This window comes from Leptonotus elevatus, chromosome 11 (assembly GCF_054856555.1).
Source record: "Leptonotus elevatus isolate MCC_2025b chromosome 11, RoL_Lele_1.0, whole genome shotgun sequence".
NCBI lineage: Eukaryota > Metazoa > Chordata > Actinopteri > Syngnathiformes > Syngnathidae > Leptonotus > Leptonotus elevatus.
In genome coordinates, this window is record NC_141249.1 from 20348372 (window position 1) to 20409319 (window position 60948).

The following is a 60948-nucleotide window of genomic DNA, read 5'->3' on the forward strand; positions in this document are numbered from 1 at the left end:
AGGCCAAATGAAAATGGGGAGCACATTTTCGTAGCATATCTGCTGACAATCAGCAATGACGAGGAACCAGGAAGTTATTACTGCGTAATCGTAACTCGTTCGCTAATTTAAACAGATTGCCTTCCCTCGTTTACTAATATCCTTTTAAAACGTTGCAACCGCAGAAGTCGGATAGCATAGCATAGCATAGCATAGCATAGCATAGCATACAATGGAAATTGGAATTCCAAGACAAACTGGAAAACCTTGTCAAATTATATCAAATGCTATGCGATGCTAATCTATGCTATAGTGAAAAAAAGACAATTATCTTAAACAAACATACACTTGACTTGCAAGTCGACGCGTGAGTGGAAAAGTGTGTTGTGGTCACATGAAGCTAACGTGTTCCGTTCTTATGGGAAAATGAAAATGGCCAGACCGCCTTTATGACCGCATATCGCCATGAATATTTCAACACTATTGAATAAAAAGCAGCACATAATATGAAGACACGGCTGCACAACACTTGAATACTGTTTGCTTGCTTGTACATTCAAATGTGTCTTAGTCGAAAGTCACCAAAGTATTTCTCCTTTTGTTTCATTGGCAACCCAGGTTCATTATATTGTGTTGAGGTTGATTGATTTGGGGGTAGGGAAGAATGGAAAAGTAGGTTGAGATAAAAAAAAATATATATATATATATATGTTATTATTATTATTTATTGATATATATTTATCCACCCTAATAATGTCCTTTACATGTAATATCACAATTCTTTATGAGTTGTTTGAATTATCTTCAATCAGTATGGGAAAAAAATAAATAATCAAAATGTTCCAGGAAGTTAAAAGCAAGTAACAGGAAGTGGGGAAAATGTAAAAGGTGACACAAAGATGAGCCATAAATGTGAGGAAAGAAAGATTAAATGAACTCCATAAGCAATTCATGTAACATTTAACAATGTTGTATAAAAAATTATTATTTACAAATTATTTACATTGTGGACAATCAGTGTGGGGGAGAATAAAAAAAAAAAAACGTTCCAGGAAATTAAAAGCAAGTAGCAGGAAGTGGGGGAAACATGAAAGGTGACACAAAGGTGAGCTGGGTGGCAGAAATGTGAGGAAAGAAAAATGAAATGAACTCAATAAACAATACATGTGACATATATAATTAACAATGTTGCATAAAAATTGATTATTTACAGGTTATGTAAATCGTGGACGGATGATTTTTGGACCTTCTTGGACTTCTTTCTGCTGCCTGAAGATCTGTAAACAGCAAAGCTAAGTGCTAACTGCTATTAACTGCACTTCGACTGCTATTTTTTTTTATGCACATGCACCCATGCAAAGTGATTTTCCGTTAACTGCCTAGCAACAAGTGCCCACAAAATCTGAATGAATGTGATCAACTGTTAAAAGTCCAACTTTCATTAGTTAAATCTTTATTAGGATTTTCTGTTTCCTGACAATCCATTGAATGAGCCACTGAGAACTATGATGAGCTACCTTCGTTTTTGTTATTTTTGTAGTTTTATGCCTTCGTTTTATGGCTAATTGCACACTGTTTTGTTTCATATGTTGGATCTTAGTTCGTATCATTGAAGAAAATAAACAAACTGGGATTAGAAAAAAAAAAAGAGTTTTGGAACAGCAGTCCAAACACGTCCATCAAATCTATCAATATTTCAGGAAAAATGATAAATAACATTCACATATTTGTACTTTCTGAGTCTTCCATCATTCTCTCAACCTCACATTCTGCAATTTTGCAGTCTTAGCTGAAACCAGGCCATGTTTTACTGCTGCTGATTACAAAAGTACGGAAAAAGCTAGAAACACACTTCTTTTCTGGTGAAAGAAGAGAGAAACTCTGCTTTGAGAAATATATTTTAACACTTTTTCACATTATTGGCATATGTGAGGGATGATGATAATAAAGTGAGCAGTATCTAAAAACTAATGTCCTCCCAGTAGTCCCTGGGGGGTGTGCTGGGCGAGCCCCCAGGTCATAAATCCAACATCTCTGCAGAGCTTCTTTTTTTTTTTAAAGGTAAAAAAGACGAATGACTTATAATTCACCCCACGTAAAGATGAAAAATATCAATTCTTAAAATAGTCTCCAACTTGTTGAGGTCGCAGTAGAATAAAGCCGCTAAAGCACCGGCAGCAGCCTTTTTATATTCATGAGATAAAAGAGAAACATTTGGCAATCTGTAAGCCGGACGGCGACGGCGTTTTCAGATATGCAAATAAAATGAGGTGGCGACCTTGAATTAGCCGCCGTCATTGAAATGAGCTGCGGGCTGCGGGCCGTCTGCTCGGCCGCGCTAATAAAAGGGAGATTGAGCCTCACATCACATTGCATCGTGGGATTCCACTCGCAGGCGTCCTCTTGCGGCCTCCGGATGCTTCCAGTATCTCGGTGACACACTCACTCGTCATGAGACGCACTCGGATGAGGTCGGATGCAAGAGCGGGATTTGAAAAAAAATAATAATAATCAGCCAAATAAATCACAGCTCGCATCTCAAACAACTCAAAAGTTGAGTCACTTGTATCTCTTGTACAAAATATTGATTTATTTGTTAAAAATGCCAAAGGAGAAGTTGACATTTTGCTCTGTTGAACTTTGCATGTAACTGAATAGCAATAATAATATAAATAATAAATATTTTAACTATTATTGATGGGTTAATATTTTAGTAAATATATTATGAAAGGTTTTCTTTGCTTAAAATACATCTTCGTACATACAAACTTCAGAGATAAAAGGACCATTATAATCTTCTGTAATAGTTCTATTCAATTTGCATATAAAAGCCTTTTTATAAATCATTGAAATGCAACGTAGTCGGTCGAAACCTCATAGAAAATTGCAAATGCAATGAAAATGCAAATGTGTATTTGACAATAGTGAAAGTTCATTCTCAGTACATTTAGCCTTGAGGCTTTAGGATTCCACAAGTAAAGCGTGTGCCGAATGCCACGCCGCGATTGGCTGAATCGGAATATTTGTCGCACTTGCTTGACAGGTCACTTGTCGCTAGGCTAAAATTCAATTAGCGATAATATTTGTGTCCCATAGGCCATTGAAGTTTGAATGAACAAGAAAACATGAAAAAATAAGAATAGCTGGACTCACTTTGTATTAAATATAAAATACCAAACATCTACTTGTCCTTTCACAAACATACTTTTTTTGCTTACTTAGAGTCAATGTAAAAATATGTCTGTCCAATCTTTGACCAAATAAAAGTTGATTTCTAAGTGTTTGCATTCTTTAGGAATAAGTTGGCCTATTTGATGCCGCACAATGAAAAATTAGGGTTACTAAGCTTTTGAGTGAAATTTTAGGATGGACCGAAAATGCACTAGGCTTTTTTTTGGGGGGGGGGGGGGGGGTATTTTACCAAAAGCACAGTTTTCTGATAACAAGTGGAGAAAATTAGCTTTTTGCGATGCCAAGCAGCACAATGACTTTGATGCAGATAATTATTGCTTTTGTGACTTCTCAAACTATTAAATAACAAAAGCAAGACTGAAAAAGATTTTGATGGCAATTATTTATTTTTAGAGATTTATAGATATACGACTCAAGAACGACTCACTGCTTAGTAGGGCTGTGCAATTTATTGAAGTTCAATTACAATTTCAATTGTTACACTCCACAATGACAAAATGGCATAATTGTAAAAAATAAAATAAAGAAAAAAGAAGAAGATTATTAATACTAAATTTGAGTTGTTTAAATTGATATATTTGTACCTTTTTTATTTTAAAATGATTAATTTAATAAATCATATTTGGTCTAAAATAAATTAGTTTGTCTTAATATTTATTTTAGATATTTAAACATTTTCTTTTTTTTATACCAAAACAACAAATGATTGTCCTAATCGTGATTTCACTTATTACCAAATTGTAATTTGTAATGAAAAGCTGTTCTCAAATTGGAAACAATTGAAATGTCGCCACCTTGTGGTGTCCGTTTGACACTGCAGTTATGTCGAAGCCTGAATTACACTGACAAGCTGAGCTTTCGGGTAGCTTTGCATACCGACCCGTTCAAAAACCTACTTGACGAGTATATTCGTCATTGGCAATAAACGGTTGGGCTAAAGTTACATTCATGTCGTGAATTTGTCAGGCATGGAACCAAAATATGAAACTTAATACGAATATGTGAAGTAAACGACTTCGGGCCATGATTTGGACACGCCTGGCATTGAGGGAAATAAAATTGCAAATGAAGGAGCGGCAGTAGATTATTTGCACTCGGGTTTGTTTAATGCGGCGTGGACTTCATTCCTCCACGGAACATCTGTGTTTTTTTTTCGTACCGCCACGCAAAAATTCCAAGGTTAAACGTTTTTCTCCACTTTTTTTTACGCAACTTCCGTCAAACCCCAGCGGTGCGCTCACCTGAACCCTTCCAGGCGCTAATTGAGCCCCCGAGCTAGGAATCAGGAAGTGCTATTCATGCGGCGGCAAACAGATTGATGAGTGCACTCGTAAGGAAGGCGAGCGTGCAGGTGGAGCTTATTTTCTCGCACCCCCTGAAGGAACGGGCATCAATCAGCCAATCAATAAGTGCCACTACGCACACACAAAGAACACACACACACAACAACAACAACAACGACGGCAAGGCGGCGCATGCAACATCAAGCATTTAATTTGATCTTTTCAAATAGACTCAACGCGCTTTCATCAGCAACACGGAGACACTCAAGCTTGTCCTATTTGACAGCATTCAGAACTAGGACTCTTCGATTAGGCGGAAGCAAGACAAAAAAGACACTGTGCAAACATGGATGCCTTTTTGCTCTGTTCATTCATGTTTATGTCCTAAATTTGTATTTATTGTTTTGAAATGAGGCCAGCGGGTACTAGTTAGCCCCAAGGACAATAACAGGCCTGTTCGAAATGTTTAATGTAATGTTTAACAGAATGTAAACGTCCTAACTAAGGGGTGTTAGGCGATTAAAATTTGTATATATATATGTTATAAATGTACACTAATCCCCCCCCTCAGGTTTTCATAAAAAATGTAATGAAATGATTTTTTTTTAAATTTAAACTAATAAAAATAGTTCACATGAATTTTTGACGTCTATAGTCGTCAATGGCAGTGAATGAGTTAAAGACCGTGCAGATATTTGCATTATTTGTACATGTGATTGGACGGAAACATTTCCCCCTAATGTTTCCGTGAAGTGTGTATGTAAATGGCGCCTGGCAAAGAGGCTAAATGTGTTTGCGTATGTGTTAATTGGGGGGATAATCCCTCGTGAAGGCACCGACAGATGTCTTAAATAACAACATGGTAGCTTTCAGAACAGCATGCGGTCCGCAAACAGCGTGTGCATGTGCGCGCGCACGTGCATGTGCGCGTGGCTAAGCTGGAGATTTCCCACACCAAACGGTAAAAAAAAATCAAATGGAAAAATACATGACAGCCGCATGAATGAAGCCCACCCTCCGCCGAGTACCCGTAGCACTTTCTTTCCCTTGAAAGCGCTCCTGGAAATAACGTGACAACCGATACACACACGAGGAAACCCGGCTGGAAGTGGCAAAAATCGGCATTCTTTTTGTTGCCCCTGAAGAAAATGTAAAATATTTAGAAACCGGTTGAGTCCAATGAATTTTATTTCCATTTTTTAGAGTCAAATTCTTTGACACACTTGCACAGGTATTGTTATATTATGTCCTCCTTCGGAAGATACGTTGAGAAAATATTTGAGGATATGAATTTATGTTGAAAATTTGATTTGACTTGTTGTCACATGGGTAAGTTGTCACACTGCAGTTATCTTCTCCACCATATTCTATCTTCTTTATATACGGTAAGAAGTCCTGTCCGAGACGAGACGAGGATAGCGCATTGTGAGCTGAGATGAGCGCCAGTGCAACTTTTTGCACAATGCAAAGTATAAAATTTGAAACAAGCGTCATCCAGGTGCAAATTTTAGCAGCGATACACGTGGACTTGATTGAGGAGAGATTCAGACGTCTTGTCAATATCTCAGTCATTGTTCTTACTTTAAACTAGAGCTAGTATTGGCACACGTGATAGTTTGGGGCAACATGTCGCAGTCATTTTGGGGTTAGTTGTCACGTGACATATGCAAAGAATGGGCCATAAATAATAAACATTTTTTTGGCTGATTTTAATGTTTACTTTTATGTGAAAAAGAGAGAACAGCAATAATTTTCCTTGTTTTATTAGTTGCAAAATCCAGTGTGACATCTTACACCATATAGTGAGACAACTTGGAGCAAAAATGTCAGATGTTCTCACTCTGTATTTTATTGCTTATAACTCTGCACTGACACAAAATATGAACATAACATGAATCCAAAATATATACCTGAGACTTTGGTCTTTCATCTGGCACATAATTTTTGTTTTATTGATTCCAATAAATATAAAAAGGTGTAAAAAAAAAAAAAGTGACAAACTCCTGGCTCCCCTAGCCTCTGTGATGCTTGTGGACTTTATAAACTGCCCTGGCGCTTTGTATTGAATAATTTTACTAGGTAAGCAGTTTAATTTTAAAGCTTCAAATAGATTTTCACTTATAATGAATTTTAAAACTATGTAAGGCGATACGGAACTTGGGAAGGGAAATAAAACATAATAAAATAAGATAGTAACATTCTTATCGATCAGTTCCAGACTAAGAGTTTTATTTTTGATTTGAAGATATTAAATATTAATCATTGTTATCATTATTATTATTTATAATTTTTGTTAAGATAAATATTATAATTATTGCTATGTTTTGTGCTGTGATTTTATTTATTTATTTATTTATGGAGGAGGGAAAAAAACAACCCAAAACAAAATGTTTGTTTTGTTTTTGTCTCCCAGGGTTTTTCGTATTTGTCACACGTGGGGCTGATAAAAAAAAGAAGAAGAAAAATCAGATTTTTCAAGCTGCTGATAAAACAAACCTAAAGTCCTGGAGATCTGGACTCTCTTTTATTCTGTCTTTGTCATTGCAAGTGCTCGCGAAAAACACAATTGAGCAGCTGTTACTCAAAGTGGTGCCGCTCTTCATCCTCATCATTCTCCTCGCGAGCGTCATTTTCTTGAAAGCTGCACGCAGAGGGCGATGAGAGGCTCCCAAATGACCTCGCGCCATTGTCGCGACTCGTATCGACGCCGGCAGTGCGTTCGCACCCCGGCTGGGCTGCAGCACCTCCAGTAATGATTGCTAGTCAACATCCAAGCTATTTACAGCCTGCTGATTGGTGTTTTTCATGGAGCACGCGTGACATAAGCACTGATTATGTCCACGTCGTTGTTCACTCAATTGGTGTTTAATTCAAGCCGCGGTCATACACAGAAGGGGGAAAATTTGCGTAAGAGGGAAAAGGCAGCAGCTGCGGACATTTTGTCAAATTCATTTCATGGCAGCTACGCGCCTCTAGGGTGGGGCAAAGCTAAAAATGTGGGCGTTCCATGTCAGATATGGCCTGCTAAAAGCAATGATGATGACATTTCCGAATGAACAATACTGAGCTCTTAAAAAAAAAATAATAATAAAAAAAATAATAATAATAAAAAAAAAAAAGAAATAAAAAAAAGATATGGCCTGCTAAAAGCAATGATGATGACATTTCCGAATGAACAATACTGAGCTCTTAAAAAAAAAATAATAATAAAAAAAAGAATAATAATAATAATAATAAAAAAAAGAAAAAAAAAAGATATGGCCTGCTGGATGTTAATACGTATCATTTTTTTTTAAAATTCTGTATTATTGATATCTAGCGTAGCTTCCATGCCCTCAAAGTCCGCGTTTGTGATTTTCAGCAGTGATTCCTCCATATGGTGTGGACTTTCCCAGTTGGAAAGGAAGCATCTCCGGGGACTTGACAGCTGTTCCAAAACAGAAACACAACAATCCGCCAAATGGAAAGAAGTTCTGCATGCAAACGTTAAACAAATGTTAATTGTCGCCATTTGCGGGGCGCATAATCTCGCCGTAGCGCTGCAATGATAATAAGCACATTCTATTCTGTTCTTTTTGTAAAATATTGAGCTTTTAATTGAACTTTTATTAAGGCCTGATTTTGCCATGAGGGTTTTATGCGGGCAGAGCATGGCGTGAAATTTTAATGATCGTTTCAAGGATCTTTGGGAAATTAGGGCATGAAAACATGTTGTACTGGCCTGAAACGCACGAGCTTCTGGTGCTCAAAAGTTCTTTGCTGTTGGGCTGCTTTGTGTTGCTCGTAAAGAACAGGTTGCCAGCTCACTCCTGATCATGGACTCAGAAATTAGCTCGCAGGAAAGCTGTGTGCAGTAGTTGTTGTTCCCAGAGTGAGCGCATTGCAAGTTCATAAAATAGGGAAACTGTTTTGCATACAGAGAAGGTTTTTAGTGGAAGGAGGTTCGACAAAAGAGTTACAGTTACTTACATGAATGCCTTTTGATCAATGTGCATTATCCTTAAAAACAAACAAACAAAGACATGGTGCCAGAATGTACTAGTTAGCCCCAATGACAACATGAGCAGCCCACAGCTCTGTTCTAAAAAGCAGCTTGTTCACAAATTGTTCACATTTTTTTTCCATTTAAACTTAACATTCTAAATGTACCACTGTATAAAAAAATGATGCTGACACTGGGAACTCTACACTTTTTATTAAAAATAAATAAATAAAATAAAATATAGAAATTATGTTGAAATTTTGGAAAACTTTAATTACAAGTAGACAACTTTAGGGAACTATTTACTTGCTTAGTTTTTAACTTAACTTAACACATGCTGATGACCCTGGCAGCTCCCTGCATTTTTTGTTAGAATTTTTAAACAAAGCTGTCAATACTTTATACTGTAGGGTTAAAATAAAAAAAATAAAAAAAAAATTATTCTGATGCTAATATTTTCTCTTTTACTGCAAATTAATATCTTGTTTTTATTTTTTTTATTCTGACGCTAATATTTTCTCTTTTACTGCAAATGAATATCATCTTGTTTTTATTTTTTTTATTCTGACGCTAATATTTTCTCTTTTACTGCAAATGAACGAAGGCTTGAAATATCGGTTAGCGGTCTCCTTGATTACTAATAATCGGCATCGGCGTTGAAAAAAACATATTGGCCTATCGCTAATATATATCAATTTGATCTGTTTGCTCTCGGTTTATAATACCGTCAGAATTTAATATCGGCCCGTTCCTAATTTAATTTTCTTAACACAAGTAAGCATACTTTTGCCACCTCTGCCTTTATATAAGCATGGAAACGCCCACTATGAATTCCTCATCTTGGCCTTTGTGTCACACGCACTTGAATGACGACGTCCCCTCCACAGAAGATATGACACTCGTATATTTCAGCGCAGGAGACCCGTAAAGGCTCGTGATAAATACGCCATGCACTCGCACGCTCCTCTCATCTCACAAAACACACATCATCACTCACGCTCATCTCACGCTACCGCAAATCGGTATCAGGTGGACGCGTGCCGCAGCCCGCCGGCGTCCGTTGAGCGTCCGTTGAGCGGCGGCGTCACCACGCAGTCACGGACGCTGTCGCCATCAAGGTGATGGATGGTCGCCACAGAGCAGCTGATGGCGGCAGCCTTCCGAGCCTGACCCGCGTGAGGCTTGAAACCCGATTGGGCCGAACCGAGCTCGCGGGCTGCCGGCCGTGAGGCTGAATTAAAAACGAGTGACCTCGCTTGTTTGGCAGTGACCATAAAACAAGCGCACGTGCTACACTGGAGAGGACGCTGGAAAAATTGGAAAAATTGCGGCAAACGATTACTCAATTATTCAAATACTTGTCGATTCATTTGATAATCGATTACTTGCCGATTAATTTTGACAGCTCTCGTCAGTTTTGATAACTTGGGACATAGAAGCTACTGTAATGGCTTGGAGAGGTTGGACGACGATAAGAAAGGTTCAATGACGAACGGTCCACAAAAACAAAGTAACAACAAGCTTCGCTGATGAAGATGATAAAGTATTGACATTGAGAACCGCAAAAGATTGAAGACAACGCTGATTATAAAGGCAACAACGATGACAAATGACTGACGAGGAATCTGAAACGATGGATTGCAGTCAATAATAAAGACAAAAACTATTGGAAAAAAGATGGCGAGTAAGGGTTGAAGAAGAGTCGGTGGCAACGAAGGATCAACAGCAGCGACAGAGACGACATATCCACGCCGGCTATCCCGAATGATCGAAGGCAACGACAATGCCGATGCGCTAGAAGAAGAAGAGAAATGGCCGACGAAGAATCAGAAATGAGGACGAGCTGGCGACAATATAGGATCGGCGACAAAGAATCGCCACAGGATCGACAAGAATGGCAATAATGAAAGAAGGATCAACAAAAGACAACCATGAAACATAGAAGTCAACAATAATATATATATATTTTTTTTTTTGTTGTTGTTTTTGTTGGAGAGCTCAGTATTGTTCATTCGGTAATTTTACCGATTTGACATGTCATCATCATTGCTCTCCTTTTTTATTTTTTTATTTTTATTTTTTTTTAAAGATTAATATCATATATTAATGTACGGCAGGCTATTCATTCATTTTGAAAAGATCTTTATTCCATAATATGATATACAAAAATATGATAATATTCTTGGCTCAGTCAAAACGGGCCCAGCTGTGCATGGAAAATGAACCGGGGTGAACTTTAAGCGGCTTACTGTTTTATTGCAACATCAACGCTGGTCGTAAATGACGATCCACAAAGCCAAATTTCTCACACTGAGAGCAATAGGATGCGCAATGCAAATGTTCCGTGCAGTCAGTTGAGATGCATTAAGCGGCGATAACAAAATAGGACGTTGGCTTTTTAGGCTAATTAAAAGCGGAGGCATGATCCAGCGGGCACGTTGATTCTAGCAGCTGGCGTTGGCCCGCACATGCGCGCTAATGCGGCCCATCGGACCACGCAAAGTTTCTGGTGTCGCGTGTTTACATGCTGCGCCTGTAATGGGACACCTCACTTTTTTTTATTTTTTATTTTTTTTTTATACACGCTCGGCTGGACTGATGCCGCGTTAGTCACCCTATTTGGGATTCTATCCGAGAACAAGCCACAGGAGAGACGCATCAAAAGCTGCCGAGTCTAACTTCATTTGATCCGCCGGGCCGCCGCCGACTCGCCGGCCTTGCCTTGACGCGTCTTTGAAGAAATGTGATCTGAAAAAGGACCTGGGACTGATGACTCACGGGCCGCTGACTGTTTGGCTTCAGAGGAAGGAAGCGGTAAATTGTAAATGTTGCTAATTCCTCGGGTACAAAAAGGGCAGACGGGCGTACAAGATCTGCAGAAAGCGAGTCAAGATTCGTCAGAAAACATATTTGTGATCAGCAAAGACGGCGACGAAGGGCCGCCAATCAACTCGGAGAATTGACAACCACAAAGGCTTGCTGGACAACAGATGACTGACGAAGGTTCGACCAAGAAAAAGAAAACGAAAAGGTATAGAGAAAGCAGCTACTGGTAAATGTTGGCAATCCCGCCGGTGTAAAAAGCAGAAGGCCTGCGACGCGCAGAAGATCTGAGACGGGTCGCCGATAAACGAACGCGCGATGGCGTTACAAGACCTGTGCAAATCCCAGGACCGCACTCGGCCCACGAGCCTATTCGACTTTTACATCCCGATTGCGGAGTGCCTTAAAGAAAATCCCCAATCGAGCGCGGTGAAGAACCCGCCGCCCTTCGCCATGTCCCACGGCACCACCACACTGGCGTTCACCTTCCAGGGCGGCGCGCTCGCGGCGGGGGACACCCGCTCCAGCTGCAACGGCCTGGTGGCCAGCCCCGACGCCCAAAAGGTGGAGCCCATCCACAGCCACCTGGTGGGCACCAGCTCGGGCACGTCGGCCGACTGCGCCACCTGGAGGCGCGTCCTGGCTCGGGAGCTGCGGCTCTACCGGCTGCGACACGGCCGCCGGGTGTCCACCGGCGGCGCCGCCAAGCTGCTGTGGCACATGCTGCTGCCGTTCAAGGGCACCGAGTTGTGCGTGGCCACCACCTTGTGCGGGTGGGACGACGGCGGTCCCGCTGTCTTCTATGTGTGCAGCGATGGCACCCGCCTCCAGGCGAGGCTTTTCTCCGTGGGCTCGGGGTCGCCTTACGCTTACGGCGTGTTGGATCAGGCGGTAAAATGGGGGATGACGGCCGAGGAGGCCACGCAGGTAGCGAGGGAAGCCGTGTACCGGGCTACCCGCAGAGATGCCTACTCGGGCAATTGCGTGGACATCTATCATGTCACCGCCGGCGGGTGGACACGCGAGGAGCGGGAAGACTTGAAAGACGAATATTACAGAGAACAAAACCGCTGAGGTCGAATTTTTGCGAATTCTGAAAATGAAAATCGGGAACGAGGTTGTTGCATGCTGGATGAGTTGTTAGAACCTCTGCTAAACAGTCCTGAGGTTGGGGGTTCAAATCCTGTGTCCTATTAACTCATTCACTCCCAGATATTTTCACTGAAGCAATCCCCTTCGCTCCCGGCCGTTTTACTGGATTTTGACTGATTTTGCAAGGTCCACAGAATATTGTGTTCTGTTGCTATAAAAAAAAAAACATGGAACCTACCAAAAGAAAGATTAGAGTATATAAAAAGTATATTTGCATCTGTTTCCGTTTTGCAGCAATGAGCATTAGAATATAGCAAAAATGTAATCATTATTCACAAACGTGTGGGAAAAAGAGCTTGTTGCAACATGGCCCAGGTTAATCTCGTATACTCTGCTGCCACCTGCTGGCCATTTTGTGTAATAACTACCATTGCTTTAAGTGACCTCTTCAGGTCAGAGGCTGCATCAAAGCCTTCTGCATTAAAAAAAATGTAAAAAAAATTATAAATACGTTCTTGGGACCATGGCAATATTTAAAATGGAACAAGTTTATAAGATTTTTGGGCGCAAATGAGTTAAATCGTTCCAGCCCCCACCTAAAAAACAAAAGTAAAATCTGAAAACATAATAAAAGAGAATGTAAAGAAAAGAAGTGGTTTTATGTAGTGTCATTAAACAAACATTAGTAGAGTAGTAAATTTTGTGCATTTAAGGGGCCATGGCCTAGCAAGTGACTTAACGAGCTCTTACTCTTGCTACGTTGTGCCATTTTTCACGCACTGTCTACTCCATGCTCCTTGTGAGTGTATTCATTTTGTAGTTGTGTGTTTGGCTGCTTGTCCTGCTCAATAAACAGCTAGAAGTTCATCGTGAGTGTGGCTCTACTTTTTTTTTTTTTCACTTCACTTGACTAGCGTCATATCTACAAATCACTTGCAAGTCTCTTTTGAAAGATTTTAATAAATGTGTTGATTCATTTTTTTGTACTTTTCAATCCGTATCTGTACTGTGCGTACTTTGGCCAACCTCTGATTATTTCTTCCAATGTCCTCGAAGGACCTTCCAGGTCTCAGTGCAGACAAAAAAAAAAAAAATGTCTCTGCGCGTTGTGAAGCGGCGGGAACGTGCAATGGCATCTTTTCAGCAAATAGTAAATTAATGAAGAGCACAGGCTCAGTTGCCTCCGGCCTTGTTTGTCATCTGATTTGGCCGCGCATATATCGGAGCCTCTCGTAAACAGCTTGCACTATATTTGCACAGACGATAAAGTGTCCTTAAACAGCACACCGCACTGCCCGGCATTTTTAGTGGATTTGTTTTTTTTTTATTGTTCCAAGCTACGACTGATGGAGCATCCACAAATTCATAATAGACCATTTAACCATAACGTCACATGTACCTCCAGATGGCACCATTAGTAAACAAACCCTTCTATGCAGTGATGTGTTTGGCAGCCATTTTCATTTTAGGCATAGTCATTTTTATATATTATTGTTACATGTGGACATGTTGGCGTCAAAATTTAGCAGTAATAAATATGATTATAATATAATATAATTATATAATAATGATGCATATATTTGAGGAGACTGGTCACGATGTATTTTTTACAAATTAAAAACTTACTTCATGTTCACCCATTTCAACCCGCCAGTCACAATTATGATGGACAAGAATAATTTAATTTACAATTTTAATTTAATGTTTCATAATTAATTGTAATTTAATATTTTCAGTATTAAATGTCAGAATATGTTGTTTGCATGAAATGTATGCATGGAATAAATTATCACATGACCAGCGCTGTTTACTTCCTGGTTGCAATTTTAGAAGAAGATGGCTTTCTCAACTCGTCCCAACATACATAAAACATACATTTTCACCTATGTGTCCATATTTATTATTATTTTTTTAATATTGATTATTTGATTTTCATTATTATATGTCTGGGAAAAATTGGGGATTAATTAGAAATTAGGTAGCTCTTGATATGAAAAGAAAAATTAAACTGAGCTGTCACCAACGTCTTACAAATGCAATTATGCCATCTAGTGGCAGAAAATGACCTGAACACAAATCAATATCACTCGTTTTTTACAGTACATTACATATTTTTAATTTTAACTAAATTTTATGAATTATGAAATTACTGTATCAATGACTAAAAGATGCAGCCATATTTCTATTAGTTTAATATTTTTTCCACTTTTATTTTAACAAGAATATGAAAACTTAGAACAAATATATTATTGTACATTTTATTGTATATTTAGAACAGATATAAAATTTGTGATTAATTGTGAGTTAACTATTGAAGTAATGCGATTAATTACGATTATAAAATTTATTTAAACAAGTTGATATACCCACAGTTCTTAACAGATTTGTGAATAATGATAAAACTTAGCTATATTCTAATGCTAATTGCTGCAAAACGGAAACAGATAGAGATATACTTTTTTTTCCTGATGAAAGAAGAGACTCTAATCTTTCTTTTGGCAGGTTCCATGTTTTTTATAGCAATAGAACACAATATTCTGTGGGCCTTCCAGTAAAACAGCCGGCGGGAGTGAAGGGGATTGCTTCAGTGAAAATGGCTGGCAGTGAATTATTTAGGGGTTTATCTGGCAGTGTCATTGTTTTCAATTCAAGTCTGCAGTATTCCACTTTTTTTCTGCCACCCCGTTGCCTTTAGTTTAGAAACATTAAGAAATGTTCTGTCGTGCAACTATAGCTCCATCGGTGCCGGTTACTCGTGCAACCGTCTTGATTGATTTCCATAGGGCCGCAATAAACGATAATGAGACAAAAATTGATTTGCGGCCCGACGCCACGGGGATTCCTCCCGACTTCCTTGTGCCGCTTAATGAATACGCCAGATTGTGCTGAAGTCGCCCGTTTGTGGCGTTTGCTCGTAAATTAAGTCATCACGCGAGGCGCGCCGAAGCAAAAAGAGACGAAGCTCAGACGTGTCTTTTTGAGTGTGAAGATAGCACAATGGCGGACGGCCCGAAGGCTGCGCATATGGATTATGCGGAGACGTCAAAACGGCGACGCGATAATTAGGTGTGCGTTTTTTTTTTTCCCCTTTCCTTTTTCTCCTGCCCGTAGCTAGCGTGTGCATCATTACAAATAAATCCCAGGCGGAGTTGCAAGACCACGCTCGGCGCATTCTAAGCCTCCTCTTAACGAGACAAGTATGATTGAATGGAGCGAGACTCATCCATAATAAACCTGAGTGGGAAAGTTCATTCATAGCACAATCTATAACTGGGTGATGAACAAAAACACATTTGCCTTGCCAATATTCTGTAATAAACGATGGGACACACCGAGAGTTGACTTTCTAGGGTAGAAAGTGGAAAGATTGTCAGAGGTGGCAAATCCAGGTCCACAGAGTAGAAAACCTGCCACAGTTTGGCTTTAGCCCCGGGTGCTAGCTAGCTAGTATAAAGGACCAAAACTGCCAAAATTCTAAATAAATAAATGACCAAAAATGAAAATAAAAACGGGTATAAAAAATATATATTTCGAAAATTAAATCAAATGAAAATTATATATATATATATATATATATATATATATATATATATGTATATATTAGGGGTGTTAGAAAAAATCGATTCGGCAATATATCGCGATATTACAGCACGCAATTCAATATTAGGCCGAATCGATTTTTAAGCATCGCATTTTTATGGAAATATTCAACAGAACGTCTCACTAAGGGTTATGATTCACACATTAAGCATTGAAGAATGTTATATGAATGGAACATTAAGCCTTAATATTTGATTTCAGTGCTGTTCAAACATGAAACAGACTGCAACCTGTTTGTTAAATGCAGTGGCTCCGTTATAAGCCTGAATTTTCAGATAAATAAATACATTTTCATACAAATCTTACAGTGTACATGTACAAGTTTACTGATTAGTATTTTCAAAATTTGAGTAAAATAAATAAATAAATGGCAATAATCAATTTAGAGATTCGTATCGGGATTAATCGGCATCGAATCGAATCGTGACCTATGAATCGTGATACGAATCAAATCGCCAGGTACTAGGGAATTCACACCCCTAATATATATATATATACACACATACACACACATTTGTATTAAATTTTTGAATTATATTTTTTTTATATCCGATTTTATTTTTTACTTTTAGTCATTTATTTATTTAGAATTTTGGCAGTTTTGGTCCTCCATGAACTTGCTTATTCCCAGGGTGCTTGGGAGCTAGCTAGCTAGCTAGCTAGCATGAGGGGCTAAAGCTAAATTGTGGCAGGGTTTTTACTTTCTGGACCTGGATTTGCCACCTCTGGAGATTGTATATACTATTATACTCTTTATCGTGCTCATCTAAAAATATTTCCATTTCAATCATATTTGTATCTCATTTTTGGTCTTCAAGACAAGTAATTTGGTGACAACCCTGCTTGGGTAAATCTGTCTCGTCTGTTGCCATTTGCATCCGCCACAGACGACATGATGATGATGATGACGACGATGATTCCTTTCGAGAACCTTGTTCAAGTTTGCCCTCAGTTTGCTCCCGAACCGGGAGTGACGGATCGATATCACCTCTTGGCTTTGCAAATGTGCCTGCGTGCAAGTTTTAGCATCGATAAGCGCACGGCGTCCCCGTGAGGCATGCAAAGAGTGACTGGAGTGAGTTGGCCCGTCTCTCTCTGAAACGGATCTCTGGTTGGGCTGAATGGTAGGACTTGATCATAACCGCCCCATAAGACGATTAAAAACAAATAACGTTAGCTAGGACGCTGTATGAATATTTTTCTTGGATTTGTGAGAGAAAAAAAAATGTTTGGTTTATTTTAAAAGAGCCCTGCGATTGGCTGGCAACCAGTTCAGGGTGTACCCCGCCTACTGCCCGAAGCCAGCTGGGATAGGCTCCAGCAACCCCCGCAACCCTTGTGAGGACAAGCGGTACAGAAAATGGATGGATGGATGGATGGATATTTTAAAAGAAGAAAGGTTACACATTTAGGACAACGATAATGATAAATGACATAAAAGCTTTGGTCAAATCACATGACGGGATTTCTTACTAAATCCACTTGAGAACGGTGCGTCTATGCAAAGACCGTTGTAAGACGCTTTTGTTTCCACAAAGAAATCATATTAAATTCCCCCGTATAAACAAGACGGTCACCAGATCTCCCGACCTTTCCATTGGGATTAACGTCCCGTAATCCGGACGGATTAGTTGCGAGTCAAGACTCCTCGTCTTAAAAAACAGAGCCGAGATGGCGTGCGTCATGATGTCATGCGCCGGCCGCCATGTTAGACTTTTCCCCCTCCGATGGGATTTACCACAGTGTTTTTTTTTTTTTTTCTCGCCCCCGGTTTTCCTCCGTGGGGGATTTCCGCTTTGAGAGCAGCTCGCGGTCCTCCAGAGAGGTTCCCTCTCTGAACTCCCAACGCACGGAGCGGAATGCATACAAGAGCGCTTTCCGCGCACAAGCCTCCTTGATGGAAGTAATAAGCTTCGCGAGCAAGCCGAGCGCAGCGGCACATAAATTGTCTGGGAAACGTTCACTTCATTAAAACTATTCCTCCAGCCGGGAAATAAAAAATCCCATCAAAGAAGCGTGAAGCCGAGAAGAGGAATTACAACTCGCGTGTAGTGGGAGAGAGTAAAAAAAAAAACGCTCACGGTGAAATTCCACCGTTGTTGCTCGCGTCTTTGACTAACGACTCCCTCTTGGCCAGACAACTTTGCCGGGCCCAAACATTAGGTACACCCGCACCATCTAATTCAAGCTGCGAGCGGCGGCCCCCCTTTTTCCCGTGGCAAAAGCCCAAAATGATCATCAAGCTTTGACGCCATGCTGCGGCCACATCAGTCAAGAGCGTGCCAGATTTTGCGACTCCCATCTGCCTTCGATACGAGCTCATTTGGGGCAATTCCCTCGTGGTCCTAAAATGACTCAAAATGGTCACTTTAAACCAAAATGGAGGGATTTCTGTTCAATTTTGGGCATGGGTCCTTGAGACTTTTTTTGTGCATACTCAACTTAGAATTACAAATTTTGTAATGATTGTGAAATGGCGGTCGCAGATATCTATTTTTATTTTATTTTTTAACTTCCTATTCAATTTACATTAGAGATAGACCGATATGGTTTTATCAGGGCCGACACCGATTATTGCTAGTCAAGGAGACCGATAACCGATATTTAGAGCCGATATTCAGTTTTGGTAAAAAGGGAAAAAATATTGGCGTGAAACTTTTTTTAACTCTTAACTTTATTGGAATCCTTGAAAAGCATATGTTTATTGAACAACTTTTCAAATTTACAAAATGTTGATTTATTTATTTATTTAACCTTAGACAATCGTCATATATGTTTTAAAATTCTAACAAAAACTTCAGTACTGTATGTCTTAAAAACTAAATGGAAAAACTAAACAAGTAAATGTCATAGCTTTCCTATAGTATTCTACAAGAAATACATTTTTCAAAATTCCAAAATAACTCAACTAAACTAAACTTTACTTTAAAAAAAAAAAAAGATGCAGAGAGTTTCTATATTTTATTTTAAAGCTGACTGGAAATCGAAATAAATTGTTTGCTGAGGTCAACACAGTTTTATATGATATTAGCCATCAGATAAAAAAAGAAAGGCTGATACCAATATTTGTTAAAATACCAAATATTGGTGTTGCTAATATATTACAAGTATATCAACAAGTGGATTCTATGGCTGCATGCTACAAGCTAGCAAATGAGCCAGCATTAGTTAGCGGTTGGAATAACATTATTGTTGGAATGTTACAGCCGTTGAATTAATGCTACGTAATAACTATAATTTACTTTTTTTTTTTACCTTTTCACGGTGAATCAGTGTCGCAGACAAGATTTTACAAAATCATGTACTTTTCCTCTCGTTTTTCTTCATGAACTAAAATGTCCATCGTTTTTTTTTTTTGTGAAGTGCCTCGTCTTCATCAGTCGACGAAAATGCTTTAAAATGATTTAGTCCCAGTTATTGTTTACGAATGAGGGTCTTAGTCCAGTCTAGCCGAGTTGTAAAATGTGCGTCGACAAAATTATATTTATTTATTATTTATTGTGTCGACTTGTGATAAACACCCCCCCCCCCTCCCCCGTATCGCTCAACATTTGCCAAACTGCCGCCGGTTTTGCGAAACTCGTTCGACAAGTTTGTGCTCGCAAGTCAAACCAATAAATGTATGCGATATATACGCTGCATGTTTTTGTTGTGTTGCTTGATCAATTATTGATTCTGAGCTGCTCCAGATGACATACGCGCCGCTGCTGTGCGCTTGTTACGTCGCATCGGTAGGCTTGTATAATCGGGACGTGCGGTCGTAAGACGTGGATTCATTGAAGGCCCGGGTACAAAAAATGAACGGCTTGCCAATGGTCAAAAGTAAAACTGGTTCAAATAAGTGTGTGTGTGACTATGTCTTAGCATGTGTGTGTGTGTGTGTGTGGTTTAAATATAAACGAGACCCCCCCCACCCACCCCACCACCTTAAATGCTTGGCAAAGTGTCCCTCCTCAAAAATAGCAAGCTTTTAGAGAGCCGCCTCCTTCACGCTGAAGACTAATGGAGGGAAAAGACAAGCGAGGGAGGATGAGAGTGATGAAGGGAGAGAGTGGAGGAGAGCGAGAGAGAGAGAGAGAGAGAGAGAGAGAGAAAGTGAGAGCGCGAGAGGGAGGCTGGGTGAAGGGGACAGACCCCGCGTCAAGCTCACATGAACCTCAGCGTCCTCCTCCACGCGCGGGATCGCTTTCAGCTGCGCAACCGGGTATGGCAATGCAAGCTTGACTTTCTTTCGTTCTTCTTTTGCACCATTTTTCTTCTTTCTTTTTTGCACGTGCATGGAGGAGGAGGTGCTCATCATCATCATCATCATCATCATCATCATCATCAGCTTATTGGTGCCAAATGATCAGCGGTATCAGCGGTGTCGGCTTGGTTATAATACACGGCTCAGCCCGAGTGTGTGTGAATCACATCAAGGGGTGGGGGTGCAGTTGGGGAGGGGGGGGGGGGGGGTACATCAAGTAGGTCACTTTATTTCATGTTGTTATTATTATTATTATTATTATACTGTCCGGCCTCTTAACGAGACAAGGTCACGCCGCGGGCTGATTTAGTGCGTCTCTCCGCTAACTTGGGAAGCACTAACAAGCAGGGCCAGATGTGCGTGTGTGTGACCGTGTGAGTGCACTTGTGTGTGTGTATGATACTGATGTTTCATCAATGTACGTTGTCAGTTCTTAGATCGTGCAAGCAGGAAATGAAAAAAAAAAAAGTCCAGCAAATTCTTGATGAGCCGTACAGACAATTTAAGAACAAAATCGTTAATTGTAGGTTTTTATCTAACAATGGTTAACTTCTTTTTACACTTGATTATTTTTTTTTTTTTTTGCATATGATCCCCCATCTTTTATATTCTTATTTTACCATGTTAAAAACTAATAATGACAGTGAAAATAAACCTTGCATTCTCTTAACTTCCAAGTTCTGAAATGGCTGAAAATGGCCGCTTCAAAGCAAAAAAAGCCAACTTCCACTTGAATTTTGGGAACAAGTCCTTGAAACTTTTTTGTGTGTGTGTGTGTCTTGCTATGATGGACGTGTCCACCAAATTTCATGCCAATTTGTAAAATGGTGTGTGAGGCTTGTTTTTCCTAACTTTCCAATGGGGCAGCTTAGCGAAAAATGAGTGACAAATCAAAATGGCCGACTTCCTATTCAATCTCCGGCATGGTACCTTGAGACTTTTTAGTGTGTCCTGTTATGATGGACATGTCTACTAAATTCAATGTCAATCCATGAAACTGCTGTTAGGGGATTATTTTTCCAACTTTCTCGAGGGCAAAACTGAGTGAGATATGGCTAATTCAATCCAAAATGGCCGACTTCTTGCTCATTTATTATGTGTCCTTGGGACTTTTTCATGTGTGCTGTTATGATGGACATGTCTGCTAAATTCTGTGTCGATCCATGAAAGTTCTGTTAGGAGATTATTTTTCCAACTTCCTCAAGGGCAAAACTGAGTGAGATATGGCTAATTCAAACCAAAATGGCTGACTTTCTATTCAATCTATAGCATGCTTCTTTGAGTTTTTTTTCATGTGTCCTGTTATGATGCACATGTCTACTAAATTGAAATTCAATGTCGATCCATGAAACTGCTGTAAGGGGATTATTTTTCCAACTTTCTCGAGGGCAAAACTGAGTGAGATATGGCTAATTCAATCCAAAATGGCTGACTTCCTGTTGAGTTTTTGTTGTGTGTCCTTGGGACTTTTTCGTGTGTGCTGTTATGATGGACATGTCTGCTAAATTCCATGTCGATCCATATAACTTCTGTTAGATTGTTTTTCCAACTTTCTTCAAGGGCAAAACTCTGCGATATGGCTAATTCAAACCAAAATGGCCGATTTCCTGCTCAGTTTTTTTTGTTTGTGTGAGTACTTGTTAGTTTGTGCTAGCATGTTATTCAGACCGGTATGCTAACTAAAACTTTTACTGAGCCTCGTGAAGGTGTTTTTTTTTTTTTTTTGGAATAACTTAACTACTGAAACAGTTGTTTGTGTAAAATGGCTTCATGATTGTTTACATGCTGCATGCGTGGTGTTGATGCTTTATGATCCTTTCAGTTTTAAGTACTTTGCCGCCATCTTGTGGCATTGTCAATGCAAGTACTGCTTTTTGGTTCCAAAGCCCAGCACATAGCGATGGTTCCTTGCACGTCGCCAACGGCTGAACGTGTACGTGCGTTCTTGTCTCCCTATTTTCATGTGGCACAAATCTTGACATTCACCTTTTATTCCCGCATGGGGGACATTTTGTCTTGGCCACGTAAGAAAAATGCCAGGATGAGCTCCTTTGGATGTGCGTGTGCGCGTGCATCAGCGTGAGTGTGTGTGTGTGCGCTCGCTAAGGATGGATGAGAGCTCTATAAGCACTAAGGCGACCAGAGATGCTCAAATGGGACAGAATGTGTCTCCGCTTTGGTCATTTCTGCCCGCCAAGCTTGTACCCTCTCATGTACTTTAACCATTAACCCCCCCCCCCCACACACACACACACACACACACACTCCTCCCTCCCCTCCATCTATCTATCCATCCACCCAAGCATCCACCCATTCATCCCTTTCTACTCCATCTACGACCAAACTTGAAAGGCCCTGCCACGCTTTGCGCGGCGGGTTCTATTTTTGTTAATAAAAATGGACGTTGTTGCAGAGCAAAGTGCGACGGTAACAGCGATTTGCCATTTGGAGCGATGTCGCCACTCATCATCCCGGCCGGCAAATCACGCTTTCAGTTTCCATCCTGACAAAAACACACGTGCTCGCAAACAAGAGTGAATGACACAAAGCCACCAAAGCTGAGCTGTGCTAAAAAAGCACAATAACCGCCAGAGACAAAAGTGCTGCAGGAGGTGTACTTTTTTTTCTAAGGATTTAAAAAAAATAAAAAAATAAAAAAGGAGCTTTTACATCGCTTAGCGCGAAGCGGTACATATGGATGATGATAAATGGTGTGAGAAATGTGTTAATCCACGAGGCAAGCGTCTCCTTGGGTGGGAAGTGCGTTGGGAATTGTCTGGCGTGTTGAAAGGAAACATACTCGATTTGGAAACTCAAGTGGGTGGTCTTGGTATGGATCCTGCATAATGATGACATTTTTTTTTTAATTCAATATTGTGCTATAGAATGATGGATCATGAAAACAAATGGAGGAAAAAAAAAAGTCATTTTTTTTCAGTAGTTGTGTATGTTCAAAATTTTAGTAGTAGGAATTAAAAAAATAAAATAAAAAATCATACTGATAGCAGTACCAGTATTCACTCTTTGAGTCCTCACCAATACCAAGTACAGATACTTTTGATATAATAAAATTTCATTGAACACATTGAACACATAAAATTGATGCAGACGATGACGCGCCGATGTGTCAAACTGCCCCATTATAGCGCCACCTACTGCTGAGGAGGACTTACTCAATGTCAGATTTTGTTGGCCTTAAGTATCGGTGACTGGTATCAGTAGCCTACACGAGTATATACACAGGCTGGGGTCACATTCCGGCGAGCTGACAAACTCAGTAACAGGGTTAAGTTACGACCTCGACATTTCCCCGTTAAAATTTTTTTCTGTTTCTGGCTGCAGCTCAGCGGCCGTTTGGGAAGCTTTGTGGCCGTCACACGGCTCCATAATTCAAAACATATGACGCTTGTCCAAGGCTAATTTCTCCAAACCTGATCAAATCGGCGCAGGAGAGGTGCACAGCCTACATGGCTGGAGTCCATGCAGGACATCGACACGTTGGTTCAGAGGGTTTGACGTTCTCTGGCGTCAAATGAGATCCGCCGCACGTATCTGCGGAGCTCAGAGTCTCACTAAAATCACGTTACGCCACTTGCACCACAACTTAGACCATGCTTCCAGCTGGTCTCATGTTTAGCCTACTTTAATTGTCTACTACAATAAAGCTTCTGGAACTGCTGCAGTCAGGAACAGAGCAACTTCTTGCCTTTCGGCAATTTTGCAACGCTGCTCCAATGTTGATTGGTGCTTAGAAAAACTGCAAATGACAAATGACGGCTTCAAATCTGTCCAAATCTGATGGCGTATTAGGGCCATGTGTATATATATATATATATATATATATTAGGGGTAATATTCCAAACTTTATAAACTTGAAAATTTGCCACTTTATTAAGTCGCAAATGTACGAGTTTTATTCTCGTAATTTTGCCACTTTATAAAGTGGCAAATTTTGGACTTTTTTTCTCTGGATATTCCCCCCCCCCCCCCCCCCCCCACACACACACACACACACAAAAATATTTATTTATATTTGGCCCAAATTAGTCCAAATGATACCAAAACAAAACAAAACTTATAAAAAGGAACTTCTGCAGAGCTTGTCTACTTTATAAATGTGCTCGGTTTACGGCACACAACTCTGACGCTAGTGCTAACTGCTAACGCAACAGCGGAGTTGGCCCTGACAGGTGAGCCAAAAGTCTGTGATTGAACACGGCGACCAACGAGCGCACGTCCCCCCCCTCCCCTTTAACAATATGGCATCGCATCACTTTGCTCCGGTTAATTGAGCCACAAGTTATTACGTGGCGCTGCTTTAACTGCCGTGACAATGTTGTGTTGCTGTTTTACGGCGTCATCAAAAAGCGGCTCGGGGCTCATTTGCATGTAAATGGATCAAAGCGCATTTGTTTAGTCGCCGTCATTATTCGCGCCACGTTTTAGCCGCCGCATTGATCACGCACGCACGTGGCGGAATTTGAGCATTTGAATCCGACACACACGACTTTAACCAGATCTGTTTGCACATGCGTGTGCGTGTGTTTATAATGCCTGAGAGCCTGCCATGCGTGCGTGCGTGCAAAAAGGAGATAACAGATGCCAGCAAAATGGGATGCGGGGGGGAAGTGCGGGTGGTTTCAGGTGATGCGTCCCAACACGGAAAAGGAAGCAGTCACGTCAGGTTTTTTGGGGGGGGGATGAGAACGTGATGAGGTCGTGTCATTGATGATGATATCTTAAGGGAAGGCTGAGGCAGCAGGAGGCCATCTTTAGTGAGGTCATCATCAGTCATCTAAAGGCAGTGTCGTTGGCAGCGATGCTAACTGGAGGACACATTTGGCTGTGCTATAAAATTCAAAGGGCGGCAAATCTACATTCAGAAAGTAAAAACCCTGCCACAGTTTGGCTTTAGCCCCTGGTGCTAGCTAGCTAGCTAGCCCCCTAGCAAGTAAACGAGCACCATGGGAGCTAGCTAGGAAGATAGCTAACTAGCACCTGAAGCTAAAGCCAAACTGTGGCAGGGTTTTTACTTTCTGGACGTTGATTTGCCACCTCTGGATAAATGTATTTGTTTTCTGTAAACAAAAGAATATTTTAGTGATTTCCACTGATTCAGTCCAAAACCTGCAAAAAAAAAGTAGTCTAGTCTTGTTTTCACCTGCAGTCGAAAAAGTTTGTTGAACTTTTCCGTTCTTTTGGAATCCGTACGAGAACATGGATTTTTCTAATGTTGTTGGCTCAATAAAGAGTGGGAAAAATTGCACTCAACCAGTTCACATACTCGTTTAAAAGCCGGCTTTATAAACAGGTATGTCACAACAGCCATTTTGTGGTACATTAAAACATGGCGTAGCTTTGGAAAAAGTTGTAGGCGGCGGGTATGGGCGCTTTTCTGTATGCGACAGTGTTCGGGTTAAGTCCCTCTCAAACACTAGCGGAACCAAATGGGCCTTTTATTTTATGGAGCATTGTACGCCTGTGGTCTGAAAACACGATTCACAGAGTGGGTAATGAATTCTCGCACATGGCCCTGGACGCGCCTAATGCACTTTAACTGCATGTGATGCAACCGTATGCAAATGAGCAATGCTGTTTTTCTTATTTTTGCGGTTTTTATTTTTTTTTGTCTTTACATCATTGTTCACAGCCTCAATAAATAGATTAAAACATAGATTTAAAAAAAAAAAAGCGCCGAGGAGTACAGCAACCCACCGACCCACCCGCACACATACACGCACACTCACCTGCCCCCATTATGTTGTAGATAGGCCTACTTATGTAAAAAATGTTAAAAAACAAAACAAAACTCAAAGTCGAAGAAAAAAGTACAGTGCTTCAATACAAAAGTGAAAAGCATCAAATAATTTTCACCATCAATTATTTACAGTACCCGTTTTGATAAAAAAACATCATGGCACACAAAATGGTTTCCCTCTTCTGTTAACTTGTCATGCTCGTACTGTAAAGAAGAAAAAAAAGTGGAGGAAAAAATTACTGCACCTTTGTCGATGATACAATAAAGTGACATTTTTAAAAAAAAAAATCATTAAATAAAATGGTTTTAATATATTAAATAGTATAGTATAGTAAAAAATAATTGAAAAATGTTAATAATAATATGACAATATAATACCATATTTGAAATACAATAATAATAATCATAAAAATAATAATAATGATAATTTTAAATGAATATACATCGCTCTTCTTGTTTTTGTTTTGACTTGCTGTCCAGGATCAAAAGTCACAATTGTGAATATTTTCCGCTTCAAAGTGGCGTTCCAATTGTAAAAATCACCACACAAGTCAATCATCCTAACACACTTATTGGTCTGGTCCACCATGTTTTTACAGCCAGCAGAGCAAATGCTATGAGTGTGGAAAATAACTTATAACTATAACTCAAAAACCTGCATCTTTCATATCCGGGTCAGGGCACCAATTAAAAAGTTCTGAACAAACTTTTAAGTTACTTGCCGCTTGCTTGTTGAGAGATCATTTTACTAATTTTATGGATGCACTTTTTTAACATTTGTATCTCCCGTTGGGTTTTGAATATATTATTGGTGTCCACCCTGTCCCCGATTGCCTTCATTATACTCATGACCCCACACCTCCCCTCGCTCTTTTTGCATGTACTGTACTGTTTTTGCTGTCTTACTGCAAAACCAGTTTTCCTCCAGGCGCAGAAATGAAGAAATAAAGTTCAAAGTAGATGTGGCGGCACAACCACTAGCACAGCAAGTTTTTGTCACGCTTTCAGGTCAGGCCATCGGAGGTCACCCGCGTTCCGACACCCGGAAGTAGCAGCGCCTATTGTTTGCAAACCTTATATGAAAAAGGGCTCAGGTTGGATTTTATTACCCTTTCAGCTTGTTAGTGCTTTTTTTTTTTTTTTTTTTTTTTACTGCACAAAGTTTATAACATTGGTATGCAATATCCATTTATTTGTATTTTTAACCCTTCCAATTCAATTTTGAAGTTCTTCCAACATGTTTTCTTATATTGCTAATAGTATTGTCTTTTTCCAGCCAGCAGAGAGGGCTTCCACTTCTTAATTAAAATGTAATGGTCCTCCATGGTCATCTCTTCTCCTTCTAAATTGCGTCATTCATTTGTTCCACTAGAGTGCAGTAAGCCATTAAGGCCTCTTTCGGAAACTAAGAATATTACACGAATTTGCTTCCTTATCAAAAAAAGCTGATAAATATATCATCTGTTAGAGAATTTTTTTTTATTTGTGTTGCGTGTAGAATGCAGCCCATTTCCCCAAATAGTATGTTTAAATCATGTAAACAACAAGGAATTAAACATTACAGCTGCAAAAGATCCAAAAGGTACATTTTGAACGGTAAATTATTGATATTTTGAGAGCTGAGAGCTGAAGTTGGAAATGACAAAATCAGACACCAAAAAAAAAAAATCCACCCATAGAACTTTCATCACATTTGTGTTAACACAGCTAAAACGGTTGAAATGGCCAATCGAGAGCCCATAAGGTTAATGAACTAATTATGTCTTCTCTCCTGTGATTGTAATGGTCAAAATTGCTAAAGTCAGCTATGTAAATGTTCTTCTTCTCTTAACTTTTACACTTGTGAATGAATGGGAAGCCTTCTGAAAACATGTCCTTTGAAATGATAAGAGCGACCTTTTCCCCCGTCTTGGTCGGTAGATAATAAAAGTGTCTCCTCTCCTCTGCGAAACTTCAAGATAGCAGCAAGGTGCTTAGTGAATGTCTTGCTTGTTACAGTTCTCTGCTCTGTGCTCTTTGGTATTTCGGTCAGGGTGTCAGAATCTTTTTGCGATGATATGAGTCCGAGGAACAAGGACGTAGAGGGGATGCTTTGTTGAGCATGTATTCTTGTAAGACATTTCTAAAAAAAAAAAAAGGCGTCTGAATCCTGGTCATTTTAGTTAACAAAAAGTAACAAAATAGCAAAAAATTTAAAGTGGAAGTCAACCTTAAACATTTCTTGACAATAATATGTTATATGTGACCTCGCTAGTCTAAACATGACATTCATGATTAATATTACATTTGTGGAATATTAAAACAAAAAAGTTTAGCTTAGTTATTTATTTATTTTTTAATAGAGTTAGTTTATTTTGTTTGCAGAGTGGGTTTGACAGTTTTTATTTGTTGTAATTTTTTTGTAATGCTTTGTTTAGTTTTGTTTTTTATTAGTTTTAGTATTAGTTCCCCCCCCCCCATTTTTTTTATTGTGTGTATTTCTTGTGGACTGTATATTTTTTTAAATCAGATAAATATTGTATAGTAAAAACTAAACACAATTTTTATTTTAACAACCATCCACAAATAAAATAAAATACAGGTACTGTATAACAGTCCACAGAACATTTATCAGTTAGCCATTGGTATAACGCTAGTTTTAGTTTTTAATTTGTATTTAATTTCATGAACAAAAATGTTTTTTAAAGGGGAAGTAATATTAATCAGAATGTCATGTTTAGACTAGTGAAGTCACATATAACATATTATTGCCAATATATATATTTTTTTTGGGGGGGTGGGGGGTGACTTCCCCTTAAAAAAAAAATTGTTCATGAAATTAAATACAAATTAAAAACTAAAACTAGAGTTATACCGATGGCTAACCAATAAATGTTCTGTGGACTGTTATTGTATACTGTTTATTTGTAGATAATAAAATAATAATAATTGTGTTTAGTTTTTACTGTACAATATTTATCTGATTTAAAAAAAATACACAGTCCACAAAAAATACACACAATTTAAAAAATGGGGGGGGGGACTAATACTAAAACTAATAAAAACTAAACTAAACAAAGCATTAAAAAGTTAAAACAAATAAAAACTATCAAACCCACTCTGCAAACTAAATAAACTAACTATTAAAAAATAAATACATAAATAAACTTTTTTGTTTTTTTTAAACCCCGATCTTTCCCCCCAATTGAACTGAAAATGATGTACTCCGGACCGATTAACGATCACTTGATCGAGATCGGGACATCTCAAATTGTAACCCTGGTCTGAATCAGAAACTTTCCTGACAGAGTTTGCAGGACATGATCCAGTGTAGCATGATGAAGATGGACGTCAACATCGCGCCGCTGATCATCTCCTCACCGCTCGTCCACTGAGATCTCAGCGATGAGAGGACACGTCGTCCTCCTTCTTCTCTGCATGTGCGCCGGCCGTGTCACTTCGCAAGATCTGCCAAGACTTCGTCCATCTTCGGACTTAGCGGCTAAACCTAGCGCCGGACTAACCGTGACCCAGCGGACGACTCGTGGAGAAGGTGAAGGGCTAATTGAAGAGGGGTCCACCGCTCTCCAGTTAAGCTCCGAGACGGGCCGGGAGAGTTCAGAGTCGGACGGCGCAAGTCTGCAAGGAACCAGGCGGCCAGGTTCTCGCCGGAAGAGGAGCTGGCTGTGGAACCAGTTCTTCGTCATTGAGGAGTACCGAGGCCCTGAACCTGTGCTCATCGGACGGGTAAGTGGAACCAAAATGACTGTCAACTAGCATGAAGTTCTACACAAGGTTTTGGTTTTCTTTCTCTTTATACACTTTTGAGGCAAATTTTTGACATTAACTCATTCACTGCCATTGACGGCTATAGACGTTAAAAATTAATTTGAACTGTTTCTATTAGTTTAACATTTTTTCCCACTTTTGTTAACAAAAGTGGTGAAAACCTCGATTTTTTTTAATTGAACATTTAGAAGAGATATAAAAGTTTTGATTAATTGCGAGGTAACTAGTGAAGTCATGCAATTAATGCCATTTAAAATTTTAATCGCCTGACGCCCCTAATTTTTAATAATCTTTTCATTTTTTCTTTTTTTTAATTGCGTTAGGCGATTACATTTTTTAAATTGTAATTAATCACATGGCTTCAATAATTAACTCACAATTAATCAGTAATTTTATATCTGTTCTAAATGTAATTTGTTTTTGTTTTTAGGTTTCATACCCTTATTAACAAAAGTGGAAAAAGTGTTAAACGACTAGAAATAGTTCAAATGAATTTTTTACGCCTATAGCCGTCAATGGCAGTGAATGAGTTAAAATACACCAGAGGTGGCAAATCCAGGTCCAGAAAGTAAAAACCCTGCCACAGTTTGGCTTTAGCCCCTGGTGCTAGCGAGCTAGCTAGTAAACGAGCACCATGGGGGCTTGCTAGGGAGCTAGCTAGCTAGCACCTGGGGCTAAAAACATACCAGACCACTCCTGTAATAGATCAAATACTTTCAAGTTTCATGCACACAATAACAAAAGATATACAAAAAAACTACACTTCATACTGCTGTTGTTTTTTTTAAACTGTGACTTTCTGATACCGTAGTCTACCTTGAAACTTCTAACAGTGTTCAAGAGGGCTCTTGAAACAGTACTGAGAACTGTTTGTGTAACCATCACATTAGCACATCTTCCCACCAAAACATAAACCTGTCATGAGGGAATCTTGAAACAGCGTAAGAATGATGATATATATATACTTAAACATAAGGAACAGAAGTCAAACATAGGTCAGAGGGCGCCTTGAAACTAGTTTCAGGAGGTTGGATTTTCTTTGTTGTTCGTTTCTAAGTCTCGTTCCTGCCTGAGGTGCTCAATGCCGCCTGGTTCTAAAGCAAGTTTCACTCGGCAACATGAAATTCATCTCAAGAGTCTCAAGGGACCGAGCCCGAAAAAAAAACATTTTAGTTTGCAGTGGACATTTTAGGGTTATTTTGGTCATTTCAAGGTGTCCTTCAAAGACAAACTTGCAAAGTTTGATGACTTTCCATAAAACAGGAAACTCATAACCACAAGGCCAGAGCGTTTCCAAAAATTGTGTTTGTGGTGAATGTCACACCTAGAAAATAATCACAGGGGGAAGCTATACATGCAATCAATCTGCTCTGACAGTCGGATAGACAATATGACCAACCCTGAAAAGATGCACACCGCCATTTTTAAAATTCAGACCCCCAAAGCCAGTTTCAAATAACAATATGAAGTTTGCAAATCATGTCTGTCACAAGTCTCAAGAAGCCATGCCCAAAGAGACAAAAGGGAGTCGGCCATTTTGATTTGAAGTGGCTCTTTTAGTATCACTTTTGGCCTTTTCGCTAACGCCTTCTTAAAAATTGAACTTGTCTTGAAGATTTTGTAAAGATTTTGACCAAATGTTACCAAATTTGAACCACAGCACTGAGTTGCCAAAAACAGTACTTGTGTGGTCGAAGCATGCATGGCAACAACGTGTGATGACTCGCCCAATAAAGTATGAAACAAAGATCAATTAAAAAAAAAAAGTCTGGTCCTGATGCTAACTTCACTTAGCCACTTGAAATTTTGGTAGGCACGTCCGTCACAAATTGACCTACAAACAAGCCTCAAGAAGCCATGCCGAAAAAGACACAAATGGCGGCCATTTTGGTTTGAAGCTGCCATTTTAGAGTTCGGTTCTGTCGCGGTTGAAGTTGACTCTGTCACGAAAACGGAGTGGAGGACCCAAATGCAGGGAGGCAGGGAAGCATGTACTACGAAACATAATTTATTTTACAAAAACACTAAGAGGGGTAACTCTAAATAAACAAAGATCTGAAAAGACCAAAAAAATCAAAGTAACAAAGAAAACACCAGTGGTGACAGCGACAAGCCAACTGACGAGACAACGAGAGACACCTGGACAAGAGATAATTGGATGACACAAGGGAACAGGATGACGAGTACAGGTGCGAACAAAACCTTACAAGTCAGACAGAACACCAATCAGTTGGGGGGGGGGGGGGGGGGGTAATGTTGAGTGAGTCTGTCCAATTTCTACTAAATTGGAACCTCACATACGAAGATAGACGGACAAAGCTTATTTACAAAGACTGAATTTTTGTCATTACGTGTGGGCACAGGCACACAAAAAAAGAACATGGCAACAAAGATTGAAACTGAAACTTAAAAAAAAATAAAATAAAAAAAACATTTGTCCCAAGAAGTTAGTTCCACTTCAAACAAGAAATGTGGTTGGTGAGGTCTGCGATGCCGTGCCTGAAAAGAAACAGGAAGTCAGCCATTTTGGTTTAAAGCGGCCATTTTTGTGTCCCCAAAGACAACACATTTTGTCCGATTGCTACCAAAAGAAACCCAACTGCCCCCAGAAGCTCGTTCCACTTAAAACGAGAAATTTGGTTGATGTGTCTTTTGCGAGTAGAGCCACAAAAAATGTCTGAGGCCATGCCTGAAAAGACACAGGAAGTCGGCCATTTTGGTTTGAAGCGGCCATTTTAGGGTCCCGAAGACAACACATTTTGTCCGATTAACGAATTTGAAGCGTAAACCGAACAGACAAAATCATGAAAATGTCTTCTTTTCGTTATTACGAGCATGGCAGCCAAGTTTGACGTCTCTCCACTGATGACTTTCATTCAATTTTTAGCCTATAAGATACAAACCTTTTGTTTTAATCCAACTTCACATGCGCTGTCCTCTGACTCGGCTGAAATCCTCTGACCCTTCACCCTTAGCAAAGTGCCCCAGATGCCCACCTGGAGCACGCTGCCCCACGGGAGCCCCCCCCCCCCCCCCCCACTTGTGGCGTTTCACAGCTTTCGCTTTAATGTCAGCGCAAGCGGCGAGTCAAAGTGGCGAGGCGTAACGCTAACAGGGGAGCGCTGCCAGCCGCTTCGGAGGCGGCACAATATACTTTACAATGACAGCCTGGATTGGTTTCTTAGCCGTGCGGCGTACTCCTCATAAATGTTTAATATCCCGCTCTGCTTGTTATTGATACAGTCGGCGAGCGGCGCTAAAGCAATCAGGGGAATGCTACTTCCATATTTGCGCAATAAAGCCAGGGCGGCGTGTTGAAATAAAGCCTCGGTTCTCCTTGCGGCTCGGGTTGTTTGGCTGAAAATCAGAGGTGGCAAAAGTACTTTAGTATAAATACTTGCGTAATCAACTAAAGCACTGATTCAACTTCAATACTCGAGTATCTGACATGTACTTGTAGGTACAAAAGTAAAAGTGAATTTTTAGCGCCAATTACATTTTCCTCCATTTTTCAAAAACAGGCTTAGAATAGATGAAAGGCCTTCCCTTCATTTCAATGGGGAACATTGATTTGTGATACTTTGAGTTACAAATGTGGTCACGGAACAAATTCAACTCTTACGTCAAGGCGCCACTGCGTTTGTATTCTAGCACTGCTGAAATTCGGTGAGGCCAAAAAGTGGTGTCTCCACCTTTGCAGCGGGAGGCGGCAGGAAGGTGGCGGCTGATCATTGTGCTTTTGCCGCTTTGCTTGCCAGGCGGGGAAAAAAGACATTCCTCCATCCTTTTCACTCTGACTGAAGCACAGCAGGACTGAGACAACAATTACACTCAGCCCAGGAGGGGGTGATGGGATGGCACGCACATACGCGTGCACACACACACAATGCGTGGTAGCTTTGAGGAAGAAACGAAGGCAATGGGGGGATGAATAAAAAAAATAAAATATCGCTTATCGAGCAAACTGTGGGGTGTTGGGTGCGCTATTATGACTTTTTTTTTTATTTAATCCGCAACGTTATCCGCCAGCACAGATGTACTTTGGGCTTATATTCAACCCTGTCGACTGCATGCAGGCGTGCTTCATATACACACTCACTGGCCTCTTCATTAGGGACACCTGCACACATGCACAAAAAAAAGTGAGTACTTCCCTCACATTTCTGCAGATATTTAATTGTACCTTTTCAGGACACTTTGACGCAACGTCAGTGCACACTTTCAATAACAGTGTGTTAATCATTCTCTCAAAAGTGAGTTCCATATATAAGTGCCAAAATGGTCTACCAAACCGTATAATTTGGATGAAATGTGTATCATGACGAAAATTCACTAGCTCAATGCTAACATGTAACGCAAAGCGTGTCATGAGGGGTGCGATTGGTTGCAAGATGGTGGACCCAAATGCGGGGAAACACGGCTGGGAGACAGGAATGAAAGGCAATGTGAGGAACTTTATTGACGTGACTGGATTGGACGAGACTAGGCTGGTCGCCAAACCTGGATTGGACGAGACTAGGCTGGTCGCCAAGACTGGATTGGACAAGAGTAGACTGGTCGCCAAAACTGGATTGGACCAGAGTAGACTGGTCACCAAGATTGGATTGGACAAGAGTAGACTGGTCGCCAAAACTGGATTGGACCAGAGTAGACTGGTTGCCAAAACTGGATTGGACCAGAGTAGACTGGTCGCCAAGACTGGATTGGACAAGAGTAGACTGGTCGCCAAAACTGGAGTGGACCAGAGTAGACTGGTCGCCAAGATTGGATTGGACAAGAGTAGACTGGTCGCCAAAACTGGATTGGACAAGAGTAGACTGGTCGCCAAGACTGGATTGGGCAAGAGTAGACTGGTCGCCAAGACTGGATTGGACCAGAGTAGACTGGTCGCCAAGATTGGATTGGACAAGAGTAGACTGGTCGCCAAAACTGGATTGGACAAGAGTAGACTGGTCGCCAAGACTGGATTGGGCAAGAGTAGACTGGTCGCCAAGACTGGATTGGACAAGAGTAGACTGGTCGCCAAGACTGGACAGGATGACTTGGCAGAGCGTGGGCGACTTTTCAGAGCGTGGGTGACTTGACAGTGACGAGGACGACTTGACTGTGACGAGGACAAAGGAAAAAGTGGAAAAAAATATATAAATATTTTTTTAAGTTAAACTCATTACTGCCACTTACAGGATTGGAGTGGAACAGCGTCACCCAATGAGCCGGATGCTAATATTTCGGATTGTTCGGGCTTGTCGGAAGGTCTCTGCGCATTTTAGATTGCAGTTGTAGTTACATGATGATAAGCTCATAATGTGAGAGTAAATATGTGCAGGCTTGTGAGTAAGACTGGTGAGATTACGATGAGCGTATGTGGCCCCAGGGTGGAAGGATGGCCACGGTTCCTGGTCAGAAAGCTCAGCAGCTGACTAATCTCTTTGCGGCCTCGCCATCTTTGCACGCACGCACGCACGCACACACAAACACACACCCACTCACACTCGTGTCTTTGCCTTGCAAACTTGCCATGCAACATACATTCTTTTTTTTCATATTTGCATGAAAGGCTCATTTAAAAAGTGCCATTTTGGGTAACTTAGCTTTTGGGTGAGAAGTATTGTATCCGTTCTCATTTTACATGAAAAATAATTATTCATTAAATTTGCATAAAAATCACGCACACTATGTGGGAGAAATGTTTGAATTTTTGCAAATCACAAAAATGGTTTTCTTCACCAAGCTTTTTTTTCCTTCATATTAGTGGAATATGTTATGGTTGCTAGGCAAAAAAGAGTTCTTAGAAAAAAAATTCTATTACATTTTCGCATTTCTTTCCTACTTTTTTACAGTTTCTTTTGAAAAGTAATGTTTTAACAGGTAGAGAAGTGACAAATTCTTTGGTTTTTAGAAATACATTTTATATCAACATTTTACATGAAAAGTATCACTAGCATAAAGGTGACATATTTGTTAATAATTGACATAAACTCTTGATTGAAAATTTGCGGATTGAAAAAAATGGAAGAAACTGAAAAACTTTTATCACCGGCAATTTCTTTGTTTTTTCTTTGTTTGTACAATTTATTGATAAACTCTGTCAAGTATATAGCTAAAAAAAACACACCAAAAAAAAGTACTTTCCACCTGAATTCTCAGCTCCCAGCTGCTGTTCACTACAATTATTTCTCAGGCGACCCTCAGACAGGTCACTTCGCCGCATGTCCAGTCTTGTTCCATATGACGAACATCCTCACTTTGGATGTTGGGAAAAGTGAGCAGATGGTTGGAGAATTTGTCGTTGGGTACACGTAGGATGTTGTGGAGGGTCCGCATTGACCAGAACTCCTCTGGCTTGTGTGCTTGGGTCGAGTTAACGAGCTGCGCGCATCAGTACGCTCCCATTAGCGCCGCATACACACACATGCGCGCACAAACACGTGGTACCGTCGGTTGCTCATTGACTGAACGAGCTCATCACGCTTTTTTTCACATTTACATAATGTTTTGGGTCGAATTGTAACCTTTTTTTAATATTTAACTAGTGCTGTCATTATCGAATATTTTTAGAATCGATTCATCGACTAATCAGATTTTAATTTTGCATGTTTTTCCCTGATTACTGTTTATTAACCAATGATTGGAGAGTGGGAAGCAGTGAAAGGGAAACCAGCATAAGAATGATCATTCATACTAACCATACGACAAAACGAATTTATGCTAGCTTAAAGCTAACATATAATACAAAACGCCTTCATTGGGATAATGGAAATTAGCCATAATGTTACGGTAATTAATGATTCAACTCCAGAGAGTTAAGGTCACTTTGCCCCGTTGTGTAACTACAAAAAGAGAATATCCTCATATTGTTTTGAATGCCCAAAAGGCTCCAAGAATGGGAGGGTGCCCCCCCCCCCAAAAAAAACCTGCTATGTATAAATACCCTGACTTCAATAAGAGAGGTTATCATTTCCACAATAATATTAACAATTGAAGAACTGCATGGAACTAATGAGGGTGGAAAAAAAACAACAGCAACAGACACACTATATGGATATTTTATACCACAATATGAATATTTTTGCCCTTGCCTTTGCCAGTCAAATGAATGTGAATGTCAATTAGCCCCCGATGCTAAGGCTGTTTGTTTGTCTTTGGCCCACCAGCTGCACACGGACATGGACCGAGGGGACGGGCACACCAAGTACACGCTGGAGGGCGAAGGAGTGGGCTCGGTGTTTGTCATCGACAGCGACACGGGCAACATCCACGTCACCAAGTCTCTGGACCGCGAGGAGAAGGACCAGTACCGCCTCACCGCCACCGCCACGGACCGCCTGACGGGCCGCGCCCTGGAGCCGTCCTCGCAGTTCATCATCAGAGTGCAGGACATCAACGACAACCCGCCCATCTTCTCCGGCGAGCCCTATATCGCCACTGTGCCCGAGATGGCCAACATAGGTACAGTACGCAGACGCAAATCTGTCTGTTGTTCATTTTGGTTGAGTGAGCAAAAGTCCTCTTTCTACTCGACTCTTTACTGTCCAATTATTGAGACTAGGGCCTGACTGATTAATTGGCCGCAGGTTATAATCGGCTGATTATTGCACTTCAAACACAGGCCAAAACACTCCGCCAATTGGGCCAAATGTACTATGGATATTTTAATTGTTCAGCACCTTGAGTTGTGTTTTAATGTATGAAAGGTGCTATATAAATAAAGTTTGACTGATTGATCGATTGATTATTTTCCCCTTAAAACATAATCATCGAAGAAAACCACATTTTCCGACGCTGTGAAGGTACCCTGAATGCACCATTTTGCCTGCGTACCATTAGCAACTAGCAAGTATGTAGCGTCTATTGTCCCTAAGCGTCTTTTAAGCTGTTTAATGACACCCCAGTTGGAGTTGACTGTAAAAGTAAACACTTGACGATAAGAATTGCATCCAATGTATATTTAAATGCAAAACAAACTTCGTTTTTAAATCATCGCTAGCCTAGCGCTAATGCTAAAAGCGAAGGGAGGATCCCATTCAAATGCTAACAGGAAGTTAGCATCGACTTCGGGAGTCTTTTTACCTCAAATAACGAATATTTACACATAAATGCTGTGGGAAGACATACCCGCAGGTAATATAAGCCTACGCAAAGGCACAATTTTTTCCCCAATGTGTGATTTTTATTTTATTTTAATAGAATTCAATCGGACTCCAGTCAAGTAACGTTCTTTTGTACTCACTTTAAGTGTGTACACCATGGATACACGGCACCATACTGCCCCCAAGAGGCGAAAACGCACAGGAACAGTCAGTATTAGTTCTTAATGGGGGTTTTTTTCCAGTTGCTATTATTTTATTTTATTTTATTCTTATTTCACGTTCTTATTGTTTTATTTTGTCATTGTCCTTCCAAGTTATTTTTAAAGTTGATATTTCGAGAATTCAAAGACTTTCTTTTCTCAAAATTCAAGGATGCAAACATCCAAGGATGATTATTTTTTTGTCTTAACACACACTTCCACATCACATGACACGAAATACAATCCCCAAGGTCCTAGGTTAGCACAACAAGAGCCAAGACTTGTGAAAACACAAGATACAAATATCTAAAATAAATGGTTAATGCTTTACAGCAGTTGTAAACAAGTAAGAATGGTTTTATTATTGACACATAAATAAATCTATACAATAACCTTGTATACTTCATTAAAATTTGTTGATAAGGTCATACGATGGACTTGTCATTAATACCACATTGAAAAGGAATTGGGTGGGGAGATAAATTTATGCATCAAATATATTTTTTAAATAATCAACAGATGAATCGGCAAACTGTATTTTTTTCTGTCAAAAATCGGTATCGCATTGGCCTCAAAAAATGTATATCGGCCGGACCCTAATTGAGACATACAAGAAATGTCCAGCTTAAAAAAAAAAAAAATCCATTTAGTGGTCGGAATTAAATTTGTACAAAAACTTAAAGTTAACCGCCATTTATTCACCGTTCAGCGTTTCTTGCCACCGTTTTTCACTGAAAGTGTGAAAAAGTATCCCATTTGCTTTTTTACTGACATCTTGGTGTCAAGAAAGTTCTGTATGATGAAATCCAACGTACCTCTATCTTCATTATTATATAAACAGCATTCTTTTTCATGATTCTGATTTAGTTTTTTGCCTTCTTTTTCTTCATAGGCCTCCCAATATTTTAAGCATAACAATGGGTCAAGTCTTTGAAATTCAAGCACCCGAGCTGCCACGTATAAATATTGCATTCGCATTGACGCATTTATCAAACCTTTGTGCTGACTGACATTCTCTTTACGCTCTTTAACGCTCCGGAAAGAAATGACCAAAGTCAGTTTTTTTGCGGGGCCGTAATCTCGACACAAACATTTCCGACAATCCACCCAATCATCCGGCGAGCAGATTAGTGCAGCATTGACGCCTACCTCTGCATAATCTCCACTTCCCCGCTGCGCAAAAAAGCTCCAAACATAAAGCATTATACTCCAAACAATCAACCGGCAGGTGCAGGCTGCGCTCCAGTGCTTGCGTCATGCTTTCGAGCATCACGCGTTGAAAATAAATAAATAAATAAATCATCGTCAACATATGGACGGACGTCCGAGCTTATCCTATATTAATCCTCGGCGAGAGTGCAAAGTGTTGATCTAATGCACCTCTGACCCTACCGGCGCAGGCACGTCCATCATCCAAGTGACGGCCAGGGACGCCGACGACCCCACGTACGGAAACAGCGCCCAGCTGGTCTACGCCATCACCGATGGAAACGATTACTTCTCGGTGGACCCGCAGACAGGTCAGGAGGGGCGCCCTACTTGCTTTTTTGTAGAATTTCGGATTCATCTTCAGACTATTGTTTTGAATTATATATGAAAAGTAATGCATTATAGTTAGGAGGAACGGGACTTGTGATGCCGTTCATTACGGTTATTTTATTTTCTGGCGAAAAGTAAATTCTCATATTTTTTCAAATCACACGTGAATAGTATGGTTTATAATTAGTCAAATAATTAGTCAAATATTATAATTAGTATGTGTGTGTGTATATATATATATATTAGGGGAGTCAAAATGAATGTATTTAAAGTTCCTTTAACGCCACTAATATTTTTAACGTGCGTTTAATGGCCGCCCCTTACTTAGAAAGCCTGCACTGGGGGAATCCCAGTCGCAACGCAGCTGACACGTCCACGTCAAAATTTTGCAGTAATAAATTAAATAATAATGCATATATTTGTGAAGACTGGGGTCAAGTTGTATTTTACAAGTAAAAAAAATGTGCAAAATTTCACGAGTTACTTCATGTTAAAGATTAGATCGCTCTGAACATGAAAAGAAAAATGCACTGAGCTGTCGCCAACGTCTTACAAATGCAATGATGCCATCTAGTGGCAAAAAAATGACCTCAACACGAATCAATAACACTCATTTTTTTACAGTACAGTACATCTTTTTTCATTTTAATCCAATTTTATGAATATATATATATGCTCGTGCCTGCTCTTGTTGACTCATCTTGTCCGCATGACGCGCTCACATTTTGCCAGCAGTGCCGCTTTTTTTTTTTCATTGTCCCAGTTGACGAAGTTTGACGTTGATCCCGAGCGACGTGGTTGCGCTGATTGGAGTCTGTCCTCCCTCCTCCGCTCAGGCATCCTGAGGACCGCCATGCCCAACATGGACCGAGAGACCCAGGAGGAGTACGTGGTGGTGCTCCAGGCCAGAGACATGGGGGGCCACCTGGGGGGCCTGTCTGGGACCACCACAGTCACCGTGAGGCTGAGCGACGTCAATGACAACCCGCCTCACTTCAGACGCAGTAAGTAGCAAGAGCAATTAGCTTGATGATGTTCATGCAGCTCACTTTTTTTTTCCACTTCCTTTCTAGGAGATGGTTAAAAAGGTTTTAGTAAGAGTGGTGTGTGTATTTTGAGACGCCATTTCTATGATTTAAAATGTGCCCGTGATATATATAACAAATTGTTTTAACAATTACAAGCAGGACATATTAGGGCTGCTTGATTATAAAAGAAAAATATTCATCACAATTCATTTGGTAATAATTCAAATCACGATGAGGACAATCATTTGTTTTTTGGTAAAAAACAAGAACATTTTTAAAAGTGTAAAAAATGTTAGTTAAAAGTTATTTTTGGACCAAACAAGATTTATTAAATTTGTTATTTAGAAATATAAAATATATATATATATATATCAATTTAAATAACTCAAAATTAGTATTTACTCACTTAAACCCCAAAACGTATAAATATGTTCTGTTTTAAATATTACCATAGTCCCAAAAACATATTTATATGTTTTTTTTATTTTTATGTTTTTTTATGCTTTTTGATGCAGCTTCTGAACTCAAAAGAACACTTGAAGCAGTGGCAGTTATTACAATAACGGCCAGCAGGTGGCAGCAGAGATCAACCAGGTCCATGTTGCAAAAAAGCTCTTTTCCCCACAGTTCTTAACAGATTTGTGTATAATGATGAAACTTGGCTATATTCAAATGCTAATTGCTGCAAAACGGAAACAGATAGAAACATACTTTTTTTCCTGATGAAAGAAGAGACTCTCACCTTTCTTTTGGTAGGTTCCATGTTTTTATAGCAATAGAACACAATATTCTGTGGGCCTTGCAAAATCAGTCAAAATCCAGTAAAACAGCCGAGAGCGAAGGGGGTTGCTTCAGTGAAAATCTCTGGAAGTGAAACTTTTATTTTTGTTTATTTTGTAATTGTGTAGTGTAATAATTGACATTGTAATTGAATTTCGATTAATTGCACAGCCCCAGGACATATCAACAAAAAAAACACCTACAAAAGTCATGATTTTTTTCCCTCTTTATTCCGTCTTTTTCATTTTTTCATGAGAAGTAATGCATTATAAGTACAGTAAGTGCGATAATATGTTGTTTTTTGCCGTGGATAAAAAAATAATAATGTAAATTGTGCGGTATATTTTATGTCTGCACGTGTGTTTTATCAGTTGCGTGAATGTTTATTATAAAACTGCAAAATCAATGCTAGTTTCTTTAGCTCATCTATGGCTTTATCCATTGAGTTTTAGCATTAAGCTAGCGGACTTGCGGCAAAGTGATGTGCTTTGGTTGAATCCACAATGTATAAATCTGTTAGCTACTAAAGTCTGTTCGGTTTCAATTGATTGCACGGTTCCCAGCGCGCCTGCGGCAAAAATGACACTTGTCCTTTTAAACGCTCCCGTTTGCCGTTTTTTCTCCTCCTCGGCCTCCGATTTCTCGCTTCTCGTCACACAAGAGCGAAATAGCATGTCCGTTTCCTTCCCTGTACCGTGCTATTAATAATTCACGTTAAAGTTCAGTGCGTTGCGCTTCGATAGGCAGCCAAATCAGCGGCGTGCGCCGCGTTTCTGCGCGCGCTATATCATCTCTCTGTACGCGCCGGGCGGCCATTCGTCATCGCATTTAAAGCCACTGGCAGCTCGTCCCTGTGATATATTCTCCCGCCGCACGTTGCTTTATAGAAGCTGTTTAATATTAACGTGCCGCCAGTGTGTTATTTATTCACTTTTAATCTGACTGCTATGACCCGACACCCCCCGCCCCCGCACCCGGCCTCCCGCCCAGTCCTTTACAAGCTACAAAGCCAAGCCCGAGGTCATTAATTTCTCTTAGAGAGATCATTAAAGCAAATGTTCTCGTTTGGGACACTGGTTGAATGTGAAGGGGTGGGGGTTTTTTTACCTTTAATTTTATGCGTTTTTCTTTTTAAACGTTTATTATAATACATTTCGGCCTATTTGAGTCATTAACTGTCACCAAGGACGCTGGTTCCGATTAAACCGGAGCTCGCACAAGGCCGCAAAATGCCGTTAAAAATGAGAAATACAGCCGTGCCTTGACTTAGGAGTTTAATTCGTTCCATGACAACGCTCAAAAAAATCGTATCACAAATCACTCATTATGATTTCTTGTGTGATTTATTACTTCCATTAAGTCTGCCTTGTGTCTTGACATTTCTCTGCATTTCTTCAGTGCCTTTTCACCAGTTGATCCGACACATGGTTGCTCCACAGCGTTGTGTATATTACTTTTGTGATCTGGGGAGCTTCAAGACTTGTTAGCTTTTTTCCCAGACTTGGACTTTTGGACATTTCACAATGTTGTGTGCATCACTTTTTTTTCAGCTATGAAACAAATTAGTTACACCCAGTATGCTTCTTTTTTTTTTTGCAGTTTCTCAAAAAATTTCATAGAAGTCCCTTTTTCCTTACTTAGACTTGTGGACGTTCCACAATGTTGGGTGCATCAACTTTACGATTTTGGAGCTATGAAACTCACAGTATCTGTTTTGATTTGTGTCATTTATTAATATTATTCCATTATAGTCTTTTATAATCCAATAGATGGTGATATGTGGTCACTCCACAATGTTGTGTGGATCACTTTTATGTTCAGGGGAGCTATGAGACTAATTAATTAAACCTAGTATGCTTTTTTCTCTCTCTCTGTATTTTTCATAGTAGCCATGTGGTAGTAGTGTGACATGTGGATGTTCCACAATGTTGTGTGCATCACTTTTATGTTTTGGGGAGCTGTGAGACTTACAATAGTTACATGTAATCTTTTCTGGGTTTTTTCAATGTATTTGTATTTTTTCATGATAGTTCTTTATTCTTCCAGTAGTCACATTTGGTTGCTCCACAATGGTGTGCGTGTCCTTGTTTATTCCCGGTTGGAGCTACGTAACTTTTTCCTTCCCAATTTGCATAAATTCTTGTTATTTCTCTGCATTTTTCTGTTTTGGCCATTTTTTTCTTTACAATACTTTGACATGGTCACTCCACAATGTTGTGTGCATCCATGTTTATGGCTCAGGGAGCCCCATCACGCAGTCTGCCTTGTGTTTTGCCATTTCTCAGCAATCCAACAAAATAGCCCGTTACTTTCCAGTCAGTCCAACATGTCACTCCACAATGTTGTGTCGCATTTATGCTCTGAAGAGTTATGCAACATACAGCTTAATGCGCGATTAATTATGATGGATCTGTAATGATGTCAGTAATGATTGTCATCTTGCCCTTGTGCTCACCAGGAGTTTCATCATCATTAACGCATCATTACATTCGGCTGTTGTGTTTTTTTTTTTGTTCTCTGGCAGGTGCGTGGTCGTTCTCCGTATCGGAGCTGGCGGCGCCGGGCGTGGAAGTGGGCCGTCTCACCGCCACCGACGCCGACGTGGGTGACAACGCGCTGCTGGAGTTCACCATCATGGACGCCGAGGAAGCGCAGACGTTCAACGTCAGCGGCAGAGAGCGAGAAGCCATCATTGTGCTGAACAAAGTGAGCACCTCCGATATAGCAGCAAACAAGTAAAAAAAAAGAAGAAAAGAAAGATAAATACAATTATTTAAGTGTGTTTCCCGCACAATGTGAGAGAGACTGATGCGTATGACCCTTTGAGTCACTATTCAACTTATTCAGAAGGCCGTACCACAGCAGTGTGTGACCAGGCTGCAATGGCTTGTTTGGCATGCCACTGAAGCTTCGGAAAGATTTTTCACATGCACACTTGTGCCGCTCATCTTACAAATGTGCGTTTCATCCTTAATTGACAAAAAGCATCGTTACGACAGAGAAATAATCCACCAAGCGTTTGCTAACATCATTTTTTATGTTTAGCCATTAAAACTGTCTGCGTCATTCCGTCTGTGATCCGCTGCGTAATGTATTAAAATAAAGTCTTTGTGCTCAGGCAGGGTCTTAACGACATTCGCAGATAATGACCGTACAGCCAATGTTAAATTAAGTGTGCAAATCAGGTCCCTAATGAGAATTAATCCACCTCATTAGAGCCATCCGGTGAGATAAAAGGAAGTCTAAATAAAGATAAAACTATCTGCTAAACATTGTTTTTTTACCACGCTACTAAGCAGCAACAGTCTGCCTGTAAAAAAGATAGATAGATAGATAGATAGTATAGCTAGCATAGCATAGCATAGCCAGCTAATGATTTAGCTAGCTCTCTATTTACTATTATAGCCAATTAATTAAAAAAAAAAAGTTCTGTTCAAATGTTGCCACAAGGAGGACGTCGCAAGCCTTGGTCGCTTAGCTGGCTAAGAGTTCATGTCATTAGCATAACATTAGCATTTTAGCCTACAAGCTAAATGTATTCATATTTGCCTCAACAATTGAAACCATATCTATAACACAAACTATAGCTAAACTATCCAAAAAGGATGCAGTGATGGGCAGTAACTTTTCGTTTGATATGTGAACAGTTCGCAAAGCGACACATCAAAGGTAGACCAAAAACTGTCAATGTAAGTTACAGGTACGAACCGGAACAACCCACCGCATTGTTTTCCTCTTTACTTACCAGCTGCTGGACTACGAGACTCGCAATTCGTACTCGTTCACCGTGGAGGTGGCCAACCCCCTGGTGGACCCCCGCTACCTGAAGGACGGTCCCTTCAAAGACCAGGCCATGGTTCGAGTAATGGTCTTAAACGCGGACGAGCCGCCGCGCTTCTCCCAGGCCCGCTACCATCTGGACGTGTCGGAGAACTGCCCACCCATCTGCTCGGTGGGCCGCGTGCACGCCGTGGATCCTGACACGGGACAAAGCGGCAACATCAGGTGCTTATCACGCCATCGCTCACTTCCTTTGTCCCCACGACCGCCCCGCTCACTCTTTTGTTGTTTCCCGCCCTGCAGGTACTCCATCGATCCTCAGTCGGACCCAGAGGCTCTGTTCCGCATCGCCTCCGACACGGGATTCATCAGCACGGTGATGGAGCTGGACCGTGAGCGGGAGCAGTGGCACAACATCACTGTCATCGCCACGCAGAGGGGTGCGTTTGCAGGGCCCGCGGGGCCCCCCGCCGGAGACCGGGGCCCTGCCGCTCGTATATCAGCCAAAGCACCGTCTGCAAAGTGCGCGGTGGAACTAATGGAACTCTAGGGATGACTTGATGAACATTTATAGCTTTTCCATTTGTGTTTAGACAACCCCAATCTTGTGTCAAGAGTGGTGGTTGCCATAGAAACGCTGGACCAGAATGACAATGCGCCCGAATTGGACAGACAATACACCACATCGGTTTGTGACTCCACCGCCCCGGGACAGGTTTGTTGCATGTTTTCTTCCTCAACATTTATTAAACGCCGTTTAAACATTTCTTCCACATCCATCTTAAGGTAATCTATTATGGAGGACCAAAACTAAAACTAAATAAATGTCGAAATGAATGAATGAATACAATAAAAACTATATATATATATATATATATATATATAAATCCAAAAATAAAAAACGACATTTAAAAATAAATATAAAAAATAAATGTGGAAATAAAAAAAATGAATAGAATTAAATATCAATAAATAAATAAAAATGCTCTGCTCTCTCATTTATTTATTTCATGCTGCAGAAGCTCATTTGAATAACATTTTGTCCTGACAGAGCGTCTGCAGCATGAAATAAATAAATAAATGTAAGATTAGAGCGTTTTAATTTATTGATTGATACTTAATTCTATTTATATATTTATTTTTACATTTATTTCCACATTTATTTTTGAAACTCGTTTTTGTATTTATTTTTACTTTACAATTTTGTGTTTTTATTTCCATTTCGATTTTATTTTTATGTATTTAATTTTCGAATTGTGTTTTTTTTATATCCATTTTTATTTCCACTTTTGACATTTATTTATTTATTTAGTCATCTATTTATTCTTTGTTTTGGTCCTCCATAATTTATGAGTCATGCCATGTCTGTGTCCCGCAGGTTGTTCAGGTTCTACGTGCTGTGGACCGAGACCCGGGAGGGCAGGACGTGCCGGTCCACTTCAGCATTGCACCCGAGTCCAGCTCCGCTCTCAACCTCTCCATCAAGGACAGCGGCGGTAAGACTTGAGTGGGTGGTAAAAGACGGTAGGGTGCCGTTCCAATACTTTTGGAGGGTCTGTTAAGGGCCAGTAAAAAAAGTTAAAGGGTAATGGAGGATGTAAAACAACAGACACTAAAGCATGGTAAAGAATAGTAAAGGTCTGTAAACAGCGGTAAAGGACAGTAAACAATGTCAGAAGACAATAAAGGATGCTAGTAAATGACGTTAAAAGACTGCTAAAGTTGCGCCGTGACTCGCAATTCCGTTTGTGTTTTTACCCTCAGGTGTGACGGCCAGCCTGGTGTTGCAATCGTCCTTGGAGCCGGCGCCCGGATACTCGTCGTCCTTAGCCAGCTTGTACGTGCCCGTGGTTCTGCGAGACGGTGCCTCGGGCCTGGCCAACACGGCCACGGTCACCGTGACCGTCTGCCCGTGCCTGCGGGGCGGCATGCGGACGGAGGAGCGCAGCCCCCGGACGCGGGGCCGGCGGTGGGAGCGGCGCGCCGTGTGCCGACCGGCGCCCTCCGCCTCGCCCTCTGTCGTCTTCACCCTCGTCATCCTGATGGCGGCGCTGGCCTGCGTCACCACTCTGCTGGGTAGGTCAGCGGTTCTCCTAATGAGTGGGCTCCACAAAATCATTTGCAGAAATTATTGTTGGAAAGAATGTTTTGAATTTTATATTTATTTATGCAATTATATAATTTGTAAATAAACATAACATTTGTTTAGATTTTTATTTATATTTATTTAAAAAGTTTGAAAACCACTGAACTAAAAAATATGTGAATGCTGACAATAGTGTGGAGTTAACTGAATTCTACAAATGAAGATTACTAGGAGTGGTTTGATTTGGGAATTTTATTGTAAAAATGTGTGAATTTCGGGCATGTGTTTTTTTTTTTGTCATTTAATAATATTGTTAAATATTTCCCTTATATCTGCCCTGCGATTGGCTGCCAAGCAGTTCAGGGTGTACCCCGCCTACTGCCCGAAGCCAGCTGGGATAGGCTCCAGCACCCCCGCGACCCTTGTGATGAGGACAAGCGGTTAAGAAAATGGATGGATTTCCCTTATATCAGTGCAGATGTACTTCTTTTTAGTGTAAATACACATGTATTAAAACATTAGTAGGACATTTTGAGGCTAGTCACATTGTTCCTTTACTGGTGAGCTATTTTTAGAACAGAACCGCCGGCTACTCATGGTGTCCATAGGCTAACTAGTACCCACTGGCACCTTTTAAGGGCAATGAACATTAATCAACAGAGCAAAAATGTATCCGTGTTTGCTTTCGACTTGCTCCTGCCTTCCTCCTCCTTGCACAACTGTTCACCCCTCCCCTCTTTGCTCGCTGAGAAGGAAGGGAAAACATTTGACTAGTTCCAATTAAGTTCAAATAGGTGGCTCGTTTACTCCACTTTGTGACTCCACTGGTGACAGACAGTATTAGCAGTTACAGAAACCTTAACTTTTAAAGACCACGGAAAACTGTCAAACCAGTACCCAGCCCAGGCTCACTGTCGACCAATCAGAATTAAGCTCAAAAGTCATTTCTCACGAGCCCAGTTGTTCAGTGTACTGCACTGCATGACAAACATATTACTTAATTTAAGCAAAATTATCTGCCAGTGGAACGGGAAATTTGATGCGGTCGCCCGTCATATTTTTGCCCCCCCCCCTAGTGGTGTGCGCACTGTCCTTGTCGCTAAGGCGTCAGAAACGCGACGCCCACTCAGCGTTGGAGGACGACGACATCCGGGAGAACATCATCTCCTATGACGACGAGGGTGGAGGCGAGGCGGACACGGCCGCCTTCGACATGGCGGCCCTGCAGAGCATGCACAGGATCCAGAACGTGCACAGGAACATGTGAGTCCCACGTGAAGTGCGTGAAAAATCCGGCAGCAAAGTATTCGTACTTGGTTACTTCCTGCCTGTGCAGATGGTACACACAGCAGAGCGCGCCACCCGCACGGGCCAGGACGTACAGCATGACCCGTAACCCCTACCCGGGCCCGGAGCCCGAGCGGCGGCCCGGCTCGGCGCCCCTCTACGGGCGGCTGTGCTACGGGGTCCACACGCTGCCTGCCCTGCGGGACTACTACTACCAAGCCGGGCCGCTGCAGGCTGGAGTGCAGCTGCCTCTACCGGGGCGACGTGACGGCGCCGCCGCTCCCGTCATCCGGAACCAACCGGGGCAGCAGCGCCCTCCTGAGGTCGGACGAGCGAGTTTATTAGCGGCGCACACCCTGAGCAGGCTGATGAGCAGGACTGAAGATGGGGCGAAGATGCATGTTGACACACAGAAGCAAGACCTTGTTAAGGTAAAAATGTGCATCAGCTTTAGCAGTGAAGCCCAGACTTCCGTCTCCCCAGCCGCTTCATCTAGCTCCTCCGGCGGGATCCCAAGGCGTTCCCAGGCCAGCCGAGAAATATAGTCTCTCCAGCGTGTCCTGGGTCTTCCCCGGGTTCACCTGCCGGTGGGACATGCCTGTAACACCTCTCCAGGGAGGCGTCCAGGAGGCATCCGAACCAGACGCCCGAGCCACCTCAACTGGTTCCTCTCAACTTTGAGTCCCTCCCGGATGACCGAGCTTTTCACCCTATCTCGAAGGGAGAGCCCGGACACCCTGCGGAGGAAACTCATTTTGATCGCTTGTATCCGGGATCTTGTTCTTTTGGTCACGACCCACAGATCATGACCATAGGTGAGGGTAGGAACGTCGATCGGCCGGCGTATCACCACAACCGATCCGCCTGTCGATCCCCTGCTCCATCCTGCCCTCACTCGTGAACAAGACCCCAAGATACTCGAACTCCTCCACTTGGGAACTACATACTAAGTTCCTCATACTCGTTCTTTTCTGCAGATAACTCCAGCAGAGGTCCAATCTGCGCCAATCAGCGATCCAGCCAGTCTGAGCTGCTCCGACCCTACCGGTTCTTCCTGCCAGAGTCCCAGCAGCTCGTCGGCCAACCAGACTCTAATCAGCACCGGAGCCACCAGCTGCACCATGGAGGACGCCGACACAGACTGGTCACTGCCGTCCATTTCCGAGCGGAGTTACCCCAACGCCAAGCTCCCCGTTTTCCCTATGACGGACACGTACAGCATCGTGGGCTCGCTGAACGGAACCGGCGTGGCGACGACCTTACCCAGGACGATACGCGACAACCATCAACCCTTACGAATGGAGGACCTGCTCAACTTCCGCCTGAACCGGGTGACGTCCGACCCGTCGCAGCCGCCCTACGACTCGCTGCAGACTTACGAGTTCGAGGGCCGCGACTCTCGGGCCGAGTCGCTGAGCTCGCTGGGGAGCGATGACGGGAAGGACGACGAGCAAGGTGAGAACGGAATGGACCGGGATCCGACGGCGGGAGGAATGGAGGAGCTCAACGACAAGTTCCAGCGGCTGGTGGCGCTCATCAGGGAGAGGAAGAGCAGCAAGGAGCAGGACGCGGGTGAGGATCCCGCCCAGGCCGGCCAGGCGCAACCTGCTCCTTCCCAGACCAGCCAGGTCCAAGAGAAAGCGGTTCTGAGGTGGGACTTTTAAGGGAAGGGATTTGCATTTATGGGCTAGAGGCCCAGAGAAGACCAAGGAGACTGGAGAGACTCCAGGCCTGATTTACTAAGATCCCATAGAGCTGACGTTAATTCGCTCACTGAACCAACAGGTGTACTGCTTTTCAACATGGGAAATTACTGATGTGATGGAATTGGAATTGTTAGTGGAAGAGGCAAACGAACGTTTCCGAGAAATCTATCCATTCATTTTGGAGAAGCCAGCAACTGCATAAAAGCCATGTTTTGTTTGATTGAACTTTATCTGGATGTTATCTGCCCATTCGACTGTAAAAACTGGGACAGAACACCTGAAATAATTTCCCAGGAAAGGCCGTCACCAATTTTCAAAGTGCTCTGAAATCAAAGTCAAGTCAGAAGCGATATGGCATGACTCCTTCTTGTGATTGGCGCGATCAATTTTTGTTTCCGGTGTTTTTAAAAAGGTTTGCACAAACACAAAATTGAAGTCACCTCTTATTTTGTCTTTGTCACAATAACCGCAGTCATGGTTACGCAAGAGTGGTGCAACTTTTTGGTAAATCAGGCCCGAAGTCTCTCAGCTGGCCTGTGAACTGCTTTGGAATCTCCCTGGAGGAACGAGACAACGTGCTTGGGGAGAAGGAAGTCCGGGTTTTCCTTCTCAGGCTGCGATCCCGAAGAATATTAATGGATGCTTTCTGGATTCTTCCGGGATTTCTTGGAAGCAGCGCGCGGGTCGTATCACTATCGGCACCCACCACCACTGTCATTTCACACCCGCCGTGATAGCAAATGCACAGAAAATCTTTCACTTTACACACTGGCTATTTAATAATGCACTTGGGCTTTCAACACAAAGCCTATGAAAGATTCACATTTATTGAAATATTAATTTCAAGCACAGCCTGAAATCTGCATTGTTGGAAAATAGGCCCTCATGCAATATTGATCAGGATATGATATTGCATCGGCATCGGACTGATCTGATTGGATGTCACTGTGGAGGCTTGTTGTGTTCTTTTGTCAAAGTTCAGTAAAACAACATCCTTGTGGAGATCAATCACAACTTTGGTGTGGCTGATTTTGGCTCATGTGTGGTCAGTTGGTTGCAGGGGACACAAGGGGGATGATATTGACACGAGATTTTGCTCATCATTTGTACTGGAAAAACCTCCGACCTCCCATCAGGTACATTCCCATCTACCTTTTTGTCCTACCAGCCAACCGTACTTATCTTCCAACCTTCTTTTTCATTTCCATAACAACATAATTTCCTTGCCTTCCATGCCTACTTTCCTTCCTTCCTTCCTTCCTTCCTTCCTTCCTTCCTTCCTTCCTTCCTTCCTTCCTTCCTTCCTTCCTACCTTCCCTGCTTCCCACCAACCTACTTTCCTTCCTTCCTACCTACCTATCTACCTACTTACTTTCCTGCCCTGCTACCTACAGGCTTCAGATGCCCTGATTCCTTCCTTCCTTCCTTCCTTCCTTCCTTCCTTCCTTTATTCCTTCCTTCCTTCCTTCCTTCCTTCCTTCCTTCCCTGCTTCCCACCAACCTACTTTCCTTCCTTCCTACCTACCTACCTAACCTACCTACCTACTTACTTTCCTGCCCTGCTACCTACAGACTTAAGATTCCCTGATTCCTTCCTGCCTGCCTGCCTGCCTGCCTTCCTTCCTTTCTTCCTTCCTCCCTCCCTCCCTCCATCCCTCCCTCCCTTCCTTCCTTCCTTCCTTCCTTCCTTCCTTCCTTCCTTCCCTGCTTCCCACCAACCTACTTTCCTTACTTCCTACCGACCTACCTAACTACCTACTTACTTTCCTGCCCTGCTACCTACAGACTTAAGATTCCCTGATTCCTTCCTGCCTGCCTGTCTGCCTGCCTGCCTGCCTTCCTTCCTTCCTTCCTTCCTTCCTTCCTCACTCCCTCCATCCCTCCCTCCATTCCTTCCTTCGCTTCCTTTCTCCCTCCCTCCCTCCCTCCCTTCCTTCCTTCCTTCCTTCCTTCCTTCCTTCCTTCCTCCCTCCCTCCCTCCCTCCCTTCCTTCCTTCCTTCCTTCCTTCCTTCCTTCCTTCTTCCCTCCCTCCCTCCCTAACTACAAATAGACCTTCTTACATTCCCATCTACCTTTTATGTCCTACCAGCCAACCATACTTATCTTCCAACCTTCCTTTTCATTTTCATAACAACATACTTTCCTTGCCTTCCATTACTACTTTCCTTCCTTCCTTCCTTCCTTCCTTCCTTCCTTCCTTCCTACTTTCCTGCCTTCCTTCTTACTTTCCTTCCTTCCTTCCTTCCTAACTACCTACCTACTTACTTTCCTGCCTTGCTACCTACAGACTTCAAATGCCCTCATTCCTGCCTGCCTTCCTTCCTAAAAACTACACACCAACCAACCTACTCTCCTTCCTTCCAACAACAAGTCCTTCAATCCATCCTTCCTTCTTACCAACATACCTGCCTTCCTTCCTTCTTTCCAACAACCTAATTTCTTTCCTTCCTTCCTTCCTTCATTTCTTCCTTCCTTCCTTCCTCCCAACCAACCTAATTTCCTTCCTAAAAACTACACACTCCAGTTTAAAGTAGTTAAATAAATGAGACCACGATAAAAATACCTACCTCTTGTTCAGGCCGCTGACTATTATGAAACATGTTTTGCCCCCCCAAACAAAAAAAAAACTAAACAAAAACATAAAAAGAAAACAAAAGAAGCGCACATCCGAGTCAATCCCTGGGCACAGGGTGAAGCAAGCTCACTATTCTTAGACCAAACGTCTGTGTTCCTTTAATGAGTTTCCCCAACAACAAAAACACTTTAAGATGTGTGACTCATTTCTGCAGCTTTTTAGAGACAAATCCATTCATTTTTCCTTCGGCTCGAGGGCCAACTGTTAGGATAAAAATGTACGCTCGAACTTCAAATTTAATTATTCGTCCCCTCCGCAAAGGGATGTTGCGTCTCTTTAGTCAAGTGCCCCTCGCACCGATGTGACACATTCAACACATTTGAGAGCCACGTTCTTGCGTCATCAGAGGGGGGAAAATCAAGTGGTGGCCATTTTAGAGAACGGCTTAACCCAAGATAATTTTTCCTTTAAAAAAAAAAAAAAGTTGTTCATAAACCAAACTGTAAATCAGGATGTCCGTAAACTGGAGTTCCACTCTAGGTAGTCAGGTGAAATGAAGAAATGTTTACACTGTTGCTAGGTTGGTAGGTTTGTAGCCAGACCTGTTAAAAAAAAATTGTAGCTCATTTCTGCCCCTCACCTGCAACTAGAGGAAGTGCAGCTGTACGATTTAATATGAAGAAGCCACATTTGGTCATACACGCATCGGAAATGAGCATTCTTGTTTCTTTGCTCAAAATTGCCATTGCAGAAGGTGTGTCAATCTATTTATCGTCAACCGTTAGCTTTTTGGAGTGTCAACATTATTTAGCGGGCCATGTTTTCAACTATTAGATTGTAATCCCGCATTCTGTTGATGTGTCAGGTGTTTGAATCCCTCCGCTGTCACTTCCTTGTCTGGCGTGTCGCAAAGATGAAAGATGAAGAGTTTGGGGGTTCGTCGCCCGCCTCGTTTTCATTTTGACACAACACTGAAGGCTTTTAAATCATTTACAATGTTTCCAAATTGGTGTCACGACTGAAGAAAATGCAGCTTCATAAACACGCTGCACAATTTAGCCGAACTCTTTCAATCACACAATAAAAAAATCTTGTGATTTTCATACTTACTCATTTTATTCATATTTGGATTCATTTAGTATGTACAAATGTATCTAAAACCATACAGATCAAAAAAGGTCTCACATAATGATTGAAAAACAGTTTCACATGAAGACTACGCTCTATTAGGCGTGGGCCAATATTAGATTCTGATGTTATGATGACCAAGTGGGGAAAAAAATGTCAAAGTATTAAAAAGTCATTAAAAAATATATTTGAGTAAATAAAAAGAATGTTTTTTTTAATAACAAAATATAGATTTTTTTGTCAAGAAACATGTACCATGTTAAGTTAAAATTTATGTTAACATTCTTCACTTGTGAGCTATTTTTAGAACAGACCGGTGGGCTACTCATGCTGTCCTTGGGGCTAGCTAGTACATCATGGCACCATTATAGATTTTGTTTTCAGGACAATGCAAATGAATCAACAGAGCAAAAATGCATCCATGTTTGTAGTGTCTCTTTTTAGTTTGAGCGGTTATTGAAACCTTAACTTCTTAAAACCACAGTAAAGCATCAAAGTGGTCATCGGCCCATACCTATACTGTATAATATATGTAAATATTTTTCCCCAAAATTGTTTGGAATTTCAAAATTACATCTGTGTGACTCGCTCGTCATCAGCAAAGGCGATGTTGGAGACGCCGCGCGGCTCCTGCCGCACGCTGCCGTTCTTCAGCGGTTTGGGCGACTGCGTCTCCGCGTCGCCGTCCTCGTCCTCGGTGACGTCCTCCGCGTTCTCATCCTTCTTTCTAAGAGTCACAATGGAAAATAGAAGAACACGTCAAAAAATAGACCTTTTAATTCATTATTATTATTATTATGAATTCATGTTATATTTAGCTTGTTCCAGGTGATGTCTTTTTTTCTTGTGTCCCATGTTGATGTCTTGTCTGCTTGTTAGACTTTTGGCTCCACTTCTTCTCGTCAGCCTTGTTCCTTGTGTCAACCAATCACCTCCCACCACAGCCATGTCATGCCCAAGTGTGCCTCGTTGTCTTAATTTCGTTTGCATTGAGTTTCCTGCTGTCGGTAAGTCGCGTTTCACTTGTCATGATGTTCCCTTGCCTTTTACAATTATTAGTATTACTATTATTACACATTTTATTTATATTAGGGGTGTCAGGTGATTTAAATTTTGAATCGTGACTAATCGCATGACTTTAATAGTTAACTCAGGATTAATTGCAAATTTTATGTCCGTTCTAAATTTACAATAAAATATTTTTTTCTGATCTTTCATACTTTTGTTAACATGAAAGTGGGGGAAAAAAGGTTAAACTAATAGAAGGAGTTACAATTAAAAAGATGTACTGTACTGCAAAAAAAAAGAGTGCCACTAGATGGCATAATTGCATTTGTAAGACATTGGTGACAGCTCAGTGCATTTTTCCTTTCATATTAAAAGCTATCTAACCTTTAATATGAAGTAACTTGTGAAATTCTGCACATTTTTTAAATTGTAAAATTTAATTTATATGATGTATTTTGTGTGTAAAAAAAAAAAATGCTGTGATGTGACCCACCGTCTCTTCTGCACCGCCGAGGAGACGACGAGGATGACGAATCCTGCGCACACGACGCCCATCACCACCCCGAAGGCGATGAGCCACGGCGGTGTGGCGGGCAGCACGGGAGCCGTCAGAGTGGGCGCGATGCCCACGAACTCCAGAGTCCGATCCGTCAGCAGGAAGGCGCTGTTGATGCGGCTCCGAGACTTCCTGACAGGTACAGTTGACAAGTGGCATCATTTACACGAGGAGGAGGAGGAGACTTGACTGGATTGGAAAATGTTACTTTTCACTTAGTTTCAATTACAAATTCAAACTTTTTTTTTCCAATATATAAAAATGTAATGTGGTTAGCTTGCTTGACTTAGAAAGTTTTTGTTTTAAGCTTTTAACTACATTGACTTGAATAGCAAATCAATTTTCCCCATTGAAATTCATTTTAATTGCATTCATCCATTCCAGCTCCAAAACAAAAAAAAAACAAAAAACTTTTTTTGTGGTGCAAAAAATTTAATTGAAAAGTAAATTGACTACAATTTTGATAATCGATTAATTGTTCAGATACCTTGTTTAACTTCAAATTATGAAAATTCTCGGAATTTCAACTCGCAGCAATAAATATTTTCTGATTATTATTTTAAAAAAATTAGGCCAGCAATTAAAAATTTTTTTTATCATAATGTGACGTTTTCAAACCTCTGCTTTTACTTTGGAAAACTACGATCAACATTTTTGCCGATTTTTTTTTTTCAACGGCTGTGATGGACCAAACCAGGAAATGAATCAGTTTGTTGAATTTGACAATGTCCTGTTTTTGAATAAAGGGATAGGAATAGGAATAAATAAATAGTATTCATTGATTATTCATCAGCTTGATCTATTATTAAAATAATTTTAAGTTGCAGCCCTAATTTTTTTGTTGCATGTTTGTAATAAAGTAAAAAATAGCGCTGTGAGGTATAAAAACAATAACAGAGAATGTAAACTGTATTTATAAACTATTCACCATACACACGGTCATATTTTTTTTAGCCTCTTAACATAATTGCCTATGTCACTTTAAAATTTCTCTTACACTATCACTACAAATAAAATAGTTTTTCTTGTTGTAATATGACTTTGGTAACTACGGTATTAGGATAATGATGAGTGACTTTCTAGGGGCGTGGCCTATGAGCTGGAATCCGGTTGGTCGTCTTTTCTTTTTTTTTTTTTATAGAATTAATTACATCACTAAGGTAATATAGGGTTATTCTCATTTTTTTTTCACATTGCAAATCCACATGCGACAGATGCTCCTAAAACTAATTTGGAGTGAGACAAAATGTCTCTCGAACGGGCAAGTGAGCTGACGTCACCTGACTGCCAGCTCCACCTCGCCTCCGTCCACCAAGCGGCTGGCGTCGTTTGGCCACGTGACCACGAACCAGAAGGACACTCGCAGCGTCTCGTCACAAACCACGACGTTGGCCACTCTGTGGAGATGTTCCATAAACAAATCAAATGCAACTCATTGGCTTTTATGGAGCGATAGTCCACATGCTGTTGTTTTTGTGCAACTAGCATGTACTGTTAACCCTTACATACTCTTGAATGTGACTAAAATAAAAGCCTTCGTTCACTTACTCACTGCAGTCTTGGAATTGTTAAACTGCACTTTCAGTAAATGTGTTTTTTTTTAAATGGGGTTTCTTAAATCATATTGCTCCATGGAAACGCCCTTAAAACAAAACAACAAAATAAAAAAAATAAAAATGAATGGCACTATACAATATTGTACTTTAGTTTAAAAAATGTTATGTACACAATGGCCACCTGGGGGCAGTAAAATACTGACACACACATATACATATAGAGCCTTCTCCTTCTAATGAAAGTGCGTTAATATTAGTCATAAAGGGTTACTACACTTCCACATAGATGGTATTCGTTAGCCCGTCTATAGCGTTCCCCATTATGTGTTAGCATTAAGCTAACAGAAGCTATAGTTTGAACTACAACAGCTTGAAGCCTCTTTTTGGAAGAACTCTCTACCGACCTGTTTTTTGTCATGAACTAATAAGTAAGTAAGGGTTAAAAACAACAACATATTTGTTTCCTTACTCAAATTCCTCCCCGTCAAAATGATTCCTCATGGCGAAAGCCAGCGTGGCTCGGAAGAGGAACATTTCGTTTTGGTTCCAGACATACTGCATTAAACAAGAAAAACAACGAGAAGAGCACATCAAAGGCGGTAGAGGGTCGCCAGATGGGCCTGGTCGCCATAGCAACAGGGGCCGTTAGCTTCTATTAGCATGCTTAATGATGATGGAACCAGATAGCACTCACCGCATTGTCTCCCAGAGCTGTTCGGATGCTCAGCCGAACTTTGTAGCCATCTGAAGCGCCTGTAGCCATAAAAGGAAAAAAATATATATTTCAGAAGTGATTTTGGAAGTCGTTAGCTGAGCTAATAGCACACAGAGCTGCAATTAGCTACATATTTTGTCCTTTTACCTTTTCGTTGTTGTTGAGTGCTACTTTAATGTTAATAAAAAATTCTAATTGTATTTAAAAAAAAATTGGCTACAACACTAAAGCACCATAGCTCTATCTTTAATGAGATGCAGTCACGTGATGAAAAACATTGGATCTTTTTGACAAAGTACAATATTGTATACATGATAATAATTGTTTGGCTGAAATATGCAAGTGTGGAAGAGCCAATGTGGCGTAAACATCCTTGACTGGCGAGTATGTTTACTTGCAAATATGTAATAACGTACTTGTAGGCTAAATGCTACAAACATAGCATATTTTCCCAGAATGCCACGGGGTATTACTTGTGCATGTGCGAGTGGAGAAAAAAAAACGCTTTTGGCCCACATTATACCACTAAATTAAAAAAAAATAATTCATAACTTTTATGATTTATTAAAATATCTGCAGTGCATGATTTAGGTTCTGTAATTTTTTCACGGGGTATTAATCCCGTGTAGCATTATGGGAAAATATGCTATGTTTGTTGCGTCGAGCCTACAAGTACCTTCAAACATATTTGCAAGTATGTTCGAGCATACTCGTTATGCGAGTATGTTTGAACTAGGGGTGTCATGTGATTAAAATTTGTAATCGTAATTAATTGTGCTGACTTCAAGTTAACTCACAAATAACGCAAATTTTACATCTGTTTTAAATGTACAGTAAAATATTTGTTGTCGGTTTTAATTGATCGCATGACTTCAATAATTAACTCACGATTAATCACAATTATTATATCTATTCTAAATGTACAATAAAATTAAATAAAAAATTCAAATTTTTTATATTCTTGTTAACATAAAAGTGGAAAAAAGTTAAACTAATAAAAATATGGCTTGATAAAGTAATTTCATAATTATTCATAAATTGTAGTACTGTAGTAATGTACTGTTATGTAAAAAACGTGTGATATTGATTTGTGTTTAGATCATTTTTTCTGCCACTAGATGGCATCATTGCATTTGTAAGACATTGGTGACAGCTTAGTGCATTTTTCTTTTCATATTAAGAGCTACCTAATCTTTAACAGGAAGTAACTTGTGAAATTCTGCACATTTAAATTTTTTTAAAATACAACTTGACCCCAGTCTCCACAAATATACGTTTATTTTTTTATTAAATGTATTACTGCAAAATTTTGACGTGAACGTTGCGACTGGAATTCCCCCAATCTGGCTTTACAAGTAAGGGGCGGTCATTAATCGCGCGTAAAAAAAAAAATAGCGGTGTTAAAGGAACTTTAAATTTCCGGGTAACTCAAAATTAACGCACTAATTTTGACACCCCTAGTTTGAACATTTGCTACGACAATTGTTAGTATTTCAGTGCGATTGATATCGCAAAAGTGCAAACATTTGAGAGAACGACAGCAAGGTCACGCGTTAATATATATATATATATAAAAAAATATATATACATATATACATATATATACATATATATATATCAATGCTGTATACATATATAAGATCGAAGAAAAAAAATTCCTACCTGGTGCGCAGAGCTGCTGAGCCGACGAAAGCGCCAAAGACAAGAAAAAAATGACCTTTCCTGACATTTTCCCAAGTGAATGTGTGGCCACGCGCAGTCAAGTTTAATGGTTAAGGCAGGACGCACCTGAATTAACCTGCCTGGCCACGGGACTCTCTTACCCGTCTGGGGAAACTGTAAACTGGCGAAAAAAGTGTTTGTTCAGGCTTCGGTGTGGGAGAGGTGACCTCCCCGAGGAAAAAACACCAGCGTTTGAGTCTGTTTACTCAGCGCGGAACAATGTGCCGACCACTCAGTACCAGCCGTGCACTAAATGTTCTGACCTGTCGACGTAATAAGAATGTGCTTCTTTTTTAGTTGCATGACGGTGACATCCTCGTAAACAACCCTTGAGCAAAGGTAAACGACTTTGGCTGGGATATTGCCGTACAAATCGGCGACGGGTGCCAAAGTGGGATGCACACTCGCGGTTAATCATCCATTCTGCGGCCGGTTAATTAATGAACGACCGTCAAGTGAAGGATTTAGCTCTTAAGAAAACATAAAATGCGTCGTTTATGCATCACAGCGCAATCCCCAGATGACATGCGAGTTTGCGGGCTGGACTGGTACCAAAAAAAAATCGGCAAGGGCATAGAAACAAAGTAAAAGTAAATGATTAAAAATACAATGCACCCTTTTGCTCAATGTAATTGTTATACAGTAGCGAGACTAAGTGCAATTTCAAGGGAAATGGCGTGGGAATGCTGAAAGCTGAATGCGTAGATTTGAATGCATGTGGAATGCTTATGAAGTAATATTGAGAGATAAATTATGAAATGATGACCTCCTGGTTACTGGGCAATGCACTTTACCAACTGTGCCACCGAGCAGTATCGGACACCTGGTCATGTTGATAATTTAAATGTATGGGGGTGGGCGTGGAAAGGGATTCTTAGAAAAAGTTCAATGTCTGCCTCATTGAAAATGAATGGGGGAAAGTTGATATTTAACGTTAAATTGTGCAAATACTGTAAGTAATGTGGAATCAGACGATATACACCCCGGGAGGCGTGAATTTTTGAAGCAAGTTGAAATTTTAAAAGTGTAAATCGGAAGTATTATGTGGGAGTTGTTACACGGCAAAAAGGTGTGGAGAATAAAAATCACAATAACATATGATTAGCGGGAGTCCTGTTTTTCGTAGCTAGGCTAAGGCTAATCATTTCTCCGTTTTACTCTTTGTATTTCACGTTAGCGTATTTGAGGATAGACTAGCATGTTTTGCAAGTGATCGTACTACCAGGCTCAGTTTTCGCTAAAGCATTTCCACGCACTTGTAGCATAGTACGGCCGTACGCCGAAATAGCGTTGTAAAGTGATTGAAAATGTTGTGATGACGTTTATAAAGCTCTCATTATTAAACATTTGTTGCCGGAGTCTCACTTGGCACCGCCTCCCTCGTTGCTCACCACCAGTTTCCCGCCGGCATGAAATAGGCTAGTGGTGATAGTAACAGTCAAAGCTAGCTGGGCTAACTAGCTAGCTA

The 60948-nt window shown here is 40.8% G+C and overlaps 3 protein-coding genes across 3 annotated transcripts; 2 read left to right on the plus strand and 1 right to left on the minus strand.

Annotated features, from left to right (window-relative positions):
* Window positions 1-10623: 10623 nt before the first annotated feature.
* psmb11b (proteasome 20S subunit beta 11b) lies at window positions 10624-13965 on the plus strand. Its single transcript, XM_086088773.1, has one exon. It carries the CDS (start codon window positions 11578-11580, stop codon window positions 12331-12333), a length of 756 nt encoding a protein of 251 aa, XP_085944899.1. The 5' UTR covers window positions 10624-11577; the 3' UTR covers window positions 12334-13965.
* Window positions 13966-19729: 5764 nt separating this feature from the next.
* Window positions 19730-51233, plus strand: LOC147166394 (cadherin-24-like). Its single transcript, XM_086088772.1, has 14 exons — window positions 19730-20155; window positions 29243-29681; window positions 36878-37172; window positions 39414-39533; window positions 40389-40556; window positions 43885-44066; window positions 45109-45365; window positions 45444-45580; window positions 45734-45855; window positions 46519-46636; window positions 46905-47216; window positions 48303-48489; window positions 48563-48944; window positions 49491-51233. Exons 2-14 carry the CDS (start codon window positions 29340-29342, stop codon window positions 50175-50177), a joined length of 3309 nt encoding a protein of 1102 aa, XP_085944898.1. The 5' UTR covers window positions 19730-20155; window positions 29243-29339; the 3' UTR covers window positions 50178-51233.
* Window positions 51234-53886: 2653 nt separating this feature from the next.
* Window positions 53887-59822, minus strand: cltrn (collectrin, amino acid transport regulator). The gene is made up of 6 exons (XM_086089391.1): window positions 59421-59822; window positions 57738-57796; window positions 57513-57598; window positions 56768-56884; window positions 55425-55619; window positions 53887-54650 (listed from the first exon to the last, which is right to left on the minus strand). The coding sequence occupies exons 1-6, from the start codon at window positions 59485-59487 to the stop codon at window positions 54494-54496; spliced, it is 681 nt and encodes a 226-aa protein (XP_085945517.1). The 5' UTR covers window positions 59488-59822; the 3' UTR covers window positions 53887-54493.
* Between the last annotated feature and the right edge of the window lie 1126 nt (window positions 59823-60948).

Coding starts and splice junctions, on each gene's coding strand:
- psmb11b (XM_086088773.1), top strand. CDS start 11,578: ATGGCGTTACAAGACCTGTGCAAATCCCAGGACCGCACTCGGCCCACG.
- LOC147166394 (XM_086088772.1), top strand. CDS start 29,340: ATGAGAGGACACGTCGTCCTCCTTCTTCTCTGCATGTGCGCCGGCCGT. Junction 48,490..48,562: donor CAGAACGTGCACAGGAACAT/GTGAGTCCCACG, acceptor CTGCCTGTGCAG/ATGGTACACACAGCAGAGCG. Junction 48,945..49,490: donor AGAAGCAAGACCTTGTTAAG/GTAAAAATGTGC, acceptor TCTTTTCTGCAG/ATAACTCCAGCAGAGGTCCA.
- cltrn (XM_086089391.1), bottom strand. CDS start 59,487: ATGTCAGGAAAGGTCATTTTTTTCTTGTCTTTGGCGCTTTCGTCGGCT. Junction 57,797..59,420: donor TCAGCAGCTCTGCGCACCAG/GTAGGAATTTTT, acceptor TTATGGCTACAG/GCGCTTCAGATGGCTACAAA. Junction 55,620..56,767: donor GAGGTGGAGCTGGCAGTCAG/GTGACGTCAGCT, acceptor TGTACCTGTCAG/GAAGTCTCGGAGCCGCATCA.